Genomic DNA, 72,089 nt, shown 5'->3' on the forward strand with positions numbered 1-72,089 from the left:
CTCCTTCAAACGCTCTTCATGAAAGTCTTGCTCCATCAGAACTTTAACAGCCACATCTGAAATGCTGCTTGCATATCCGAAGTTTTGAGTTTGGCATCGCAAATAGCTGTGACAGCCTCACTAACAAGTTTGCTCAGGTTGACAGCTTTTAATTTGTCTTGTCGTAGAGCAATCTTTGTCTCAAAACTCCTCAAAGCGTGCAACGACCTCCCCACTCTTCAATAACCTGAACCACTGAAGCCAACTGACTGGCTAGAATTTGGAGTAGTCTTGCATAATGCACCATTAGCGAAAATTTATGTAGAACAAAAGGAAATCAATATTGCTTATATAAAAAAAATGACATAAAATTTTGGGCCTATTACGTTCCATTATCTCCCAATGACCAACTTAGAAATGGCACCATGTCTAGATGGCTGACTGAAAGAGCACCCATATGACATCCAAGAATCTTAGCAATCTCCACCTTCAAGAAAAGCGACGAATCGATTGGCCAATTAAGTACAAAACAAAACCCATCCCTGTTGGGTGCATAACAAATCCAACCAGCTAGACCATGCCCTTCTCCAGAGCTATTGTCTAATCATCCACTTTATCAGCACTCGGGGCCCAACAGGATTCCAATGACAAGCGGTTTTGATCAAAAAATTACTTAACATTGATCACTGCATAATTCTGATAGATCTTCTGTAGCAAATCATTGCTAAATTATGATAAGTTTCAAACGTCCACATCTGACGTTGTTGCCAAATTGCCCTGAATTCCATATTCTTAATTTGCAGATACTCTTCGGAGTTTTAATTAACAACAGAAAACAAAGACAATGTGTCAATATTCACCAAAGCATAACAACAGATCACAGTCAGAATTTCCAGTGATCGATGAGGCTTAAACAACAAGCATTCATCGGAGAAAGAAAAAAAATGAAGATCGATCCAGATGATCGGCTGATGTTCTGAAAGGTGCTGAAATCCGATGAATGTAAAAAATTGAGTCATGCTAAAAGAAAGTGGATCTGTTGATCTAAGACTGAGTTATGCTGAAACGACAAAAACTATACTCACTGTATTTCAATTCAAATCTAGCTGGAAAAACTGGTTTCACGGCTACCGGATTCTTAACACTCCATTATTTATATGCTGCAATGCTTATTTGCAGGGGTTCTGTGGCTTCATCAAAAACCCCTTTGACTACACTCACCAGTGACTAGAACCGAGTAAGGTACATTATCAGGCATTGGTCTCCTCTTCTCTCATTTCGCTGAACAAGGTAGAAGTCTTGGCAATAAGAGTTCAAGAGATTATTTTAATGACCTACGGTTGTTTACAATAACAAATCACGATCTCTTGAATCCAGCAACCAATTTAGACCATGATTAATTCATTAACTCTTACTTCTACTAAACTCTGTGATGGGGATTAGCGCTTGCAACACTTGCAATGAACCCTTACAGTGAACTCTTAGAATAGGGCTCATCTTTTGTAACCTGATTTGGGTCAGACTTATGATGCCAGAGAAGAATGCACATAAACAAACCAACGTAGAGGGTATGCAGATCTTAGAGTTGTCATTCAAGGATGCTAATGGAAGCCACGACCCATGATTAATGATTAATTACAACCTATTTTAATCACAATCCATGATTGATGATTCCGACCATATTGATGATATTGGACAATTATCTAGAATGCATGTGCTTGTTTGATGTGAGGTGAAAATGAGCCGTGAAGGAAGTGGAGAGGCTATGCATAATGCAGTGCAGAAATGACTGTGCATCATGAGACGCTAAACAAAGGGTATGGAAACCGAAAATGTTCACACGATATGGCAGTAATGGAGCAATCAACCCTAAACACTCGATGCAAGAATTGAACAAAATAATTACTCACGAAAGCATGACTCATATTGGAGGCAACAATGCTGCAATAGATCAGAAACATACGAGTGCAGAAAACAGATGCAAATGCCTGTATGGCGTGGGTGACATGAATTGAAAATTTTTCATAAAACAATAAAAAAAAATTGTTTTGTTTTTAGAAACATTAACGATAAGGACAAAAGAAATATAACTAGTATAACTAAATCAACCAGATCAAGCCAAGAGAATGACACTCAAATTAACAGGGTAAATATAAGATGCAGAGCACAGCACTTGTGAAATGACAAGGAATCCAAAAGAAAATTTGCAACTAGAGAAGTTAAGATGTCAGAATTCTGAGAATTCCACTTAATATTGCACTAGAGGAGGATTGGTGTTGCTATAAGCAACCCAACACAACTCAACAATGCGTTAATGGGGGGGGGGGGTTAGAAATTAAAAGAAGAATCAGAAGAAATGAGCAAAGAAGAAGAGATACTCACCTGAATGGGTTGTAGTGATCTTGAAAGAGGGAGTCGATCCCTCTGTTAGTAGAAGCAAGGAAGGAGATCTGCAATCGAACGTAGAAGCGGGAGCTGGGCGATGAGGGCTTACTGTAGGAAGATGGAAGACGAAATGTCAAGAAAAAGAAAGGGGGAGAAGAAGGAAGTAGCGGAAGAAGGCGATCGATGTATGAAGAAGCGGTATTGAAGGAGAAGATGCTGTGGTAGGGTGAAAACGGGTGAAATGGAGAGGGGATTTGCGGTTGTTTATGTAGGGATGAGAAGAAGGGTCGAGAATGGAGGTTTGTTGGTGATGGAGGGTGGAAACGAAAGGGGAGCTCGGTGATGGAAGGATGAAGGAGGTGTGATGGGCGATGGAGGAGAGAGAAAGAGAAAGGCGAGGCTGAAGGATGCGGCCATCCTTTTTCCAAGATCTCTTCAAGAGAAAACCCTAAGAAGGGTTCTTTTGTAAAAAAATTTGGTTTTTCCAAAAAGAGGCTCCGTGTAAAAAGTTTTTTCATAAAAATAGTTTTAAATTGGTTTTTTTTAGCAAAATTGATTTAGAAAGCTTAAACTCATTTGTTTTTCTCATAAATTTTCCAATTTTTTGAATTTTATGTTATTTCTCAATTTTTTTTGTATTTTTAAGTAAAAATCCTAAGATTTGTGAGAAAACAAAGATTAAAACCAATTTTTTTGTGTTTTTGCAAAAATATTTACAAAAGAGAAATTTTCTGAGAATTAAAAGCTATTTTGAGAAAATTTCTTCAGAAAATGGGTTTGGATCCGGATTTTGAGGATATATGGATTTAAAGTACTGGATTCGGATCCGGAATAAATTTTGAATATACCAATATGGAATTTAATTCAGAAAATCTGAAGTTTAGCTTTGAAATTGCTTTGATTTTCTCAGAAAATGGGGTTAGGGGCAAAAGGGTCATTTTTACAAAATTTTGAAAAAATTGGGTTGTTTACATGTACCTTGGTTATTTTCCTTTATTTTTTTTATTTTTCTCATATTTTTTATAATTTTTTCAAAAATACTGGACGATTTTCAAAATCCCATATTTTCCATCTATTTTCATGCACTGCCTAGCATCCCCTTCTTATTTTCCAAACCCTTGATGATTTTCAGAAAACTCATCTATTTTCCTCAAAACTTTAGGTGATTTTCATCCTTCCTTCCCTCTGGATCTCGAATTTCTAACTTGGTTTTTATCCTGTCTGCAATTTCTTCAAAAAACGTGTGGTTTTTTCCTCAAAGTCGTATCCTTACTTATTTTGTATTTTCTAGCTTGTTCTAATGGCATCCAGTAAGCTTGATTCAGTCTTTCTTGAGGGCTACATCTCCTATGAGGTGCGGCAATGTCTCTCTGATTATCAAACTCTGAACACCAGACCTTTCATTCCCCGATGGTACTATTCTTGGATCAAGAACTTCTCTCGTATGTTCTCAGACCATCTGAGTGATTGTGAATTGGAACTGACATCAGCAGTAGGAGAACAGATCATCAACGACAGTTTGATTCAAGCCTTAGCAAAGCGGTGGAATCTACGTAAATGTACCTTTTGGTTCCTATGGAGAGAGATGACCCTATTGTTGGACAACTTTTCAGAGATTATGAGTCTACCTGAGCCAGTTGGTTAACCAGATGATCCTATAGAGCAGCAATTTCAGATCAATGTCAAGGGACTTGACCCCCGAGATGCTTTAGCTCGTATGACTGGACGCAGATCCTAGCCACTGATTAAGGCATATGAAAGCCAATATATCGATATGTTTGAGTTATATCAACAATATGAAAGTTTTGAAGAAATCGACTCCTTGTCCCAAGCAACGTAAGAAATGATTCAACATGCAATGATCTTTTACACCTTGAGGCTAGCCTTCTTTTAGGACGGACAAGACTACGTTGATATTAGAATAGTACAACTTTTGCGAAGATGGGGAAGTCAGCAGACCAACCATCTCTTTTTTGCCATGGCCGCGCTTTCCTTCTTATATCGTGGATTGGCCCATTTTGTGCTTAAAGATTCTATCTTAGTAGAAGGGTGTATCTACGCACTACAGTCTTGGTTTCTCCGACATGTACCAACTCAAGTCAGCCCATCCAGATATAACAACAAGAAGCCATTACCCATTGCTCCGTACAGATTCGTGATCGAGAACCTCCATGAAGAAGAAGTTGTGTGAGATTACTTTGACAGTCAGGAGTCACTCCCTCGGTACACTTATGCATATAGCAAGCGATTTAAGTTACTCAAATCTTTCTTTTCAGTTTATTATCAGCCAAAGCAATGTGTCAGACAGTTCTCGCAGAGACAGAAGTGCATCAAAGCTCGGTTATTATCAGGCATCATACCAGAATTCGATCTAAAGTCTGCTCAGTGGTCTAGAACAGACCATTCTGCCAAGAATAGCTGGGATTCTTTTGTAACTCTTACTATTTTTCCTGGTCTCTGAGTGTCTTCTGATTATCATGAGTGGTGGCAAATTGTTTGTCCGCCCCCTCTTTCTCAAGCTTATTATTAATAAAATTATTTTCCTTCAATAAATCTCATTCTATTATGGATTGACGACCTCGCCTAGGTAACAAGGCATATTTTAGTTTTTATCTTTTTTTACAAAGAATATTAACACAATTGTCATGATTCCAGCGAAGACCCAATCTCTGGTAATGAGATATCCTTCAAATTGTCAACCTAACCCTCATCAAATGTTTTTCCCTCTATTTGTTTTATCCCAAAGCTATTCTTTAAAGCTAATTGTCCATTTTGTTCTGCAGAGAGCACTTGCAATCTTACATGGTTCAGACAAGGTCCGGCAGGAAAACCGCACCAGTCCAGCACATGAGTTACTCTTTAGCCTTAGAACAAGAAATGGTCTCTCCATGATCTGCCAGGAATGGAAACCAACAGGTCAATAATGACATTGACTCTCAGATGTATTCACTATTTTAGAGGATAATGAGCAAAATGTTATCTGAAGAAACATAGGTCAATTCCGAAAAACTCATAATAAGAAAAAATGTCAAGGATCAAACAGTAAAAAAGAATGTGAAGATCTCCAAAAGGCAGAGTCATCACGAGGAAACTTCTGATGAAGCAGAATCAGTGGGTGATATCGATGAGGAATACGAGACTCAGCAGGCATTTAAAAAGACGACTCAAGGGCAGGGGTCGACTTATAAATCCAAGAATTGGTCTGTTGATGACCCTACTCAGCCACAACTCAAAGACGTGGTTAAGATGGTCAAAGATTTGCAAGCCCGTGATAAGGGTAAAAAGGTCTTTACAAGTGAAGATTTCTATGACAGACTAGATAGGGATGATAGTCTCGATAACCTCCCCAAACAATTTATCAAGTTTGATGGTTCGGGTGATCTAAAAGCACATCTCGCCTTATTCTTCGTAGAATGTTTCAAGTTCAGAAGGAACAATTGAGCCTTATTCCTTTGTTTTTTCCGTAGTCTTGAGGGTATCGCAGCAAAATGGTATTCAGAACATATTAATCCCATTGAATTGAAAGAATTTGACAAGGTGGTCAACTTGTTTATCGAACGCTTCCTATTCAATGCAGAAGCACTTCCAACTCTCAGCCATCTCTGCAGTCTCAAGCAGAAAGAAAACGAGAAATCCAAGGATTTTATTCACGATGGAGGTCTGCCTACAACAAGATGAGTGATCTAATATCAAAAGGACATGTATTGTCTTTAATCTTGAGCAACTTTTCACAACCCCTAAGGGGATTGATTTCTACATCTCCGTCAAAGACTTTTATTGAACTGACAGAACAAGCCAAATGGTTCAAGTTGAGCATGGAAAATGGAGTTTACGAGGGTTTCGCCTTTACCAAAAACAACAGTCAACAAGAATCTAATAAGAAAACCCATTTCATCTACTCCACCAACAACAGTAAGAACCATCATAAGGAAAATATGAAAGATCATAGTTATGGTTCAGAGGGTTCAAACACCGGCAAAAATCAACAAAAAGGTAAGTCCATTCCTCAATATAATAAGCAACCTCAACAAACTTTTGATCAAGGGTTGAGGCCTCAAGAAAAGCCGAAGCACGACAACTAGAGTTTTAAATGTGACTTTACTCCCCTACATCAACCGCGTGAAGAATTCCTTGAGTATATGTTGGCCAAGGAGATGATTAAGCTCCCAAGAGTCGATGATCCTCCTATCATTAGGGGAAGGTTTAAAGATTAATTCTGTAAGTTTCATCGGGCAATGGGGCATGATACCAAGTACTGCTTCGTTCTCAGGAATATTATTCATGACTACATTGATAAAAATCTCCTTGTGGAAGGCAAAGAAGAAGACAAAGTGGTTAGCTCATCAGCACCCTAAGAGCAACAAGGCCAATACTTTCTCATTCTTGCATTTTGCTTTTGTCATTTTATAGGGACGACATGGTTCCATGTCTTTCATCAATAAAATTATCAATCTTCCTCATAGCTTGGCGTCATCTTCTTTATTTTTCCTTCTTGACAAAATATCTTTTTGCAAGGAGTAATTCCTTTTAGAGTACCTCCCAAATCAATCAAGATGTCTGTTGCGTTCAAGGAGCGTTTGTCAATAACAATTATCCTTCTTCTTACTTCCCAGTTACACTAGGACAGGTTTTTTTGAAAATTTTGTCTTTACTTCAAAATGTCCTATATGCATATAGGATCAAACAAAATCTCTCATCATTCATTTACATCTATTTGCATTTATTGCATCCATTTGCGATCTTTTTGTCATCTGAGATCCGATTTAAAATACGTAAATAGCATTAGTTTTGTACTGATGTCTATTATTTGCTGTAAAATTTTTATATTTTTTTGTATCTTTCTGTTATTTTTCCTCTGTCAGAAAGTAAGATCTATTTCTCAGAACTCATTATGCTTTATTCAAACCTTAAGTCAACTTTTGTTGATTGTATCTCCATAACCGGAGATCCGATCGATGATCTATAAAAAAAGAAACTCTTTATCTCTATGTCTTCTATTCACTGCTAAAATTTCAATTTTTTTTATTAGATTTGCTATTTTTTTTCTATATTTAAAATCAGAAGTGTCTGTTTTGATATATTTTATATCCGTTAAATTAAAGCACAGATTGTCGGAACAATATCTCCCTAACCTGAGATGATTTTTCCAATCTGTAAAAAGGAAAGTATCTGTTTTTATGTCTCGTAGTTCTCTATAAAAGTTTATGAATTTCCATGGTGGTTTGATCCCTGATTCGGGTCTAACAGTATGACAGGTATGTGCCCACGGGTAAAAATAACATATTTTAGGGTTTTTGTGCACATTTCGGATTGAAATAATGTCAAAATTGATTTTTTATAATTCCAATTTAATTTTAGGGTTATCATAAGTTCATATGTCGATTTTTATTAATTTTGGAACTCATTTGACACTCGAATTGATTATATTGCAAAACAAGGTACCCGCAGGATCCCGAAACACTGACAAAATCATGATTTTTGTGATATTTCTAATTTTTTTCATAAAAGTTCATATTTATATGGTTTTTTCATGTTTAGAATCCTGCTAGGACACCTCATATTCGATTTAACTTTGATTTGAGTCTTTTTAAGCCCTAAATCCAAGATTTTACCAAAATATTTTCTGAAAACTCTGATTTCAAGGCCATAGTCTTGTTTTTAGGGGTGTTTTTGTCAATTTTCCCCAAATTTTGAATTTCAAAAGTTGTTTATTTTTATTATTTTTATTATTTTTATTATTTTTATTTTTACATCATATTTTATTATGTTTATATCAAGAAAAACATGAAAAAGGCTTATATCTAGCAAAATCCAGTAATTTCTAAATATTACTAGATAAATCTAGAAAAGCCGATGTATCTTCACTAACAAGTTTTTTAGTTTTTCATGGACATTCAAAGCTATATTTATTTTATTCTTCTCTATTTAAATTCAATTAGTGATGTAAATTATTAATAAATTTGGAATAAGAATTTAAATTCTTGCTTAGATTAGGGTTTGCATGTGCTTATAGTTTAATTTTATAATAATATCAATGTGTGATGAATGATGATTCATGCATATTCAAACTCACCATGGTCTACACGAATGGCATGTGCACTAGCTTCTAGGGAGTTGGTAAACTCGATCGAGTTTGTATTTATGGCCATAGTCAGAATACGAACAAAATCCAGATTTACTATCTTCTTTTAAGCCACAATCAACCTATACTCTTATGCTATTTTCAAAAAACATTACATATTTCAATCTTTTCTAAATATTTTCTCATTTTAGAATCAAATGAGATACATTCGATCCATATCTGTGGCCATAGTCAGGGATATGAGGCGAATTTATTTCATCTAAGTTCTATAAGACACAAAAATTCTTTTATCAATGATTTCTCAAAATTTCTTCAAAAAATATCTTTGATAAATTGCATTCATACATCATTTAGGTTTAGAAAGCATCATGAACATATTCCATAGGTCCACACACCCTTTCTTTAGATTTATTTCTCAGCTTTATTTTAGAAAATCAATTTTCTTCAAATTTGCCCTAATTTTCCTCAAAATCAAATTTTTTCAAAACCCTTGGTTCTTTCAAGGATTTCTAAAGTATTTTCCAAACTCAAAATTATGATTTTCCAAGTCCTAACATTTTCAATTTTCAGGTTCTAATTCAAAAAAATCAAGTTTTTTCAAAGTTATTTGAATTTTGTCAAAAATCAACTTTCACAAAACCCCTAGATTTCTTGAGAAATCGATTCTTCTTTTCCTTAGAAATATTCTCTCAACAAGGCTCATGATTTTCAAAGGGTTATCTTTTCTAAGAATTTTCCAAGTATTTCAAATATCTGAAGCATACATCATGTTTTCAAATCTACATTTTCTGATATTCATAGCACATACCTGATTCTTTGTGCATTTAGGAATAGAACATCGATTTAGACAAGTTGGGCAAAACAAAGCACATGATTGATCCTTGGTTCAATTACCCCTGGTAAAGGTGTCAGGAACGGTTGAACCTCATACCGACAGACGAGTCCCATTCTATGGAATTTTCTTGCATTTTAAAATGGAGGCGAGTTATTTTCAAAATCTTTTTCAAAGATCAGTTTGACTTGCAAAAGTAAAATTTTACAATGATAACAAGGATGAAAAGATTTTTCACCAAATACTACTTCCAGGTGCTCCTCATTGTCCTCCTTTTCAAAATACTAATATTCAACCTCGCTCATGAATTGCAGGAAGAATTCTTGCTCACAATGTTCTTCCAAAAAAAGGTTCTTTTGAATAATTTTCCACTGATCTTTCTACTGATCTATATGTCTCATTTGGAAATATATCTGCAAACTGGGTAAACATCTTCTTTACTACTTTATGGAAGCAAAAACCTTTTCTTCCATATGGTTGTATCCTTACTCGAATCTTTAAATATTTCAAAGTGCCTCTGAATACTGAAAAGTCTGTTTCTCAAAAGAAAATCTTTGATGAAACTGTTCTTAAACGAATGAGAATTTTCCATCTAGAACCTTCATCATCTAAGCCTCCTATATCTCCTCCATCTCAAGGCAAAAGGAAGAAATTTTCTACTGAAAAAGATGATGATGAAATCCTGAAATGACTTGAAGCTTTGGAACTTCACCAACACACATTTTGGGAGGATGTTAGTCAACAACTTTCATCTATTCAATTTGATATAGCTGAATTCAAGGAGATGTTAAAGTAACATTTTTCTTGTACTTTGATTGCTATGATAACATTTTAGTTTGTAATATTTTTTAACTTGTATCTGCATGTATCTTTTTGATACTATGACTCCACCTACTCCTTTTGATCCTGACAAAGGGTGAGAACAATATGCATGCGAACAATGTGTGATATATGGAGAATAATATGCATGTGTGATATATGTTATTTGATATGCTAACTTCTTATGTTTTGACAGCATATTGATAGGGGGAGTATTCTATCTGTTTATCAATGCTCTATTTGTGACTAGTTTGTCATCATAAAAAAAGGAGAGATTGTTAAGACAGAGAAGTTGTACATGATAATTCAAGTATGATATTTTGATGACGAACAACTGGATTTCAGTTATGGCAATAAAGAAAGAAGAAAATAATTGAAGAAGTTTACAAGTTCTACATTGAAGAATTGATCGAAGATTTTGTGCAAGTGTAAATCTCTTTAAATTCTTAGATTCTTGTAAGAGCCTTACTTTGACTGCATATCTCACTTGCATTACACCTAAAAATACTTAGAAAAACTTTCTTAAAAAGAACCCTTTGCAAAAATCATTTTAGAAAGCCCTTTACCTATATTTTTAGTTTTATCAGTTGACAAATTTTCTCGCGCCTTTTTCAAAGCCAAATGTCTATTTTCTGATCAGTTGACCGACCCGAATGTTTGATTTTTGAAAAAATTAACAAAAGTCGATTAAAAGCTTTTTTCAGTCTACTGATGATTGTCATCAGTCAACTAATTTTTCTTTAGTCGACTAATTTTCAAAATCCCAAATTCAAATCTTTTCGACTAGACACAATAGTCGATTGATTTAACAATCAGTCTGCTAATATTTGATTTCAGTCGACTGATAACTTTTTTAGTCGACTAATATAGTTGTTTTTCTAAACTTTTCAGAAGTTACGTTCTTTCATTTTTTAAACATTTTGACTGTTCAAAATTGTCAGTTTGACATCACTTCGTACCACCAACATCTAAAATTCTTCAGCTATAGATAAGATTGAGATCTACACTCAAAATCAATGAATTGAAACATCAATTTCTGTGTTTTTCACTCCTATTCTTTTAAGCATTCATTTTCTCACTCACTAAGTTTTTTCACTTAAGTTCTTCACTCCAATTTCTTTTGTGAGTCAGTGAAATCGTAAGTTGAGTATTTTTAAAGCCTTAGAAGCCTCTGCAAACCTATTCCACTTCCTTTGCATTCATAAGAAAGGCTCATAGGCTGATTGTAAGTTGTTTGTTTCATTTTTTCTGTAAAAGGACATAGTCACCTTAGTTTAAAGGAGAAGTTTGCTTTCAACAGGGTTGTTGCTGAAAGTGAGACTGGTTTTGGTTTGTTTGATCTTGTCATAACACAAGTTTGATAGTAGAAATCTCATGCGGGTTTTGCTTGGGGACTGAATGTAGGTCTGGAGGATCGAACTAGGATAAAATCTTTGTGTTATTTGTGTGTGATTGCTTTACAGAATTCAAAATCTTTCAAATTCCAAAGACAAAGTTTAAAATCACTATTCACACCCCTCTAGTGTTGGTTGCATCGATCTTACAGTACTTTCACCAAACATGCATAAGGATATAAGCCCCTTACTTCTATTAATGAATGAGTCTTCACACACGTCCAAAATTTTGGTTGGATCCATGGACTGTCGTGCTCCTCCCAGCTGCACGGCTTCCACCGGAGTCTATCCCTCGAATGAAGGAGGGAATGGCAGAGAGGAAAGAAGAGATGGGAGAGAAGAGGAAAGTGTTGGAACGATTTTCACTTAAGGTGAAAATCAAGAGAACATTTGGAAGTTTTCTAAATGGAATCTCCTTCATAAATTGATTCCTAATTTGTCCACCATTTGAATTCACCCATGCAAATTCATGGGAATGAAAGAGGAATTTAATAACTTTTCCTCAATGGCATTTTTTATTTTTTATTTATTTCCCCCTTCCATTCTTTCTAAAAATGTCATCTTAATCCTCTTTAGGGAATACAAGCATTATATAAGGAAGTCTTTCATGCTTTTAAAACTTTGAGATTTCAAATTCTAAATCACTATTAAGTCTCCTTAAAAGTTAAATATTTAGCTAGCCTATATCTATCTTAATTAAAATGTGTGCTAACTAAGGAATGTTATGCATGTTTTTTAAAAAAAAATTGGATTTGCATATCAATGCTTTAGTTGGGTTTCCCATTTGGGATTTTTGTCCAACCCATTGCCTTAAAATGTGTGATCCTACTATTAAATATGGGATTTACGATAACTAAAAAAGATACAAAAATGTTATTGTTGTAGTGCATTTCTGCAAAACCCTTGTGCACGAAGGGATTTTAACTCGAGTCTTTTCCCCTAAAGAGGCAACAAACCTCTCCAATGCACTATTTTTCATTTCGTTGTAGATTATATCATAATTAATTTACTTAATTACTTGTAGACGTTTGGTCTTTTTGTCAAAAAGATAGCAGTGTCTTCTTTATTAAAACTGTGTGAGTGTGGTTAATGGGATTTGAACTTAGGTTGACTCATAACTAGGCAATACACCTCACCACAACACCACTTCACATCTTGTTGTATTATTGGTCTACGTTAATTCATTTATATACGAATGGGTTTTTCGAATAGGGACCACAAGATATTTGGATCCATCAGGATCCAATTGCAATCAGGTTGGGATTCGGATCTCAAATTTGAGTTGAATCTAAAATATACTTTAGATCTTCTAAACTCTCTAACTAGATTTTTTAGATCTTGATTGAGATTTGATCGTATTTGGATCCATTGAGATCCAATTGAATTCAAATTGGATTTCGGATCCATCAAGGATCCGAATCCACTCACCCTAACTTAATCCAATTACTGAATTCATTTGATCTTATTCGGATTCAAGATCCATTTGGATCAAATCCATATCATACTATCATATTTATTTTAAAGAATTTTAACATTTATTTATTTCGATAATTACCAAAATTTTGTAGGTTTTACACATGTCCTAATTATTGAAATTGCATTTTGTAGGTCATTTGGAGGCCCTATAAAGATGAGAAAGATAAGGAAGAGGATGTGATTGGTCCCACAAAAGAACTTTTCAAAGACATATGGATACACAACATAAATGAAGTTTAGTGACAATTGGTGAACCATGTTGTGTGGAAGTTGTGGAAGGGTAAGTTAGCACCCAAAGCCCCAACTTGCATGAGTTGGACAAGTAGTTACAATATAAAAGATAAAATGAAGGATTTTCCCATTTATTTTGCGAATGAACCACAAAATTGGTGTGATGGTGAAGATGACATTGATTATTGAAAAAAATCTGGTTCATGCCAGGATACATATGAGCAATCAAACAACAATTGACTATCACTTTGAACGTGTTAATGGAGAGTGAAAGGGTAATGCATGTTATTCACTTTGACTTGCCATTGAAAATGTTGTGTAAAATTTGTAATCAACATGTTATATTATAGGAGAAAAGACAACAAAGGGCTAACTTGTGAGTTGCATCATATGACTTGTATATTTAGTTGGCAGTTGCTAAAGTATAGATTTGAGAGATGCAAACAACTTTAAAGGTGAAAGAACAACTATAACTAAAGGACCAAGAGCTAATGTCGACCAAGAAATAGCTCATAGATGTGCAAGAGCAAACGATCTAACAACATGAGCAAATGATCCATCAGCTCTGTGCATGCTTGTTTGCTCTGCAACATTCTCAAGAGTCACATCTCATAGATAATGGCAAGGTGCCAATTGATTCGTGAATTGTGTTAAAACAAGATTATATTTATTGTTGTGTATAGATCTGTAAATGTTGAACCACACCTACCATTAAGTAGTTGTTCAGATGGCCAAATCATATCATCAATGTTCTCACTATACTTGCATTTTTATCATAATGAATAACTACATAAAGAACATTTAAATATCAAGAACTCATCATATGCTCCAAACTAGTATACCTCATGCTTTCTACATCCAAGTTTATAGTGTGGATGCTCTCCACATGCGGTTTGTTCTTCAAGAGATTGCACTCAACATCTATGCCATTAAAGTGTTGAGACACTGCCTGTTGGAGATGATTATCTATAACAATGATTCACTAAGAAATATATACATTGTTGGCATTTCTTAGCTCTATAGTGCTAAAATTTTGGGAAATATGTGATCATGCATATATTTTGCATTTTATTCATACTATTCAATAAATGATCTAGTGAAATATTACATTAAAAACTCATTCTTATCGGTATTTTTGAGAAACTGCTTTAAACTAAAAATAAAGAAGAAATCACATATTTCAAGCTCTTCCCTACATTTTTCAGAGTTTTAGTTAGTTTAAAATTTTCTAATGTGTAGTCTAACTAGATTAGGAGGTTATTAATTAATTTTAGTTTATTTATAAGTATTCCTTTTTGAAAAACACATTTTTAGAGGAAGACCTTTTGGAATTTTTAAAAATTATTTGGACTTCCATAGAAATCGTGTAACCTAGAATTTTTAGTATAAATATTATTTTCTTATATGCAGCCCACATTTTTTCCTTCAGAGAAAACGCAGGCTTCTGTCTCCCTCTTCTCTTCTTCCCCCGTTTCACTCTTGGTTGGTTCCTCCCTCGGTTCTTCCCTTCCCACTTGTTTCATCTTGCTTCTAATCCCTGCTATCACCGGCTTCTCATTGTTCACATCATCGGAGGTACTTGCAGCTTGAAGGTAAGACTACTTTCTTTATCTCAACCCCTCCGTTAGAAATGGATTGGAAGATACGTTTTTTCTCTCCCATTTTTCTGTAGTTTCGTAGTTTTAGTTTCTGTATAGCATACATCATATCATTACATGTAGTTTCATTTGATCATTGCATATTCATCACATCTAGATTAGATTAGTTTTAATTTCATGATTTAAAAATATAAAATATATATAATAGTTTAGTTTAGTTTAGCTGATTTTCTTGATTTGCATGTAGAATAATATTATTTTATTCAAATCGATAGATTTAGCATAGAGTTTTTTGATATTTTTGTGAGTTTTAATTTAGTTTATGTTAGATTTAGGTTAAATTTAGTCTAGATCATGTTTTTAATATTCAATATTAATTGGATTAATCAATTAGTTTTTTTATTAGCCGATTAGGGTTTTCACAGTTTTTTATAATCTTTTTCTTATTTGCATTAAGTAGATCTGATTTTTATTTATCCAAATTCAGTATTAAGTTAGTTATTGACTGTTCCATGCATGCACTTGATCTTTTATTAGTGATAAATTAGTTTTTTGTTAGATTATTTGTAAGATTAGGAAAATTTGGTAGAAGGTAGATTAGCATTTTTTATTTTTTTATTCAGTCAAAGAACATAGATAGAATTCCTTTTTTTTTATCATTTAGATAACTATTTTGTTTAATTCTGTAAGTTTGTAATTCATTGCTTAGATTAGATTAAAATATTTTTTTAACCGAGTTATGCTTTTTTTCAATTATCAAGTTGCCTTTAATTAGTGTAGTTAATATTAATGCTTAAGTTATAGGTTAATTTCAGCTTTTAATTCATTTAGTCAGTTGTAGCTTTATTTAATTCACGTTAATGTTAATTAGTTGTTAAGTTATTTTTTAATTAAATTAGATTTAGTTGTTAAATAATAGTAGCTGATTCTTGTTTTTGCTTCTTTTGTTCATTGTTATTAATTAGATCAAATAGCTTAGGTTAGTTATGTTATTTCCAAGTTTGTTAATTAGATTAGTTCAATCTTGAATTTCGTAAAACATGTTTTGTTATTTGACATTTGTTTGTTAGTTAGTTATTAATATTATATTTCATTTAATAGCTAGTTGTTTTTATTGATTCTTGCAATTCGATTAGCATTGTTTGTTAGTTAACGTTCTTGTTTTTTTGTTAGATTAAAAACCCATTTTTTTGTTATTTGTTAATGCTAGATTAGTTAATTAGTTAGTCATTTATATTAGTTTTAATTCCTGTCTTGATTTTTGGCTAGCTGATTTTCTTAATTTCTTAGTTAAGTTGTAGTTAGTTGCATAAATTAGTTTCTTGATGGTTAGTTAGTTAGTTTTGCTATTTTGTCATTTAGTGCTTTAGTTTGTTACGTGTTTGTTCATATTTGTTATATGTAGTTAGTTTGTTCTTGTAGTTAGATTCTTGTTTTTGTGATTTTTCTTTAAACTAACCTTAAATTTTTATCTAATTTTTCATTGTTTTATTTTTGTTTTGTATTTTTGTTTTGCAGAAAAGCGGTTGGACGTGTGGTAGGCCCTTAAAAGTACCTTAGAAGAGCCCTCTAAGGTCCCCAAAAGGTCTCCTCAAAAGGCCCTTTGAGTCCCTCAAAAGAGCCCTCAGAAGAGCAATAAGAATAAAATACTAGTAGCCTGCTGGTTCAACTGAGGTTAGAGGGAAACAGTGAAGATAAAAAGGGACTAGAAGCTCAGAGTACTAAAGACCATTTTTTTTTAGTTTAGGGTGTTTATTTAATTTATTTAATTCATTGGATTTGTAATAAGGCTACTTAATTATTATTATTTGTTTAAGCCCTCCACAGAGGGTCTCACTCTCATTTATTTAATTAATTCTTTTATTTTTTCAAGACAATAAATAGTATATTAGTTTTCTGTGGAATATAAAGTGTTTCTCCCATTCCTTGAGATAGACCTAGACTTCACCACTCGTGCGATCTGGTTTTTATTATTTGGTGTATGCCTTGCATAAATTGTTTTCATCAAAAATATCTTTTAAAAATCTATTTCATAAAACTTACAGCAAATTTTTGGCATCGTTGCCAGAGAACAACGAAAGATACGAGTATTCACTTTATTGCCCATTGTGTGTTTTCATTTTACTTAAGATTACTAGCTTCCTTTTTGTTAATTATTTAGGACTGCTAGTTATTTTCTTTGTTCATTAACTAGGATTGCTAGTTTGATTTTGTATTTAAGATTTTTAGAACCACGTTGCTTGTGTGCCTTAGAAACCAATTTACTTTTACTGCACGGCCCACCTATTAGGCTAACTCTAAGAAGTGATTGTGCACGATTGGTATCGTGCTCATAGTTTGCTTCTCGCAAAATATTTGTTTGGGTGCAAGTGTGTGGTGTGTGTTTACTATTTTTTTGCTTTATTTTATTTTGCTCACTTCATGGTTTGTTGTGGTTTGATCATGTTTGGGCATTAGGTAGGTAGAAAACCTTTTTTTAGGATGGTTGCTACACCGCTCTACCCTCTGGTGTATGCAAGGACGATGCTTGCTTGACCTCGAGCTTGTGTACACTTTAGAGAACCCTGAGTCCCTCGTTATGAAAGCCTGCAGACCCGACCCCATGGCTGAGGATCAACTATTGACCTATCCTCTCAAGGAGTACTTCATTCCCAATGCTTACACTCTCACCTCTTGCATCACGAGACCCAATGTAGGAACAAACCAATTTGAAATCAAGGCTAGTGTCATTCAAATGCTGCCCTCTTTTTACGGCCTTATCAACAAAGACTCCTACCATCATCTCAATGTGTTCCTCGATATCTGTTCTATGGTAAGGATCAACAATTTTAGGGATGATGCATTGAGGTTGGCGTTGTTCTCATTCTTCTTCAAGGACAAAGCCAAGCACTAGCTAAAGGCCTTAGATACAATTCAAATTATCACTTGGGAATGGATGAAAAAAGAGTTTCTCAAGAAATACTTCTTGATTGGTAAGATGAACCAGTATCGAAAAGTCATCACCAACTTTTCTCAAATTGAGGAAGAACAACTCCATGAGACTTGGGAGAGGATGAAAGATTTTCTTCGACAGTGCAGCCACCACCAGGTGCCTCATTGGCAACTGGTGCAGTACTTTTACGATGGCCTGACCGAGAAGGACATGCAAATGGTTGATTCTTTGTGTGGGGGCACGTTTATGCTCAAGAGCGAGGATGAGGCATGGGTGTTGTTCGAAACGTTGAGTAAAAATGCTATGCACCATGCCCTGTCCTCAAGACTTGAGAGGACCACATCTATTTCTAGTGGTCTTTAAAAGGGAGGGATTTATAAAGTTGGGTCCGAACATGAATTTTAAATCAAAGTGGACCAGTTGACTAGGAAAGTTGATCAATTACTGACCAACCCAGCTTCATTGAATCAAGTAGGAAAAGTGTGTGAGCTATGCGCTAACCCTGCACACTATGTTTCAGACTGTCTTGCAGTGTCACTCTATTTTGAATTCGTTCATAAGCAAGTGAGTGTTGCCCAATGTTTTGTTAAATCAATACATGATCCATATGCACCCACCTATAACCTGGGATAGGGAAATCATCCCAACTTTGTGTGGAGCAATCCACAAGCCACACCCAACTGCCTTTCTAGACACAGCACAAACCGGGTAACCCCCCACATAATTACCCGTGGTCTACATAACCACAGGACCCTCTTTAGGAGCCTATATTGAGTCAATATTTTCAGAAGAAAATTCTCGAGGCCTTCTCTGACATCAAGGCAAACCTCAGTTCCCATATGCAGTCAATAGCAAAGCTAGAAACCAAGATGAGACAGTTGGTTGAGGCCTTGAGCAAGCGAAGTGAAGGAAGCCTCCCAAGTTGGTTTGTTGTCAACCCGAGGGATAAAGAACCCATGCACCATTGTCTGCATCTCATAGAGTCCCATCAAGAGCAGATCAACTCTATTATGACCCTTCAGAGTGGGAAAGAACTTCACCCTACTCAGGAGAAGATTGGAGAGCCTAGTGATAGACCTATTGACTAGTCGATCTCCCCTACCAGTCTCAAGGAAAGCGGGCAAGGCCCACAGCCTATGCCTTCTTCTTTGTATATTCCTAGAGTCCCTTTTCCTCAGGCTTTAAAAAACCCAAATGATTTTGGCAAGCAGGGGGCTAGAATGCACAAAATGCTTGACATATTCAAGCATGTTCACATAAACCTCCCCCTGCTGGATGTCATCCAACAAGTGACCGCCTATGCAAAGTTCCACCTAGAAAAGAAAGTCAAGATTGTTGCCCAGAAGATCTTCTTGATAGAGTAGGTGAGATTTGTGTTTTGACACTAAGCCCCACCTAAACTGAAGGATTTTGAGGCACCGATCATCTCTTGTGTCAAAGGGAACATGACCATCGGGTGTGCATTGCTCGATCTTGGGGCAAGTGTAAAAATACTGTGAGGTTCCCTTTATAAAAATTTTGGGTTTGGGGATTTAAAACCCACCACGACTAGCTTACAGTTGGCTGACAGGTCTACCAAGCTTCCTCTGGGAATCTTGGAAGATGTGTTAGTCAAGGTCGATGACTTTTATTTCCTCATTAATTTTCTCATTCTAGACATAGAGAGCACTGATGTCACTCACCAGACCCTCATCATTCTTGGCAAACCATTCTTAGCCACTGCCAATGCTCCTATTGATTGCCGTACTAGGGATATGGATGTTTTTTTTTTAGCAACAAGCGTTTGTGCATAAATATTTTTTATGTTGCCACGAGAGCTACAAGAAATGACGAATACTTCTATGTGACAGATGTTCAATGGGAGCAATCCGATCCGCTGTTGGATGATTGTATGGATAGAAATTTGTTTTATGACTCACCATCATATGAGAATAATCTTCACGAGGAGACTAAGCTCGTTCTTAGTAGACTAGAGAGTCATTGAAGGAACTAGAAGGATAGAGTTGGAGTAAATGTTGTGGGCAGGGTTATAGATGAAACCATTTTCCTCAAACCTCCCAATTGAGCATGACTTCAAGTCCATTAATCTCGTGGACGATGAAGGGTCACCAAAGATCCGTCTGGTTAAAGACGTAAAATTTAGCGTTCTATAGGAGGCAACCCATATTAGTATTGTGATATTAGTAGTTTTATTGTTTTTCTGTCATTTTCTTTGTTCATAAGCATGAATGTTAGATCATGTATACATTGTATTTGGTGCATTTTTATGAGTGGTAAACAATGATGATAGGTGGAATCTCTACAAAGCTAGTATATGGCAATATCAGGTAAGATTCCATAGTGCAGATCAGGTGAATCCTACTACTTTCCTCATATTTCTTTTGTTTCTTATGTGCATTCATATAGTTTCATGCAAGTAGGGGGGAGTGCCACTGAGGGCAGTGTCATTTAAGAATGGGAGAAGGTATAGTTTGCACACCCAAAGTTTTTCTATCTTTGTACTTGCATATGAATGAAAACTCATAAAAATTGGGCTTTTAAGGAATGAGTTTGACCTTATATAAATGCTTTACATAATCTAATATTTTTAGAGAATTTTTAAGCCCCACAAATTTTTTTTTACACTAATTTAGAAAAAAAAAGGTTATTTATGTGAACTTTAAAGAAATGAGGATAGGTGCATATTAGAGTTTATTTTTGAATCACAAGTATGAATATGCACAATTTATTTTTAAAAATTAGGAAAATGAACAACATTGAAAATAAGAGCTCAAAAAGTGAAAAAGCGCATACGTTTAGTTGGTTGATCTCTTCGTATTTCCCAGTAGATAGGCTCAGATACAAGTTGAAGTATTTGATTCCTATGTCGAAAATAATAATGAAGGAAGTTACTTCTTTGTCTAAGTTGATATTTATGGCATATTCAGTTCGAGCAAGTAGAGCCTGAGGGGTGTTTACACCTGGTGCCCTAAAGCCATCTGGCTTGGGAGCCATAGGCTCGAAAGCCCGTTACATGGACTTTATAGAGAGTCTAATAGATGCGACATTATACATGATAAGAAGCAAGATATACGTAAAACTATGAAAATTAAAGGTCTAGTGACTTGAGCGATTAAGTTTGAGGGATACTTTGTATCTGGTGCCCTAAGGTCGTTATCTGGTGCCCTAAGGTCGTATGGCATGGGAGTCACTAACCCAAAGCTCGTTACACAGGTCACAAAAACTGAAAATTTGAAATAGTGCTCAACAAAAAGAAAGTAAAAGTGTAGAAAAAAGAAAGAAAGAAAGTTCACTGCTTAGAAATAAGTATTGAAAAAAACTGTGTAGAAAACATATAAGTGAGGATAAGTAAATAATGACATGTATATATTTGATTTTCTGAGAATAAAGTATAAATGATTATGATTTTTCTTAAAAAAGTAAAAGAAATAGTTTTACTCTGTGGTGGCATATGAAAGACTTTAAATATATTTTGAAAGTGTAATGGTATGAAATATTTGTGAAAACAAACTCCTTAGTTGCCTAATGCCTCTTGAATTGAATTTTTTATACATACATGACTGATATGTTTGTGGGTAACATCACTGCAAACTCTCACAAGACCTTACTTGTCCATTGGAGTAACCTATGGGTTCAAAGGGCTTGTTGCATACGCTAAATACAACCTTGATTCCTACAAAAGTGAGTTGAGTTTTTGCTTTATAAGTTTGTCTTTTGCTTGTTGTTCAGGGTCAGTTTGCTCAAGGGGTAGCAAACGATACGCCTGAGGGAATTTGATCAAACATATATTTTGCATTTTATTCATACTATTCTATGCATGATCCAGTGAAAAATTACATTAAAAACTCATTCTTATCAGTGTTTTTGAGAAACTACTTTAAATTAAAAATAAAGAAGAAATCACATATTTCAAGCTCTTCCCTATATTTTTCAGAGTTTTAGTTGCTTTAATTTTTTTAATGTGTAGTCTAACTAGATTAGGAGGGTATTAATTAATTTTAGTTTGTTTAGAAGTATTTCTTTTTGAAAAACACGTTTTTAGAGGAAGACCCTTTTTAGAATTTTTGAAAATTATCCAGACTTCCATAAAAATCATGTAACCTAAAATTTTTAGTATAAATATTATTTTCTTAGCTGCAGCCCATGTTTTTGCCTTCAGAGAAAACACAAGCCTATGTCTCCCTCCCCCTCTTCTCTTCTTCCACCGTTTCACTCTTGGCCAGTTTCTCCTTCGGTTCTTCCTTTCCGTCTTGTTTTGTCTTGTTTCTAATCTCTGCTATCACCGGCTTCTCATTGCCCCCATCGTCAAAGGTACTTGTTGTTCAAAAGTAAGACCACTTTTTTTTTCTCAACCCCTCCTTGGGAAACAGATTGAAAAATATGTTTCTTCTCCCCCGTTTCTCCATAGTTTCGTAGTTTTAATTTCTACATAGCATACATCATATCATTGCATGTAATTTCATTTGATCATTGCATATTCATCACATCTAGATTAAATTAGTTTTAGTTTTATTATCTAAAAATATAAAAAGAAAAAATATAAAATAGTTTAGTTTAGCCAATTTTCTTGATTTCTGTGTAGAACAATATTATTTTATTTAAATCGATAGATTTAGCATAGAGTTTTCTAATATTTTTGTGAGTTTTAATTTAGTTTATGTTAGATTTAAGTTAGATTTAGTCCAGATCATGTTTTTAATATTAAGTATTAACTAGATTAATCAATTAATTTTTTTATTAGCCGATTAGGGTTTTCGCAGGTTTTTGAAATCTTTTTCTTATTTGCGTCAAGTAGATCTGATTTTTATTTATCTAAATTCAGTATTAAGTTAGTTATTGAATGTTTCATGCATGCACTTGATCCTTTATTAGTGATAAATTAGTTTTTGTTAGATTAGGAAAAAATGATAGAATGTAGATTAACATTTTTTATTTTTTTATTCAGTCGAAGAACATAGATTTAATTTCTTTTTTTTTATCAGTTAGATAACTATTTTGTTTAATTCCAAAAGTTTGTAATTCATTGCTTAGATTAGATTAAAATATATTTTTTAGCCGTGTTATGCTTTCTTTCAATTATCGAGTTGCCTTTAATTAGTGTAGTTAATCTTAATGCTTAAGATGTAGGTTAATTTTAGCTTTTAATTCATTAATTCGCTATAGCTTTATTTAATTCACGTTAATGCTAATTAGTTGTTAAGTTACTATTTAATTAAATTAGATTTAGTTGTTAAATAATAGTAGCCAAATCTTGTTTTTGCTTCTTTTGTTCATTGTTATTAATTAGATCAAATAGCTTAGGTTAGTTATTATATTATTTTTAAGTTTGCTAATTAGATTAGTTCAATCTTGAATTTCGTACGTGTTTTGTTATTTGACATTTGTTTGTTAGTTAGTTATTAATATTATATTTTGTTTAATAACTAGTTTTTTATTGATTCTTTCAATTAGGTTAATATTGTTTGTTAGTTAATGTTCTTGTTTGTTTGTTAAATTAAAAATTCATTTTTTTTGTTATTTGTTAATGCTAGATTAATTAATTAGTTAGTCATTTATATTAGTTTTAATTTCTTTCTTGATTTTTCGGCTAGCTGATTTTCTTGATTTCTTAGTTAAGTTGTAGTTAGTTGCATAAATTAGTTTCTTGATTTTTAGTTAGTTTTGCTATTTTGTTATTTTGTGTTTTAATTTATTATATGTTTGTTCATATTTGTTACATGTAGTTAGTTTGTTTTTAGTAGTTAGATTCTTGTGTTTGTGATTTTCCTTTAAACTAACTTTGATTTTTTTTTCTAGTTTTTGTTGTATTGTTTTTGTTTTGCAAGAAAGCGGTTGAACGTGCGATAGGCCCTCAAAAGTACCCTCGAAGAGCCCTCTGAGGTCCCCAAAAGGTCTCATCAAAAGGCCCTTCGAGCCCCTTAAAAGAACTATAAAAAGAACAATAAGAATAAAATACTAGTAGCCTACAGGTTCAACTGAGGTCAGACGGAAGCAGTGAAATTAAAAAGGGACTAGAAGCTCAAAGCACTGAAGACCCTTTTATTTTATTTTTAGTTTAGGATGTTTATTTAATTTATTTAATTCATTAGATTTGTAATAAGGTCACTTAATTATTATTATTTGTTTAAGTCCTCCGTAGAGGGCCATACTCTCATTTATTTAATCAATTCTTTTATTTTTTTCAAAGCAATAAAGAATATATTAGTTTTTTGTGGAATACAAAATGTTTCTTCCATTCCCTAAGATCGACACGAACTCCACCACACGTGCGACCCAGTTTTTATTATTTGGTGTCTAGCTTGCATAAATTATTTTTATCAAAAATATCTTTTAAAAATCTATTTCATAAAACTTATATGCATGTTCTTCACATTTATATTTCATAAAACTTATATGCATGTTCTTCACATTTATATTGTTTATAAGTCCACATTCTATGCACGAATATCATAATCATCTGATGCACTAGCCACTTCGTTGTTCAATATTTGCTTCTTGAAAAACGATTCCAAAATCCATATTTCTTGTTGGTTGAGGTGACATTTATTGTCTCGGCATGTCCGATAAAAAAAGTAGGCAATTAAGTAAAGATCACCACCCCATAACATGAAATCGACATCAATCATTATTTTGAATGACTGTCAATCTTTGTTGACTTTCTATGTCTTCAAAATAGTTACACGGAAAACTAATACCTGATTTTGTGAGACATCACTGCCATAGATTCACAAAAGCTAAATACCCACGAGGGCAGCAAATGCTATCCCTTTAACTTGCTAGGGACATTAACGGTTCAGATTGGCTCGGCTATATGACAGAATCCGAATCTGTTTAGCTAAATTTGGTAAGATAAATACCCAATAAATAATTGTATCCGAATTTTGGGTTTTATGTCTTTTGCATTCCAATCCAATTCTGCATTGCAACGATTTGAATCTAATTAATATTACTATCTTATTACATGGCAAAAGTATATGCAAATAGCTATCTCCGATAACCAGATCTTGGATTCCGTAATAGTTTGTTCGATTTGAATCGGACTCCAAATCCGGATCCTTATCTGATTAGGTCGGTTCAGTAAGGAGAACCGAATCCGACCCGCTTACATTTTTGCGGTTCCCTCCCTTCACAAGTTTCAATCATCCAAACTGTTTGCATATCATAAAGCACAAATATTTCATGCCACAAAAATACTCGAAAATTAGAATTCACAGAAAATCGTGGATATAATTCCACTTGGGCGAAGAGGAAAACTTGGACGCCGAAGCAGAGCAGAGCCCGTCTGACAGATCCCACGATGGCTCTTACGATCTCCCTTCCGGCGTCTCTCCGGTGGATTTCAGGCAATCGGAGCCGTTTTCCGGTCCGTAGGGGGAAGAGAATCCACGTAGTTTCAGCGGCTGAGGAGAACGAGGCCAACAAGTCCTTCAACCCCTTCGGCTTCGTCACCGACAACCCTTCTAGTCGAGGAGCGATCCAGCTTCCCCAAACGCCGGCCGAGGACGGCAACGTCGGCCAGATGCTCTACGTGAGATTTTCAATCACAACCGACGAGTTCTTACTTCTTTTCCCGTCTCTTCGCCTGGTTTCCTGCTTGCGTATCGGGGGACAAAAATGATGGAATTGTGTGCGAATTCGTTCGCGCCCTAGTTTGTCTCGAGTGATTTTCTCTCCTTCCATTAGAATTAGCAAAAGCAATGTCTCCTTTTTTTCGTAAAGAGAAGGTGGAGCGTAGAGGGCGGGAATTCCTGGATCTGCCCTGTGGTTGGCTTGTTGCCGCCGTGGTTTGTTTGGTCAATTTTGTTCTCTTTGGGGTGAATTCGAGAAATGCAGAACGAATATGGTTCTGTATGAAATTTTTATTTTTATCTTTTTCCATCTCTTCTGTTTGAGAAAACAGTGCAGCTTGTAGACTTTTATGTGGATCTCTTACAACTTTTATTACGGTTTTGTAGTTGGAGATGGAATTATGTATCTCAGTATTTCTGATTCGGTGTTTCGTTTTTGGTGAATCTAGAGAATAGAGGATAAAGGGACCGACTATGGTTCATATGTTAAAGCCGGGAAATTCAGATGGTTCGTAAGGGAGACAGGTAGAAAAAGTATTTTTCTTTTGAGTTTTTTAATGCAATATGTGTTGTATTTGGTATTGAAGCTGAGTAAGTAGCACTGAACTGTTGAAGTAGTGACGTGGACAAGGAAGTCTTTTCTTCCATGTATCTTACCTGATTGAGTGAAAGGATAATGGCTCTGAGGGTCGTACATCTTCGTTTCTGTCTGATTTGATGTCAACCTTTTCTTTGATAAAAAAAAATTATATTTCTAACATGTTTATGATGAATGTACATTGTGGTAGCATTGTTGATTGTTGATTGTGGTTGATTTATAGCATCTTTTTGATATGATGGTTGTAATTTGAGTAAGTGTTGGAAATGCAGGATCATCTGAAAGGTCACGTGGCACCATTGTTTTTGTTCATGGAGCTCCGACTCAATCCTATAGTTATCGAGTGGTTATGGTTCAGGTCTGGCTCGAGTTTCTTGTTATTTTACATGGCAATTTATGTTACGGGTCAGAGTTTATGGATTCAGATCAGATCACTATAATAGTTGTTGCTTTTGTTTTCTGGTTGTTGTCATTGTTTGGGATGAGGGAGTTTGTTGTCTTTAAGAAGCGAGTTAGGTAGGAAGTCTATAAATATGTTGGCTTATTTCATTTTCAAGTTAATGAAGGATTTGCTTGGATTTCCCTCATTCTGAATCTCTAGAGATTTGGCCTAGGGCAAGAGAGATGAGGATCTCTCTCTAACCCTAGGAGGATGCCACCTTGAGGGACGACTTTCTCCCTCTTGGTCGTCCACATCTCTCTGCCGCCCTTCTTCCCTATTGCGCACAGATCCCAAGGATTTTGATATGCTGGAGAAATCTTATAAGTGGTATTAGAGCTGGTTGCATCCTTGGAACGTGCATGAGCAGATAGGACTTTAGGCGAGCAGATCCAATGTTATCAGTATCAGTGAGTATAAAATCGATACGCCTCACCCTTGAATCGGCTATTTTTTAATAAATATAAAAAATACTAAAAATTGATTTTTAGTATTATTTTAATAGTTTTAACATGTCACGGTATGATTGACACAATAAATTATTATTATTGTTTGGCCGATACTGAACCGATTCAGTTGAGTATCGGTATCGACCGATAAAGTTGAATCGGTGGCCAAAGAATTCAAGGCTGATACCGATACCGACAACATTGAGCAGATCTGTGGGTTGTGGTTGGATGATGCCCAAGCAATACCTGTAATCTGCGTGTGTGAAGTTGGTAGAGTGCCTTGTGTAAAGATTCTAAAGTTTCTTCAATCATGAACCATAAGTCCACCAACTTGAGTGGATAATCACAAAAGTGTTCTATAAGGAACACACTCACAAATCCCACAAAGGGGACACACACAAGAAAGCACACAATATAAAGAATATATTTTATTCAATGAACAAGTGTGTAAAAATACACATAGAAAAACAAAAGAGGAACACCCCTGTACATAATAGGGAAAAGAGAGAGAGAGAGAGAGAGAGAGAGAGAGAGAGAGAGAGCTCCCAATGGCTAGACGGGAGCAAGTTAAACTGATTTGACTTGGTTCCAACAGCTAGAATACTAGCCGTTGGGGGTAAAAGTCAAATCAGTTTGACTTGTCCCCTTTATATATTCAATATATATATATATTATAAAAAAGATATATACATATAGTATGTATATTAAAAGTACATATATATGTATATATGTACATATACATATATATTATACTATATATATATAATTTAACACTCCTCCTCAAACTTAAGGTATGATGACCGAAAGTTTGTCTAAAAGGAAGTGAAATCTAGGAGCAAATAAAGGTTTAGTAAAAAAGTCCGTCAGCTGGAACTTAGAGGTGACATAGGGCAGATCAATGGTTCTTTGAAGATATTCCTCTCAAATATAATGGTAGTCCATCTCGATGTGTTTCGCTCTTTCATGAAAGATATTGTTGTTGGCAATATAGATAGCACTTTTTATCCCCATATCAGCCAATAATATTCTCAGCCACACCATATCCATTGTGGTAGTAGCTATGGCCCGATACTCGACTTCAGTTGAGGAGAGAGAGACTTGTTGTGGCTTTTTGCACCTCTACGAGATCAACGATTCACCTAAGAAAATACAAAAACCAGTGGTTGAGTGCCGATTATTATGATCACCTCCCTAATCTGCATCTGTATATGCAAGTAAGTCTAATGCAGATGAGAAAGGCATAAACAGGTTTCTAGAAATCGAAGTTTTGAGATATCTAATAATACACAAAACAACTCCCTTGTGAATAAATATAGGAGCATATGCTGAAATTAACTAGCAATGTGTACAACGTGTGCTATATCAGGTCTAGTAATTGTCAAGTAAGAAAGATCTCTGATAAGTTGTCTATAAGGAGTTGGATCATCTAGAGGCACTCCATCATTAATTTTCATTTTGACATTTGTTATCTAATATACCAGATCTGAAAACAATATAAAAAACAAACTTAGGTTGAGATAATAAATACCTTCTAGGAGAATAAGCAACTTCTATGCCTAGAAAATATTATAGAAAACCCAAATCAGTCATTTCAAAACTAGTTTTAAGAATGTTTTTAATATGTTGAACTGCATGTTTGTCTCCTCCAGTGATTATCATATCATCAACATAGAGAAGCAGAATGACAATACCTGCATCATAATTCTTAACAAACAAAGTCGTGTCAGTCACACAGGATCAAAAACCAATATTAAGCATGACATTGCTAAATCTATCATACCAAGCTTTGGGAGCTTGTTTCAAAACACACAATGCCTTATGACAATATGCAGATTTGGAGATTATTCAGCGTCAATCAAACAAGACCAGATATTGTGTGATTGACGTTGAATTCTGGTATACACAGTTCAACATATATGAATGATACGTAGAACAAGCAAGCATCTGGAGGTTCAACCCAACGCTTTACACGATGTGAATAGGTTATCTGGCAGACCATCGTCTGCCGATCTGATTGGAGATCTGTGGTTTTTTGAACAGTCAATCACAACGTTAAATCTTGAAAAACACTATTCAGTGTAGATCGACGATGACAAGTACTCGTGAACCTGAATCAATCGACCAAATTGATGGCACAGTGGCTTGTGTGGCTCAAATCAGACACACACGTCTAATGAGATGTTCACGTTATGATGCAGCAAAAAAAAACTGCTTGATCAGAAAATCACACAAGTAGTTTTCTTTCTGCCGCTCAAGTAAAGACTTTGTGAACACACGAATACACGTAGATCGGTGTGCTTGTTGTTGACGCTATCACACTATGCATGATCTAGACTAAACAAACGCAAAAACAATATGGTGAACAACAAAAAGATAATCTATGATCTAATTATTGCTGAAAATTGAATTTCTAATTTATGCTAAATAACACAATCACACAATAACCGATATATGCAGAAAACTAAACTATATTATGCATTTAACGAATAAGAAAATATAATAAATCTAAACTATTTTTTAATCTAATAAAGAGATGGGGGAGAAGAAACAAACTTCACGGTTCGTTTCTGATGGAGGGGGTTGAGAAGAAGAAGTGATCTTTCTCCAGGATGCACGTGCCTCCGACGATGGGGACAAGAAGAAGTCTGCGATGACAAGGGCAAGAAGTAGGAAAGAAAAGAAGAGGACAAAAGAAAGGAGGAAGAAAACCTAACAAGGATTGAAAAGGAGGAAGAAGAGAGAAGAGAGAGAGGAAGGAAGAGTCTGGGCGTGAATCCCTAGAGAAAAGACGCCCATCTTTTGCTAAAAAATTGGTTTTATACTCAAAATCTAGGGTGAAACCATGGTTGCTAGTTGAGGAAGCGAGAGCAGGAAGCAATACAGGAAGCGAGGCACTTTCAAAATTTTAGGAAGCGGGAAGCATGGGACCACTTACGAGCGAATAAGGAATCGTTTCAGAAGCGACCTAGGAAGCGAAAAAAATATAAACAAAAAATTGAAAAAATGGGGGAAGCGAGGGGGAAGCGTGATGGGAAGCGTGCTTCCTATTAAAAAATGGTGCTTCCCCGCACATTTTGGAAGTGCGACGTTTTGTGCTTCTGAAGCGCGCTTCCTCACTTACCTAGGCGCTTTCCGTAACTCTGGGTGAAACACGATTTTTCAAAAAATCCAACTAAGTTTTTGAAAATTCTAAAAACCCTACTTCTAAAAACGTGTTTTCAGAAGTGTGCACTCCTAAACAACTTAAATCACGAATTAGAAATTCCTAAACTACCTGAAACACTATAAAACACACAGGGTGCGTTTGAAAATGACATTTTTTTCTCATTTTCGATTTTAAAGCAGTTTCTCAAAAAACGTTGACAAGAATGGGTTCTTACTTCATTTTTTCAACAGATCATGCATAAAAATATGTATCTAAAATGCAGAAATTATGCATGATCATAAACCATAAAGAGGTTTTCTCATTCGAAGCACCTTACCAAGAGGAGCTTCGTATCTAGGATGTGTATCCATATAAACTTCTTTTAAGTTTCCATTTAAAAAAACATTTTTTACATTCATTTGGTAGATAGCCTAACCTTTAGCAACAACAACTATGATAGTCCTAATTGAAGTCATTCTAGCTACAAGAACAAATGTTTTATCATAGTCTATTTTGTATTCTTGTGCTTAACCCTTGGCAATTAACCCGGCCTTGTACCGGCCCATCTGCAACCTATGGTTTTCTTATCCCTAGAAAAATCAGATATTTTCCAAGTCTTAGATTTATCGAGTGTCCCTAATTCTTCATTCATAGCTTTTATCCATTCAGGATATTCCTTTGCTTGTTTATATGTGGAAGGTTCAAAATAGGACAGGATTTTAGCTAAACAAGCTCTATATTGTGGAGAAAAAAATTCATATGAAACAAATCTATCAGGGGATCTAGAGGTCCATTCTGATCTTCTAACTCCTAGCTGTTGCGTTTTTAAGGTTGAATAATTTTCTAGAGCACTTGGTTGTCTATCGTTTTCACGTCTTTATATTGAATTATACTAGGTTTTCTGATTCAATATTCTCACCTTCCTGAATATCGAGTTGAGGCTATTCGTTACTAACATTTTCAAATAAAGAGGCATCACTACTTTGAGGTAATAACTCAAGTAAGAATGAATACTCAAAGTTCTTTTTAGGCACATTTTGAAAGAAACTTTCATTTTCCAAAAAATAAACATTTCTTGATATATATACTTTTTTCTTTTATAAATCAAAACATTTGAATTCTTTTTGAGTTTTCCCATATCCAAAGAATACACATGGTATATTTAGGAGAGTTTATGGTGCAACCGATTATGGGGATCAGTTCGTAAATGCGCTTCTAATGTCAAATTCAAATGCAGAAGCAATTACAACTTAAAACTAAATCTGAACTTAAACAATTTTTTGATTCAATACGCAAGAAAAATCGGATTTAATGGTTTCTGGAAAAATAACTATAATCAGCCACAAAACAACAAATATATAAATATATACCATTATTGGTATCAGAGCTTAGGCTAGGTGTCACCCACCTTAGAGAGATCCTTTGCGTAGTTCGTCATGGCTTGGCGATAAGGAGGTCGTGGTTGTGGTGACTACATCAACGTGAATGACGTTAGGGACCATAGACATGAAGAACGGGACTTGCGGCGTCAAGTAGAGGAGTTGACCAGAATGGTTCAAAAGTTGAACCAAGATAGAGAGCACGACCTAGAGCTCATTAGGCAATCAGAGCACTAAGCAGAGCGAAATGGTATGAATCATTTTTAGGGATCACACGAATCCCAAGATGCAAATCAGTTTATCTAACAATGAGTATGACACCCATACTCGCACTCATTCGAGTAGGACACATGACTCTCCTAGAAGAGCGAATTGGGAGGTCAGAATCAAGTTCGAAATCCCCGAGTTTAGTGGCTCTAGCATTCTTGAGGAGTTCCTTGATTGGCTAGGTGAAGTCAAAGAGGTCTTAGAGTATAAGGAGATATCCAAAAATAAGAAAGTTGGTTTGGTTGCCCTTAGGCTTAAGGGTAGAGCTACGACATGGTGGAGGCAGCTTAAGTAGACTCGAGCCCATCAAGGTAGGGGTCCCATAGTCTTGTGGGAACACATAGAACAAAAGCTTAGAGCTCAGTTACTTCCACATAACTATCATAGAGAGTTGTATGAGAGGGGTACCAAAACCTTAAATGATACAAAGTCCGTAGATCAATACACTAAGGAATTTTATGACCTAGTTGCTAAGAATGACATTAGAGAGAGTGAAGAGCAATTAGTGTCTAAGTATATAGGGGTTCTCAACTATCAACTACAAGACATGCTGAACATCGTAGAGTGTTGGACCTTATCTGAAGCTCATCAACGAGCTAAGCATTGGGAGAAGTCTTTCTAGAGAAAGGCCTTATGTAGAGTGAGTCAGCTTGTGAAGACTACTAGTTGTGCACCCACTACACAGGCTAGCAAGTTTGTGCCTCCTTACAGGCACCCAAATGTTAGTTCACAGCCTATGAATCCGAGTCAAGGCACGCAAGGGTCATCCCAGGCTAGGCTAGTTAGTTTTGGCAACCCCATCAAGTGCTATACTTGTGGGAAGATAGGGCACAAGTCCACTGAGTGCAGGAGCAATGCCCTCTTCGTGGATGAGGTGTAAGGAAGAAGAGCTGAGTTTTGACCCTGAGATAGAGCCCCAATATGATATGGAGATAGAGGATGTCGAGGAGGTAGAAGCCCAATTGTTACCTGATAGAGGTGAAACCCTCGTCACTAGGAAGATTTGCTTAGCTCCTAGGCAGGACCCGAGTGATAGGTGACTTAGGCACCATATTTTTGAGTCGGCATGTACCATAGATGGCAAAGTGTTCTGGTTTATCATCGATTCGGGATATTGTGAGAATGTCATATTAATAGAGGTCGTGTCCAAACTAAAGTTGAACACTAGGGCACATCTCAGACCCTACCAGATGTCATGGTTGCAAAAGAATGTCGATGTTCGTGTAGATTGCCAGTCTAGTAAAGTTTTATGTTTGAAACTCTTACTTTGACCAAGTCTAGTGCAATGTCCTTCCTATGGACGCTAGTCACCTTATTTTAGGGCGACCTTGGCAGTTCAATAGGTCAGTTGTTTATAATGGTAGGACAAACACGTACTCATTTTCATTTGAGGGTAAGAGGTCATTTGTTACCCTCTAGGGATTTGCCACCATTATCATCGTCATCGCCATCATCATCTTCATCATTTACATCATCCACACCCAAAACCACCCTTATTACAACTAAGCATGTTGCAGCAAGGGCTAAGTTAACCACCACACTCATAGCTAGGCATGAATTGAATGAAGTTTCGGCTCATACCCAAACTTGTTATTTTCTCTTAGCAGTAGACTCCCCTTTAAGTGAGTCTGTACCCTTACCTTTAGAGGTTTGGGCACACAATGTTGGTTAACTACCATGTGGAGCTCAAAACCTCAAGCGATGAGGCAACTTGGAAATTTGAAAATCTTTGTACACTTTTGCCCCTCGTTGATGAGGAGACCTTGCTCGGGTCTTATGTTGGTGGGTTGTGAGAGGACCTTCGTATTGAGGTCCTAATTACAACCATTAGGAGCCCGAAAGAGGCCTATAGAGTGGTTAAGCTTCACGATGGGAAGCAAAAGTGACTAAGCATTGTGGAGACTGAATCAGCTAACTGATTCCTGCGTTCGCTCTTTGGGTGGATCGCCTAAGTCGGGTGCATCTAAGGGGGTGTCATCAGCCCCTAAAGTAGAGTCGATCATGCATGCACAATATGAAGAATGTATCAAGAAGGGCCTATGCTTCAACGACAATGAAAATGGTTCAAAGGCCATACATGCAAGTGCTACAACATTTTTCAAGTGGTAGAGTCTGAATTCGATGAAGACGAATTGCTGGATGATGAATCGTCGGACGGAGCAGCAAGCGAAGAAGAGCCTTGCCACGACATATCCTACCACGTACTCTCGGATGTCTAACCCTACCCAAATCCATTTGGATTGATCCAAAACATAAAATACCTTGTAAAAACCTCGTAAATTCCCTGATTAAACATCTAATAACTTGAATAAATGCCAAAATATTACTGATAACGAATTTGCTAATTAATCGACCAATAATTTGCCAGAAAAATGATATTTAACTAAATAATTCACAAAAATTCTTCTTTTATTCATTTTGAAAATTCCAAGAAATTTGTGGATTTTACACCCAGACCCAGGCTGGACACTATAAATAGAGTCCTAGAGTCCCCTTTTGAAGTATGCAATTTATGAATTGAGTTTCCTATCTCTCTGTAGTCGTTCTCCTCTCTCTCTCTCTCTCTCTTTGGGCATCTCTCTCTCCCTAGGCATCTTTCTCTCTTCTCTCTCTCTCCTCTCTTCCCCTCTTCCCTATCTGATCTTCCTCTGATCCACTTGAAGACTAGACCCCCAAGGGTTGGTCGGTCACCCCTCCCAGAGAGTCACAACTCCTCCAGTGTCCAGGTCATGCGAACTTGCTTCCCACTGGGCAATCCGGTGTTGCTACATTGCATATCGTGTTCCTACGTTCCAGATCATGGGAGACATCTTTCCAACCTATTACAAGCCTGTAAGAGGACCCTAGACCTTATCCTTAGCCTTCCCTAAGCATTTACCTATTTTTCGGAACTCGAAACCCAAAACCGCATCCTACCGAGTACCTGATTTACCCAATTTCCCTAAACCGGTAACCCCGGACCATTAGCAGCCTAGCCCACTGTCCAACACATATACTAGACCCTTATACATGTTTCTAGGCCTCCCTAGGACCCCTAGTCCAAGTCCTACATGTTTTGAAACCTGTTCCATATCCGAACCATTTGCTGAGCCCAAACTGCACCTACCTGATTATTCATTTCTCTCATTTTCACCCGTACTGCCTCGTTTGCCACAACGAAGAACCTTCGACCTCTTCCTCCACTGTGTTCATCAGGGTGTAGACCCTAAGACATCCAAACCATAGGCCCCAAGGCAAAAAACCTGCAGGTTTGATCCACTTGAGTCTGTCGGACTGCGGTTAGAGTACCCGTCCGCTGCAAGTCCTGGATTCCTGACCGAGCCTTCTTTCGATCCCAACGCCAGTTTGTCCCACATGAACATCAACTTTTTTGAGGGTACAACAGCATGTACACATGTTTCATTGCAGTTTGTATATCTTATTTCCTGATTGGGTACACATATTAAACATATAATCTATAGAAATTGGTCTGACAAGTTTGCACTTTCATCTTTTTTTATTGGTCATCATTATTCTTGGGGGGTTTTGCATAAAAATGATCACCTAGTTAGTAAGTTAACCTAGTTGTGGACAAGCCCGTCACAATGTGATCTAGATGAGCTCTTAGATTTGTTACCTTATATGTGACTTGGCTAACAATGTGCTTATTTTAAAGTCCTTATGGTCATTTTCAAGCTACTTTTTGTAGAATAGAAGCATATTGTTTATGAGATCATGTGAAGTACAATAATCTTCTCTAGAACGACATATTTTTAACATTTTATACACTTTAGATAGAAGGCATATATGAAGTGTTTATATCAACATTGTATGGATCTTGCTCGTAGAAATTCAGATTGATTCATCTTTTATCTTTTTCTAAAGTTCATCATATATTTGAGCTTGCTTTGAATACTATAGTACATTTTTTAATATTTGTCTGAACAGATGGCAGAAGCTGGCTTCCACTGTTTTGCACCTGACTGGATTGGGTTTGGTTTCAGTGATAAACCCCAGCCTGGATATGGATTTTCATACACAGGTATGTATGCCATTCTCTAAGTTCATTGGCATGATCCTAAAAGTTTTCACTGATACTCTAAAACGCTAGTGTATAAAATGCAGAAGATGCTTATCATGAAGAGTTCAACAAGATACTAGAAGCACTCAATGTAACATCTCCATTCATCCTCGTAGTTCAGGTGAAGGTTATTTTCTGGATTTCAGTGATTGTGTTCCTTTTGAAGGAAATTATGTTTTCAAATGGTGCAAGATATGTGCAGTAGTAACAGATTAGAGCAAAAACAAAAACAGTATATTGTTTAAGAAAAAAAATAGAGAAACAGATGAGGATAAAAGAATGACAATAAGAAAGAAGAGATTTCTATGATAGGGAAAGTTTTCTAGATCAACTAGTTGGATCTAAGTAACTAACCATGCCCACCATGGGCCCGTTCACATGGTTAGAGTGATGCATGTTTGTTGGTGTTCTCTCAGACATCTCATGATTGATTCTCCATGTATGCACCTTCGCAATAAAGAGAAAGGGAGCACCTTCCTAGTGGGCAAGGGATCTAGTACTCGGATTTTTGCTGCCAAAGAAGGTGCTGGTCCACAATGAGTACGAATGCACCTAGAGTGGTCTGACACCCTGTCAGGTTTCCTCATCATAAAAGGAAAAAAGGCTAGAGGACTAACCACAACAGTGACTTGCAACTTATCCAAATCAATTATCCAAACAATGATTTTGTATACAAGATTTATCTATCTTAATTTTCCTGAAAATGCTAAGCTCAATTTCTAAGCATGAACCATGGCTGAAGAAGTCATATTGCATTATTTTAATGTCCTAATTTTCTTTGAAGTCCTCTAGTTGTTTGTGATGCATATAATAACTGTTATAATGCCTCTCTTAGTGATGTTTTTTATCAATCTATAAATGAAGTGACATACCTTTGGGTAAAGCTTCCACAGGTATTTCATTAAATCTCCTCCTCTTTCTTGCAGGGTTTTCTTGTTGGTTCGTTTGGACTGACATGGGCTATAAAAAATTCAAGTAGGATTTCAAGTCTTGCAATTCTGAATAGTCCATTGACCAGCTCATCATCCATTCCATCATTATTTCAGAAGTTGAGGTCTGTTTTACTTTATTTTCTTACATGTATAGCGATTTCTCTCTTATGGTATTTTGTATATGGTTTTTCTCTCATTTTGGCACTATTCAGAAATTCAGCTTTCTTTTATTTCTATTATCTTGCATTGGGATTTTTCCATACTGAAGCTTGAACATGCATGATTTGTTTTATTTACACAAAAATTTCATGTGGTTGAATGCATAGTACTCAGTTCATAAACTTCATGTAAAGTCATTTATTGGAATCAAATATGCATGTTTTAGGATCTAGAATTTGCCTTCTCCTGATATTTGTTATATGCTATAAAAGAAAAGTTAACATTCTTATAGATTGCCTTGACTTGCATGCACACACACACACATATAGGGAACTATGAAATCTGTTTCTTGGTGTACTGTATTTCTTATGTCTGTTTTTTTTTATTGGATACCTATTTCATACATTAGTTCTGACAATAACTCAACAATCAAATATCTCAACGTTTCTTAGGAAGCTTGTTTTTTATGGAAAATCTTGAAAGAGTCTCAACATAGTAATAAAAAAAAGAATTCAATTTTCTTCTATAGTTTTGGAACAGTATGAAATAATCTATTAATACTGCTGTGATAATCTTGTCATAAACCAAAACTTAGTTTGAAAGATTGGGAATTTGGGATATCACTGTGATATCATTTTCGAGAATCTCAGCAAAAATACAATGAAATTACTTGAACATTGGAGACATTTTTGACAAAGCTGGGGATTGTATCTCATTGAAGTTTCCAAAGTAATCTCTGTCACATGGAAGTGCAATTGCCAACTAGCATAGTTAACATTCACAACATATTGCAGAGAGCAAGTTCAACTGTGAATGTTTTATCGTGTGATAATCATAATTTAAGCTGGGTATAATTTATAAAACTCATGAACTTAATAATGATCATGGAGCTCAAAGTAAGAAAAAAAACATCATTATTATGAAAGTAAGATGTGGTAAAATGTTTGCATAATTGGCTTAAGGTGATTTTACTCGTGACATGCCTGTCATATGTTACTAAGTAGTTGGGCAGTTTGAGAGGTGCTATGGAATATTGACTTAATTGATCTAATAGGAGTGATGTTTGATTTTTAACTGAACAATTTGAATACTTAATAAGATAAAATGCTGGAACTCATGCATATATACTATGCATGTGTATGTGTGCACGCTTGTGTGCCTGTGTGTGTGTGTGTGTGTGTGTGTGTGTGTGTGAGTGCCTGTGTGTGTGTGCATATAAAGGTTCTTTGGAAAGCTAAAAACTGCCTGTTTGGTTGTTAATCAGTGATGGATGTTTAACATGTTCCATATAAGCTGCTTCTCTATTTTATTGAGTATGAAGTTGACTTGATCAAGTCATTTTATGCTATCGATATCCCTTTTTAGTGGGAGATTTCTTATTCCTTTTAGTCTTTCCAAGGATTTTGTGTTTTAGTATCAAATGCCTTTTCATTTTTTGTTTGTTAACACCTTAAGTTTTTTTAAAGAAAAAGTTTTATTCTTAGAATGACTTAATGACTGTTATCCTTAAATGACAAACTAAATATCATACTATTCATGAGAGGCTCCTTTTTCCCTTGGTTGGCCATTCTAGAACTGCTTGAAAGAAACCCTGTTATTGGTTCCAAATCTTCCAAATGTTGATTTTGGTTCGTATGAATTTGTTTTTTGTATTAATTTTGGCCTTATATGATGAGTAGCAGTCTATTCTTTAAGCAGGAATTTAACTTTTGGAATTAATTTCAGGTTTCCTCTCCTTGGTGAATTTACTTGCCAAGATGCTGTTATGGCTGAACGATTTATTGAAGCTGGCAGTGCGTATGCATCTATAACCTATGATTTAACATTCATGAAGTTTTGAATATTCACTATTGCATTCAGTTTAACTTTTATAGGTATGGTTTAATTTGATTGGGCAGACTTGTGTGTTTGAGAAGCAATGCATTTTGATTAAAGATTCCTTATTAGCTATATAATATATCTTTAATTTCTATGTTTCGTGGGGTTTTCCATATACTGTCTTGTTGCTAAAGTTACGGTCTGCCTTTTTGGTATTTAAACTAAGTGGTGCACTATTTTAAAAATGTTAACATTAAATATGTTCTTAACTATGTCACATGGACTCAGCAAAAGGGCCGTCACACCCACGTCGATGCGATACGGGTGTGGCAAAACGACCCTGGGTGCGGGTTGACCGCGCCTAAGATTATATTTGTCCAAAATGGATTTTGGTCCATCTTGGTCGAAACTCTCCCCCTTCCGACCCTTAGCAGCAGCATAAAAAGAAGAGAGAGAGAGAGATGGGGTCCTCCTTGGCTCCTCCTTCGTCTTCTTCTCCTCCTCATTTTCCTTCTTCGTACCCAGGGAGAGGGAGAGTGTAAAAACCTGAAAAAAAAATTGTGTTTGGATCCAATCAGATCCAACCCGAATCCGGGTCAACACCTATCCCCTCTCACCCGATTCTTCCCCTGCTCGACCCAAAGCCCCCTCTTGCCGGCACGACCCCCTCCTTCCGCCGGGATTTTCTCTCGCACCCTTGCTGGCCACCCTCCTGTTTTCTCCCTCACTCTGCTAAAACCTCCCCCCACCTCGTCGGAGCCCTCCCAATCTCTCTCCTCCCTCTTGCCGAGGCACGACCCAAGCCCCCTACATACCCTCGTCTCCCTCTCTCGCACAACAGCTCACTTGAGCCCTCGTCTCCCTCTTTCACACGCCGGCGCAAACCCTCCTCCCCCTGACGCCCCAGGTTTGTCTCTCTCCCTCATTGATCTCTCTCTGACCCCTTTTAGCAGGGGAGGGGCACCGCCCCTCCCTGCTCTCTCTCTCTATTTGGCACCGACCCTTCGGCCTCTTTTCTTGGCATCCGTAGGAGGGTGTCGACCCTCCTGCCTCCCCTTCTCTTCAGGACAACGCCGACAGGAGGGTGGCGACCCTCCTGCCCCTTACGTTCCATTTACGCAGGTAGGAGGGGTAACCCTCCTGCTCCTTTGCTTGCGTAGGCAGGAGGGACGGCTCCTCCTGCCCTCTTCTCACTCTTCTCTCCGTTTTGGCAGGAGGGCGCACCCTCCTTCCCTTCCTCCTCTCGGTTGGCAGGAGAGGCGGTCCTCTTGCCCCTCCCTCCCCCCCCCTCTCCTTTCCTTGTGTCCCTTCAACTGTAGCTGAAGGGACAAGCAGAGCTCGACTCGGTCTGAACCGAGCCCAACTCGGTTCGCCCAATTGAGGGAGCATATCGAGCCTAGCCTGGTTCTCTGCGTTGTCCAGGAAAAAGGGGTCAGGCTCGGCCTGACTGCCAAGCCCACCCCCTTGCTTTTTGTTTCCTCCGGCAACTGGAACTGAGCCCGGCTCTGTTGTGGCTTGCCCCAACCATGCTGGGCAGACTCGATCGAGTTGAGCTCGGTTCCCGTCTGCGGCCAGTCGTGCTCATCTGAGTTGAGCCCGGCTAACACTTGGTCCCAACTCAGCTCACCCCGATTCTGGACCTGGCTCAGCCAGGCGGCCCGAACCAGGATCAGGTTCGGGCCCTGCGATGTGCTTACGGCACCAACGCATGAATTTGAAAATGAATTTTCTTTGTTCTTTTTTTCGCAGTACGACAAATACCTTTAGCGCACCCCATCGGTGCAACGAACGTGGCACATACAACAAGGCATAATCCTTTAAAGACCTACGCTCGGAACCGACAACAAATTTGACAATCTCCGAGGTAAGAAAAAGTTACGCAAAGGACAATAAACAAACTAAATTAAGCATATAACATTTAATCTGCAATATATATACATACATGTATATATGTACGTTTTTAACTCAAGGATACAGTTTTGCGATCCTTGTCCTTTCTTTTATGTCATTTACTTTGCTGTCGCGTTTTAGTGCACAGGCTATTGCTTACACATTTAATTCAAGGATGCAGTTTTGTGATCCTTGTCCCCTTTCCTTTTTTGTCATTTATTTTGCTGTCGTGCTATTACGTGCACAGGCTATTGCTTACGCATTTATTTAGCCAAGGTATGGTTTTATACCTCGTGCACTACTTACGCAATTTATTTAGCTCGATGTGCGGTTTCACACATTGAGTATCACTTTGTCATTTACTTTGCCGCCGTGCTATTACGTGCACAGGCTATTGTTTATACAGTTTATTTGGCCGATGTACGATTTCGTATATCGTGCATTGCTTACACAGTTTATTTGGCTGATGTACGGTTTCATATATCGTGCATTGCTTACGCAGTTTATTTGGTCGATGTACGGTTTCGTACATCGTGCATTGCTTACACAGTTTATTTAGCTCATTGTGTGGTTTTACATATCGAGTCTCGCTTTATGTCAATTACTTTGCCGCCGCGCTAAAATGTGCATTGGCTTATGCTTACTCTTAAAGACGCAGATTTGCGCATGCTTGCTTAGTCTTTTAAAAAAGGAATTTCATGCAAGTTTTAAATATTTGACATATCCGTTGTTTTGAAAAGCAAAAATCAAGCTTTTGGCGGTTGCACATTCGCAACCAAGTCTTTCCCTTAACCCCGCGTAACCCTAAGAGTTACGTACGGTCATTCATTTTGATATTTGATAATGACTCAGATATCTCCGGCCAAGGGTATGGGACGTTGAGATTTTCTAAATAGAGTTGGGGTTTCTTTCTGAGAAACTTATACCCCTCTCGTTATAGCGGTACTATCTAACATGCACGACATGTTAGTACTACGATGATTGGATGGATGGGATATTTGTGACGATCTCGTATCGTGTAAAGTGCACAATGATATAAAAATATTTTGAAAGACCAATTCATGTCAAACTAAACTAAAATGGTTACATTGTAATATATGTATTTATTTTTACAACCTAGTGGGACACGCAAGAACGTATCCTATTTGTATCATTTTTCTTCTACTTGCTCTTTGTCAAAAGACGCGGGTTATGTATGGGCGCTAGAGTTTTAAAGAAAAGGGATTCCTTGCTAGAATCCAACTTTCCAAATACGTAGTTTTGCAAAGCAAAGTCTGCACGTTATAGGTTGCGAAATTGCAACTAAGCTTTCCCGAGTCAGCGCATTTTGGGAGAAATGTTTTACAACTTCGGTTTGAGTTTCTGATATGACTCGGATAACCTCGGTTGGGGGCATGAGCATATGCTTGTGCGGGGTTCTGCTGAGAAACCCATACCCCGTTTATCGCAGACAGTATCGCAAGACATACACAACATGCCGATACTACGATAAATGGATGAGAGATCCATGGCGACCTCGTATCGTGCAAGTTGCACAAGGATATACGAGTGTTTTCAAAGACTAGATCATGTCAAACTAAATAATATAGTTGTATCGTTTCTTTTATGAAACAATGAAGTTGGGGTTTCTTTTGAGAAACCAATACTCCTCTCATCATATTTGTACTTTTAGACAGACACTGTATGTTAGTACTATGATGATTGGATGAGAGGTTCGAGTAATCTTGAAGCGTGCAAATGACACATTATGGAAATCACATAATGGTGATGATCGCCTTCACAGGCAAGATGCTCGAACTGGTTTGAAAGACCAGAGCATATAGAATGAGTCTTCAGTTAAATAAAACCTGACGTACCCATTCGCTCCACTATTTTTCGTCAAAAGAGAGGATAAGATGGTATAAAAACTCTAACGGACAGGTTGTTAACAACCACCCCTCGAGCAAATGACTCGGTGTCCCTAGTTATCAGAGTTAGGAGAGACTATAAAAAATTATCCTAGGTGGTAGATTCCATAAACTTCTACAAAAGTTGGATGCATCCCTTGCTACGTATGCTTTTGGGGAATTCTCTCTCGGTCACTGGTCGTTTCTTTAGGAGTGGCCTCAGCTAGCTATTTGGGGTATCGAAAATACATGGCATAATAAACCCCCAAATTAATTTCAGTTGTTTTTATGTTTCGCGCCTGTGCGTACCTGCATGATAACTAATATCGAAATAAAGTTATCATGTTCACATTACTTGTTGAATTGCGTATTATGTTTGAATTAAATGCATAAGCTAGATATGTTCACATTACTTGTTGAATTGCGTATCTTGTATGAATTAAATGATATACCAAATTTGTTTTATATCGTCATACTTGTGCACCTACCAGTTTTTCATGAAACTGACCCATCTTATAGGTACAGGTGATGATTAGGTCAGTATAACATCCGATGGCACGATGACGTAATGAGATCAAGATGATACTCTTTCCCTGACATTTCGCTTCTGAGGATATTTCTGTAATTTTGCATAAGGGTTTTCTTGAAAATCTCTTTTGTATAAACTCTAAATTATTAAAACTGCATTTCTTTTTAATCTATTTAGTTTTGAATGTACAAAGTTTCAAATCCGTTGTATAAAGGAAAGGTTTCTCAAGTAATGCGCCAAAGGTCCATTGACTTGCTATTTCAAACACCATTTTTTCGTTGAACTGCTATTTTTAAACTCTGAAAAATGATCAATTTCAAAGCTTTCAAACTTTTCGTAAAAAGTTACAAGTCCTGGATTTTGGGGGCATTACAAAAGAGGGCTGGGGTCCTCCTTCATCTTCGTCTTCTCCTCCTTGTTCTCCCTCATGTGGAGAGAGAGAGAGAGAGAGAGAGAGAGAGAGAGAGAGAGAGAGAGAGAGAGAGAGAGAGAGATGGTGGGGCTGGGTCCTCCTTGGCTCCTCCATCTTCTTCGTCTTTGTCTTCTCCTCCTTGTTCTCTTTCATGGAGAGAGAGAGAGAGAGAGAGGTAGTGGGGATGGCTAATAAAAGAGGGATGGGGTCACGAGGTACCCCCTTCCCCTTTATAATAAAAGGGTAACCCCATCCCTTTTTATAATAAAAGGGAGATGGGGGTTTACATAATAGAAGGGGATGGAGTTATGGGCTACCCCTTCCCCTTATATAACCACATCCCCATATATATATATATATATATATATATACCCTCCCGCACCCCCGCACCCAAGTTTTTTTAAGGTGCCACACCCGCATCCGCATCCACACCTATGTGACATAGGTTTTTAAGGACAGCACACAATATTTTACTTGGTAAAGTATTGGGTCGGGATTTCTTCGACTTTCTGTTTATCTTCTGTTTTGGTGATTATACAATTTCTACAAAAAGGCCTTTTTGCTGTGATGTATAAATTTAGGGTGTGGGGCAAGTTGGTGCAGGTGGTGATCTTATTTAGTCATTAAATTCAATATTTCCTAGATGTGCCGAGTTTCTGTTTACACTGTTGAACATATCATGCCCCTTCACTAAGCTAATCATCATTCACATTTCATTATATATTAACTGGTAAAACCATATTTTCTTTCGTTAATCTTGGGAATTGCATTTTTTTCCCTTTTTCGCAAGTGATGCTTTAAGAAAAGAAAAAGAATAAGGAATGTTGACAGATAAATTTTGTAGGTTTTACGATCAACACATGTGTGTCCCCTTCTCTCTTAGCCTCTTAGGGATAATGCCGTGAAGTAATTAGACATCCCAGGGGCATTTTGGTCTAATATTTTATAAAAGGCATGTCTAATATGTATTAAATGTGCAAGGGTATTTTTGTACTTCATTAATTGTTCTTCAATATAATAGAGAATATGTGATGTTATCCTTTTGGTTGCAGCAATACTTTCCTCTCTCTTTTCTTCATTTTCTTCTCTCCTAACAAGGGGCTCACATCCCGAAGTGAAAGTTAATATTTCATTTTTATTGAGCATGACCATGTTAGGTGTGTCTTTGCTGAAAATTTAATACTTATGGAAATCCCTGAAAAAGAAGAATCATGCTAAATTTTAATTCTAGGTTCATTATTTTAGTGACACCTTTGGAGTACAGATACTGTCACAATCCTATATATATATATATATATATATATATATAGGAAAACATGTAACAGTGGACCGGAAAATGTAGGACGCGTGCCTGACGTTAATCTGTGCGATTTTTGGGTTTTTAGCAGTAGTCCTTGACCACCGCTAAAGCCTCTTTTTTGGCTCAACAGGCGCCCACCACTGATCGCGCCCGTGATCAGCAGTGGGTGAGCATCCGACCCGACAGTGGATGATTTTCTAATCCACTGTTACGGGCTACTATATATATATATTTATTTATGAAATGGAAACCTACAAAATGAGCACGGTGCTAAATGATACATGCTATTGGATTTCTGGTGTTTTTTTCGAAATTCTGACCCCATAGCTGTGTTCAGCATGATTGATTTACTAAAAATAGACACTTGGATCATGCATTTTGGATGGAAAAAATGGTATTTGGAACCTCGAAAATTTATGAAAATTGTGGGATGTTGATTTTTGAAACCTTATGAAAACTTATCCATGCATCAGAATCAAATGCTCCAAGAAGTGATTCCTATAAAAACAAGCATATAGATCACATCTGTACGGTCAGAATTTCAAAAAAAACACCGGAAATCCAATAGCATGTTTCATTTAGCACCGTGCCCATTTTGTAGGTTTCCATTTTCCTATATATATATATGTGTGTGTGTGTGTGAGGATTTGGTTTACATAGAGTTAACTTAAAGATAAATACATATTGACTTGAATATTGTTTCTACTGCCTAAAACTTTCCCATACTTTTGCTCTTCTGAAGATCCTGCTGTTTCTGGTGTTTGCTCTTCTATTTTTGGGCATTGCTGGTGATTGATAACTTCAACATGTTTTTCTTGGGGGTGTTTTGATAAATGGTAATTGATTACCATATAATATAAGCATGTGTTCTTTATGTGTTTCAGCCATACAAATGCTTAGACATGGAATACACATTCCAATGTTTGGGTGTTGAATACCTTCAGCTGATTGATCATCATCTCTTTTGACAGCTATGTGCTAAAGTTGGAAAAAGCTGATGTATATCGCTTACCTTATTTATCAAGCGGTGGGCCTGGATTTGGTTTGTACTAGCCCTTTCTTACATAACTCTTCATGGTTTATCCTCTTAGATGCTGACATGAAAGTGGCATTTTTCAAAAAAGTGATTTTAGAAGCTGTGAAAAAATATGGTCCATGGATATAGACAAAAGAAAAGGGAAAAAATCTCATATCATCATCAAGAAACTCCATGTATTTTTGTTGCTAATGCTCAAGCTTTTAGCTAGACTACATGCATGAGGGTCACATGCCAGTGGTAGGTTACACTTATCTAGTAACCTCTTGAAATGAAGATTCTGGTGTTTAGTTTGTGGGTTTATCTTTTTCCATGCTTATGTTGTTTGGCATTTCCATGTATGGAAGCCTTTTGTCATCTTTAACAATTCTTCTTTGTATTAATTGCTCTTTTCTCTGTCTGTGAAACTTATATCTGCTCTTGACGTCTTTTTTTTTTGTTTTATCTTCAATTTAGCTTTATATTTTCTAGTATTTGTACCATTTGTTATACAGAAATGACATTACATTTGGATTTGGAGTACTCATTGCTGTTTGGTAGCATGCTGTTTCATTGCTTATATATGTGCATCTGGGACTGTATGTTTTCTGTTTTCTTTTTCTACTTTAGAAGTATTATTTGCACTTCTTTGACTGCACCGGGGTACCAGAAAAAGGATCTAACAAAAATCAAAATCAAAATAAGTATGGCCTGATGTTTTTGTGCCATGTAATGCATTGATGCCTAAGGAAGTTGGGGACCTTTGGAGGCTGTTGGGCCTTGGAAAAAAGACAGGCTCTGAAAAAGGAAATTCCCAAATCTCCTATTTGGGAGGGATTTGCAAAAGAAAAAGCAAATCCCTCCAAGTTAGTCCTCAAAACCCCAAGTTTCTCTCAAACATCCTTGTACCAAATACCATCGCTTAAGACATTGCCATGCTGCTGAAGATATTGCAACCAAAATCAGTATTTTAATGTCAATACATGTTTCATACAGAAACCATGATGGTCAAACAGCAAGCCTGTTTCATGTTAACCAAATGTTATGGGTTCAAATCACAAGAGGGGCTGCTCACTTGTGACTTGAAAAGTATTAAAAAGTGTCAGATTGGAAAGATAAAAGATTTTCTGATCCTTAGCGAGCTTTATGTTCTATCAATTATTTGCTACCTCTTCTTGTCTATGTAGTAAAAAGTGGCGACTAGGCACCTAACTGGCCTAGTTGTAGGAAAAACTGTAACGCCGCAAAATCTCGAACTTGTAAATTTTAGGAAAAATTTAAAACTTTACAATCAATCATTTTTCAGAATTAAAAATGATAGTTCAACGGAAACAATGTTTGAAAAGAACAAGTCAATGAACCTTGGGCAGATTACATGCAAACATCCCTTTCAACGATTTAGGTTTGTATCTCCATACATTCAAAGGGGACGGTATAAAGATCAAGAGAGAATTCCCCAAAGGCCACTAGTAAATAAGGGATGCATCCGAACTTCTGCAGAAGTCAGTGGGATCTACTACCTAGGATAATATTTAGTAGCCTAGTCCCCTACCTTCGATGACCAGAGACGCCGAATCATTACCACTCGAAGATCATAGTTGTCAACAACTTGTCCATCAGAGTTTGTACCTCTTATCTTCTTTTTTGACAGAACCAAAGGATAAATGGGTATGTCAGGTCTTATTTTATCTGACAACCCATTCAATATGCTCTGGTCTTTTAAACCAAATCGAACATCTTGCTTATGAAGGCGATCATCTATGTTTATGTGATTTCGTATAATATGATGCATTGTCGCACTACAAGGTTATCATAAACCTTCAGTCTATTCATTATCATACTAGCATGTCATGCATATCTGATAGTATTACAACGATGAAAAAGATATTGGTTTCTCAGAAAGAAATCCAAACACAACATTAAAAATCACGATATCTCGTGCCTTAGGTTGGGAAATATTTGATTTATTCCAGATACAGAAAAGGACCTAACTTACATAGCATCAAAGGCCACGTAGTCGAAGCTTTTTCGTTATGTTGGTTCAAAGAGAAAACTCAATTGCGAATTTCTGAGTCATGCCAATCTCGACTTATTTTAAGGTTTGAACCAGGTTGAAAAGGTATTTTGAAGAACACCCCAATGATAAGGAGTTGTTTGATAAGCCCAGACGCGACAACATTGATGCATGCTAGCATAGGAGCCTTGTTTTATATGTAGGATAAGCGATGCATATGAATGTCGAATATCGCGAATATGCGAACGTAAAACAATTGTTTTATTTTTCGAGACATCAGAGCATGTGAGCTTAAAATCTCACATGTAGATTTTTTTAAAATTAAGTTTCAGCAAGGATGCACAAATCTGCGTCTTTAAATAAGTCAGTACTAATGTAATATAAAGCAAGCAGGAGTACGCAAAACTGCGTACTCTAAATAGATGTGCACGTAATTGAAATAGAACAAGAGTACGTAAAACTGTGTACCCTGTATGATTTTATATATGTATATATATATATATATATATATATATATATATATATATATATATATATATATATATATATATATATATTAAAGCAGAAGCCTATGCACACGATAGTGAGATGACAAAGTAAATAGCGTAAAACAGGGCGCGGTGTGTGAAACCACACATCGGGCTAAACAAATTGTATAAGCAAGTCTCAGTGCACGAAAGTGTACATCAGGTTAAGTAAATTCCACAAGCAAGGCCCGGTGTACAAAACCATACATCGAGCTAAGTAAATTGCGTAAGGCTCGGTGTACGAAACTGTACATCTGACTAAGTAAATTGTGTAACGAAAGATCCTATGCACATTACAACGTGACAATAAAGTAAATAACGTAATTTAAATGAGACAAGAATATGCAAAACTACATCCTTGAGTTAAAAGCATACATATATATATTGGATGTAAATATAATACATATATATTAGAAAGGTTCTGTCTGAAAAGATGTCTATATGTATTTGAGTCCAAATCGGGTCTGGATCCAAACCTGTGTTCGTGTCTTATTATGTTTTAATTTATACAGGGCTGACACACTTTATTAATGGCATGTTTGTAATTTATTTATGTTGTAAAAGGGTATTTTAGTACCCTAAACTTTGTGTTAGACAAAACATATAATGAGAATAGTGTATGCTGATTCCTACATTGGGAATCATGGGTTTCTCCAGCAGCTCACTCTCTCTCTGCGTCTTCCATTCTTCTCGTATGATAGAACTCTAGATGTCATAAATTCTAACATGGTATTAGAGCCATGCTAGAACTGGATCTTGGATTGCTTCCAAAAGGTATGACTAGAGAGATCTTCTAGTCTCGCAAGTCAAGAATTGATTCTTCTTTTTTGGTCATTTTTTTGATACACGCAATCGCTCCTCTATCTCATTGTTTCTTTCTTGATCAGATCTGATCAGAGGCAGATTTGATCATGTCTTCTATTTCTCCTTAATCTCATCGTTTCTTTCTTGATCAGATCTGATCAGAGGCAAATCTGATTGCATTTTATATTTCTCTATCTTCATATTGCCCACCGTGATTAGATCTGAATCAAACGAGCTGATCAGAGACAAATCTGTTTGCGTTTTCTATTTTCTCTATTTTCATATTACTCATCCTGATCAGATCTGAATCAAACCAGATTTGATCAAAAGAGTTAATCAGATATGATTTTATTCCAAGTCTCATCTTCCTTCCATTTCAATCTTTAAACAAACAAAAGGAAGGACCGGTTATTCTAATTAGATATGGACAATAATCAGATCTGATCAGAACTCAATATCTGATTTGAACCATTACTAGATCTGTGCTTCCTTTCTTGTCTCAGATCTCTGCTTCCTTTCTTGTCTCAGATCTCTGCTTCCTTCCCTATCGTCCACTGCCCTTCACGCAGCCCAATATAAGTTTTTTTTACAAAGGAAACTAAATTTCTGTCTATATTCAGTAGTCTGCATGACTGCTTGCACTCTGTAAAAGGAAAATATTAAAGTCTATCCCTGCAAAAAAAAAAACGGTAGCAGAATTCTTTTTGAGACTAAAGGTTTCCTTTTGATATATTGATTTCTTAAGTTATCGTCGGGTTGTGTGCTGGACATATTCTTCCTTTTGAAACATGGACTCGTTCCCTTCCCAGTCTAGCCTTTCTTCAAGCTTTCTTAGTCAATTTGTGTCTGAAAAGTTGAATAATTCTAATTTCTTGACTTGGAAGAGGTAGATCGTTCATTTCATAAGGAGTCAGTATCTTTCTAGACATCTAGATGGATCTATTTTGGTCCCTTCAGAGTTTATATCACGCGAAGAAAAGGATAGTAAAGGAGCATCTACCACAGTGTATATCAGAAACCCAGAGTATGTAACCTGGATGAAAAGGGACCAGGCATTGGTTGCTTATGTCACTTCTATATTGTCACAAGAGGTGCTTGTGGCAATTCCAGATGACTGTTCAGCTATGCAGCTGTGGGATAGATTAATTCATATATATTCACAGGTTTCTCAGGCCAAGGTGATGTTTCTTAAAAGAGAATTTCAGATGTTGAGAAGGGTCTTCATGACTATCATGGAGTACTTGAACAAAATGAAGATCGTTACAGATCAACTAGCAGTTATGGGTTGTGCCATGAGTGATAAAGACATGGTACAACAAACTCGGAGTGGGTTGGGGCGTGACTACCACATGATTGTTACTTCTTTATTATGTTTACCTGATCTATCCAGATTTGAAGATCTGCGTGCAAAACTATTACAATATGAGATGACCTTGAAAGGGTTCTCTGAAGAATCACACGTGCACAGAAGATGTTCTTGCCACAGGGGTAGCCTATGGATAAGGACGAAAAAGTTATGATTTTCGGAGGAGAGGACAAGGAAGAAATGGGCAAGGAGGCCGTGGAACCTACGCCCAACATACCTCTCAACTCATAGCGACAAAGGCCAATTCCTACTTGTTTCCTGTGTAATAAAAAGGGGCACATCAAGGCTAACTGCTCGCTCAATTCTCAAAATAAAGGAAAATCAACACAAACAGAAGTTAAGAGACAAACTGATAGTTCAAAGGCCAGTGGAGAAGTAAAGGAGTTGTTGGTGTCAACTTTGACAGGATTAAATCTGAAACAGAATGATTAGGATACTTGGTATGTTGACTCCGGAGTAGCGACTCATGTTATTGGTGATGCTGGTAAGCTCCTAAATCTTGTTCGTTACGTTGGTAGAAATAGCATAGTTAGTGGAGATGGATCTCATCATTCTATTTTTCACATTAGAAACTCTGTTATTCCTATGCCAAAGTCCTCTCAGAGTCTTTCAAAAGTTCTTTATGCTCCTAACATCAAGAAAAATATTGTTTCTGTTTCTAAGCTTGTTGATGATATCAATACTTTAGTTGAATTTACTCATTTTGTTCATGTCAAGGACCTTTGCACGAGGGAGACATTCACTGAAGGAAAATGACAGGGCAATATGTATGTTTTCTAAAAAGATCCTTCTACTCGTGTTCACCCTGTTGATCCCAACTTGAAGCTCTCCTTATCATCGTCTTCGGTGATTCCTAAATGTATTTTTAGTGTCTTTGAATGTAATAAGTTAAATCTTTGGCATGATCGTTTAGGTCATTGCAGTAGTTATTTCATTGAGAAGCTTGTCTCAGATAATTTCATTTCCAAGTCTAGTTTAGGGCTAAATGTCGATGACAAAAAATGTTCTAGCTGTCTTTTATATAAGAGTCATGTTCTACCTTTTCATTCTATAATAAAAGAGCTTCAAGACCTTTTGAGATTATCTGTTCTGATGTTTGGGGGCCTGCCCCAGTTGCCTCTGTATCTGAAATTATATATTATCTTATATTTGTTGATAGTTATTCTCGCTACACCTAAATTTTCTTTATGAAATACAAGTCTGAGACTTTCAAGTTGTTCTAAAATTTTTACTCCTTTGTCAAGAATCAATTCTATGCTTCCAATGTGATAAAGTAGGTGAGTTCTCTTCAAGTGACTTTATTACTTTTCTCCTAAGTAATGGAAGAAGTAGAAAGGTGTCTCGCCCTCATATACTTCAACAGAATGTGATTGCTGAAAGGAAGCATCGCCATATTGTTGAGAGTGCAATGAGTATGATGCATGATAGTAATCTTCCCATTACTCTGTGGGTAGAAGTTTTTCTTTCAGCAGTTCATGTGATAAATCGATTGCCCATGACTATTTTGGAGAACAAATCTCCTTATTTTTCCCTGTTTGGAGTTCATCCCAACTATCATGATTTGCGCATGTTTGGTTGTATATGTTATGTTCATATTGACAGTTCAATGAGGCATAAGTTTCAGGACAAGGCCTTAAAGTGCAGGTTTGTGGGATATGCGAATGACTATAAGGGATACAGGTGTTATGATCCTACGAGTAAACACATCAAGATATCAAGAAATGTTGTCTTTGATGAACTAAACTTCGATCATCAACCTATCACTTCTGAATTAAATTCCAGAGTTGAGGTCTATCACCCCTGGTTGAATTGTGAGTTTTTCTCTAGTACTAATGATATTTGTTCTTCAAATTGTGCTAAAAGGGATAGGGGACTATGCTTGTTGACAGGTTGACTTCACAGGAGAGTATATAACCACCCTTGAAACCAGAAAGGTATAAAGGCCTCGTTTATACTCGATGAGGAAGAGAGGCGCCCTCTATTTTAATCAGGAGATGGATACACCTACTTTTGCCCTAACCTTCGATGTTAGAAGATCCACTCGCTCTCGTCATCTGAAAGATGGGTCAGTTATGAAAATTTTTTGCTGGATTTTCAACTCTTTCTAACTTCTTTGGGCAAGGAAGATGAGCCCACAACATTTTATCAAGCAGCAAGTTCTAGAAGATGGATTGAAGCGATGAATAAAGAAATGGAAGCCCTTTATAAATATGGTACTTGGTATGTTATTCCTAGACCACCTGATAGAAATGTAGTTGGGTCGAAGTGGGTGTACAAACTAAAGTACAAACCAAATGGATCTATCGAACGGTACAAGGTGAGACTTGTTGCAAAGGGTTTTACATAAGAGCAAGGACTTGATTATGATGAGACCTTCACTCCAGTTGTGAAAATAGGAACAATCAGAGTCATATTATTCTTAGCTATTGAACAACAATGGATTCTTAGTCAACTTGATGTCAAAAATGCTTTTCTACATGGAGATCTAAAAAAGAAAGTGTACATAGAGTAACCCATTGGATATGCAGAAGGAGATCCTACAAAATACCTGTGCAAATTAAGAAGAGAGATATATGGGTTGAAGTAGGCATCCCGTTCTTGGTTTGATAGTTTCTCTCTTAAAATACAAAAGTATGACTTTAGTCGATCTCTTCTTGACCACTCTCTGTTTATATTCAAGAGCCAAGATATAGTTACTCTGTTATTGATATATGTAGATGATATTATCATCACAGGTAACTCCATGGATCATATTAAGGAGGTCAAGCAGCTCTTGAATCAGAGATTCAAAATGAAGGATCTTGGGAAACTGCGATACTTCCTTAGAGTTGAAGTTGACAGCACCACTGAAGGAATGACTCTCACCCAACATAAGTACACCATCGACATTATCAGCAAGGCATGTATGAAAGAGTGCAAACCTTTAGGAACTCCCAGTGTTCTTCACCAGAAACTCAGTTCCCAAGTTGGAGATCTATATGAGGATCCTACAAAGTATCGCAACATAGTCAGGATGTTGCAATATTTCACTTTCACTCGACCTGATATTGTTTACTCAGTTAATCAAGTATCCCAGTTCATGCATGAGCCACATGTGGGGCAGATCGTTAAACGAATACTTCGGTATTTGAAGGGAACCATCAGGGATGGTCTTCTGTATAGAAAGAAGATGAATGGGCAGAATGCACATGAGCTCATTGTTTACACTGATGCCGACTGGGTGGGAGTTCCAGATGAACACAGGTCAGTATCAGGCTATTGCATTTTTGTTGGGATGAATCTGGTATCCTGGAGTAGTAGAAAACAAAAGACAATTGCCAGAACAAGTATAGAGACCAAATATAGATCAATGGCAGCCGACACTGCTGAGGCTACATGGATTAGGCACCTTTGACAGAGTTAGGAGAATCGGTCTCTCGATCCCTTCTCTTATGTGATAATCAAAGTGCCATCAATGTGTCCTTCATTCAACCATGCATTGACCTGATTAGTGATATCTTCTTCAAATCTCCCATTCGATATTACAACCAAATGGGAGATTTGAAGAAGATATCACTAATCAGGTCAATGCCAGTTGGGTTAAGTGGAGATAAGTTAGTAGTGTGCTATGTGATAAAAGAGTATCTCTATGACTGAAAGGACGTTTTTACAAGACTGCTATAAGACCAACACTATTATATGGAGCTAAATGTTGGGCGACGAAAAAACGACAAGAAGACAACGTGCATATTGCAGAGATGCATATGTTAAGATGGATGTTCGGGGTTACAAGAAAGGATAAAATTGAAAATAAATATATTAGAATGCGCCTAGGAGTCAGTCCAATAAAGGATAAAATAAGTGAATGTCGTTTAAGATGGTTTGGACATGTTGCACGAAGGCCTCTCACGGCGCTTGTGAGAAAGATTGACATGGTACAAGTAGGAGTTAGGAAAAGCTGAAGACCAATGACGACTTGGAAGGAGGCAGTTAAAGGTGATATGAAATATTGTATAGTGATTGAAGTTTTAGCTTTAAATAGACAGGAATGAAGAAACATGGCTCGTAGTTGGGACAAGGTTTAATGATGATGATGGTCACAAATATTGGTATCGGCTATATCTTGGTGAGGCTATTTCTCACGATATTATAGGGTTGGTGATAAATCTCATGGCTTAAAAAAATTAAAAAATTCTAAAAGAAACAAAAATAAGAAAATATCATGTAGACAATAAAATACATATATAATAAAAGAAAGAAGAAAAACATATTTAAGTTGTAGAAAATAAATAAAAGCAATAGAAATAATTGATTATACCATGATATTATCACGAGAATATCGTTATATAAACAAATTGGAGATATTTTCAAAATATCGCGATATTTTACCTATAATAATGTTCGCTGAAAATACAATGATAATATCATGATATTTTGAAAATATTTCTGATATCTATGACTATGGTATATATATTTATACATATATATATTATATTAATATATATATATATATATATTATGTTAATATATATATATATTCTGTTAATATATTCTGATTTTTATGTTTATATATATATATGTATATATATCATGTTTTTGTGATATATATATATATATATTCTATTAATATGTTCTGAAATTCTCTGTTAGTATATTCTGATCTTTTTGTTAATATATTCTGCTAATATATTTTGAATTCTTTGTTGATTAATTTTATGCTGCATACATGTTTGTGATTAATTTTACTAATTTATTTATAAATTTTTGTATTTTTTATTTTTTTAATTGAGGTACCAACGTGTCTAACTTGTCACGCCTAGTCTTTGACCAGTCTTTAAGGGTTTGCCGACTAGGGACCGACCAGCGGTTTTGACTACATACCTTCTTGCCATGAGTTTGGGCTCAAGTACCTGGTTGCTTCATGCCATTGAGTTGTATAGTACTAGCATCATACCAATGCTGGAACAAGTCATTACACTTACATTTAAAGCTACCACATCAATTGAAATTTTTACCTTTTTTGTTTTGCATGATTATGAGAGACAATGTAATTTAATTTGGATCCCACTTTATCGATTTACTTCTGATGTTGTTCAATGTTTCTTATTTTTGTGATCTCAGCTTTGCTCGAGGCAGCAAGAAAAGCTGATTTTAAGGATCTGGCAAGCCGAATAGCTAATGGTTTTTCATCCGAAAGGTGAGTCTGAAATTTAGAAAAATTATCTGTCAAGTTACTGCATTTCTTTTCCGCCTCACATGGGGCATCTTTTTGGCTCATGATTCATAAATGCCAGAAGTTTTATAGCTTTATTCAACCTTCTTCTGCTAATGCCATGATCTCTTAATTTAAAAACATTAAATCTCAGAAAGACTTCCTTATTTCGACATTTTTCTTTCTAGGTGTTTGCTGTAGGCTTCAAGAATTATGAGCTATATATCTTTACGCTTTCATCCTAGTGCAGAATGCCCTTTTTCGGGCCCAAAACCCAGAATTTGGCTCCATTGAAATTTACCTGATTGGGATTGTGTCTTTTCAAACTTAACCTTCTATCTCGTCTCCTAATAACATTTGAAAGCCTCTCTTTTCTAGTTTATGTATGCTTTCTTCTTACCTCTAGTAACCCAGTTCAAATTACCCATGTAAGTCAACATCCATCTATTAGAGGGATATAAACTGTCACCTATGGCCGGCTGTACCTTTTTGTTCCTCTCCTCTGAAATGTTAAACCTTCTATCTAGCTTTAAGAGACATGTTAGGGAAGGCATTACTATGAACGAGTCAGATCTTTGTTGGGCATCTGACATAAACTGAACCCAGATTTCTGGGTATGGGTGTAAAAGTCCAGACCTGAATAGCATTCAAGTCATCCTGAACCCAACCCGAATAGTGTAGAGGTTTGGTTGGAGCTATGATTTTTGTTGGATATACATTCCAACCTGAGTATTTTATATGTATTAAGTAAAAAAATATTTGAAACACTTTGAATCATGAACCAACATAACCCGAAGTCCACTACATGCTATCTGGGTGGGTTTGGGTGCACTTTGATGGTTGGATATTGACCCTTTGACAGCCTCAAGGGCAGGTGCAGGACAGAAGTACTAAGGTAGAACTATTGTATTCACTGGTTTGAAAAGAACAAAGTACCAAAGTGGACATAGAGGGGATGGAATTCTTGTTATTTGATTTGGCTAACAATTGCAGCTTGATTTTTTACCATGATCAATTTGACGAAAGTGTTATTAGGCAGGGAAACATAAAACTGGAAACAAAATCTGGTTAAATGTTTATAGGTCAGGTGCACAAAAATTATTCTAAAAAAAACAGCACTCTGGCAGCCACTGGGTTCACTAGGTTGTGGGTCGTGAAGGCCCAAGGTTGCTGGGATAGGCATTTACACTAAAGATTATTCAGCCACATTCAGTACGCTGGCTCCCTGGTCATAGTTCACTGCCCAAAATGGAGAACCCAGTGAGTATACTGTCTTGAGCCAGCCTGATTGCTTAAAGATCTGGGCCCAGGCTGGAGGCTCATCCTAGGCAGGATACCTGAAGGTCCATCAAGCACGTAGGCTAATGCCCCAAAACTGTTCATATATGCTAACTGCTGAATTCTTTTAGTATATTGCTTCAGATGTGTTAAGGATATTATGTCAAAGAATATTCTTGTTTTCCTTGGTCCCTTTCCCTTCCTTTTCATTTTTCAGATTCATTTAGCTGTGGTTCCATTTTTCATGTAAATATAAATGACCTTTCCAAGATGTTGATTTTCCTTGCTGTTATATTGCTGCCACATTTATTGGAGACAATGACATGAACCTTTATGCATCTGAATGAAACAATCACCATGTGCAGATGGACTAAGCCAGTGCTGCTGGCATGGGGGATATCAGATAAATATTTAGCTCAATCAGAAGCTGAAGAATTTAAAAAAGGAAACCCTTCCGTTGTAAAGCTTAAGCTAATAGAAGGAGCTGGACATATGCCCCAGGAGGACTGGTAACACCTTTGCTTTTCCTATATTTCTGGTTTAAACTTGATATAGTTTGTTTTGGTTCAGAACTTTATTTTGTCCTAGTGTTTTGCGTCACTTTCTGTTTGTGCTTTTCCTGTCTAACTAATGTATGCTGTCATGAGGCATTCATAGGCCTGAGAAAGTTGTTGATGCTTTAAAAGCATTTCTGTAACCCCACAAGGAAGTAGCCAGGAAATTCATATCCTCAGAGTTCATCCGTATTTAAGATGAGTATTTCGTTCTGAGCAATGCTGTTCTAAGAAGGATGCATATTTAGGCCATTTTTGTTAACCTGCTCCAACAAAATGATCTCCAAGGTATTTTTTGTTCCTGATAGCATGAAAATTATTTTCTTGTTCCTGATTCCTGAGCTCCATTGTGGTGTATGTTGTTGCATGGTTGAATGAAAGAGACTTTTTCTCAACGAGGCTGGAAAGTTGGTATATCTGAAACTGATATGACCGGTGTCCTTGTGCTTTGCAGATAAACGGTGCAGGAATAATCCAATAGTTGGAACAGCTTCTTTGTAAGATTGAGTTGTCTCTTTTAGCCAGTGTAAGCTATACAAAGTGCAAGTCCTATGCACTGATTTAAACTTCTGAGCACTACCGTGTCTTCAATTTCATACTAGGAAGGGTTGATTGAATTGAAAGTGTTACAATTCCATTTTAGTATGGAAAGGTCCTGTTTCATTGAGTGCTGCATATTTGCATCTAATCTCTTTAGTGAAAGCAGCTTTGTACTATAATTATTTGTATTGTCATCTCTTAAGCATTGATGGTAGTATAATGCATTGTTATCCTTATAGGGATTAAGTGTAAAACCTAAGAAAAAGTTTTTAAATTTGGACCTGGGTCGGACCCGACCCGGATCCGTTCATGGGCTTAGTCGGCTGCATGCTAATAAAAGCACGCAGCGACAAAGGCAAGGAGGTCTCTCAAAACCTCCTTCCCCCCCCTCTATTCTCTCTCTCTCTCGATCGACCATCCCTTGCCGACCTTTGGGTTGCCGAGCACCCCCATCGGCGACCCCCCTCCTTCCGACGACTTCCTTTCTCCGGTGAGCTCCTCTCTGGCAGCCTCCTCAGGTACGCTCCTTTCCCCTCTTTGCTCTTTCGTATCTTCCCCGATCCCCTCTCTTTCTCCCTCACCTTTCCGTTGCGCAGGGAGGGGGTCGAGCCACCTCACTGCTGCCCTAAATCACAGGGGAGGGGCAAAGCCCCCTCTGCTACTTTTTCAGCGAGGGAGGGGCTCTCCGAGCCCCTCCCTGTGACGTGTTTGGTAAGGGAGGGGCCGAGCCCTCCCTCCTTGTGCCACTATTGGGAGGTGAGGGGAGGAGTCGAGCCTCCCTCCCTGCTCTTTACTCCTCGTGGGGTCACGGGAGGGGTCAAACCCCCTCTCTGTGCCCACTTTTAGCAGGGGAGGGGTCGAGCCCCTCCCTGCTCTCTTGCGGCAGGGGAGGGGGTTGAGCCCCTCCCTGCACCCTTGTATTGCAGGAGAGGGGCCGAGCCCCCACCCTGCTCCCTGTTACAGCAATGGAGGGGCTGAACCCCCTTCCTGTGGATTACTACAGGGGGAGGGGTCGAGCCCCCTCCCTGCTCACTGTTACAGCAGGGGAGGGGTCGAGCCCCCTCCCTGCTCCCTGTTACGGCAGGGGAGGGGGTCGAACCCTCCCTGTGCCTCTTCTCTCGTTAGGCAGGGGCATCGCCCCTGCCTTTGCTGTTTTTTGGCAGGTAGGGGAAAGCCCCCTCGCCTCGCTTTTCTCTGGCATCAAGCGTTGCCTTCGCCCCCTGCCTGTTCGCATTTCTTCAGGCAGGGGCCAAGCCCCTGCCTTTGTGCATGTTCGACAGACAGGGGGTGAAGGCCCCTGCCCCCCCCCCCCCCCCCCCCCCTTAGTGGCTTGTAGGGAAGGGCCTCGCCTCTTTGCTCTCTTGGCAGGCAGGGCGAAACCTCCCTCGTTGTCTTCTTCAAGCAGGGGTGCAGCCCCCTGCCTCCTTGTTTCTCGCTGACAGCAGGGGCTCGCAGCCCTTGCCCCTGCTTCTTGCACTTATAACAAGTGCACAAGGGCACAATATCTCTGCTTCCCTTACGTCAGGACGACGACAATGCTCCTGACCTTCTATTTTTGGTGTTAGCTTGCTAAGATCGTCACTTTTGCAGCTCGTGCGACAGATCCCGCTCGCGCTTCACGACCAGAGTTGTCCATCGCTTACACCCGCAGACGCCAACAAGCTTGCAACTCCCAAAGGTAGGGAAAGATTGCATGAAAAACTTGCACAATTGAATTAAGTTCAATTAACTAAAAATGGACCATTATATATATATATATATATATATATATTTATATGAGTACACATTTAACTCAAGGACGCGGTTTCGCGATCCTTGTCATTTACTTTCTGTCAGTCTTTACTTTGCTGTCGCACATTGCATAAAGGTTTTGTGTTGCACTCTTGCGTACAGTCTTTACTTTACCGTCGTGCATTGCGCAAAGGTTTTGCGTTGCACCCCTGCTTAAAGTCTTTACTTTGCCGTCGTGTTTTGCGCCCAGGCACTTGCTTTTGCATATGTGTTGTTACTGCCTTGCTATTGCAGACGACGCTAAGGTTTTCACTCATTGCATATGCGTTTGAGGCATCCTCGTGGAGGATGCAAGAGGCATCTACCACTCTCCCTCTTGTGAAAAGAGTTGAGTCAGGAGCTAGCGATACATTCTCGTCTAAGGAGAGGGATACCTTGTAAGGATCCTGACTCTTCATGTACGCAATCCTGCAGAGTCGACTTGAGATTTAGGGATCTGCACAAAAGCATCAAAGACTGCCCAAATGTTGGCACAAGCTGTTGTCTGTTTCAAAAGACAAAGAATGTCAAAGTATAGTTTGAGAAGCATTACATCTTTGTAAAACACTTCTGTTGAGGTTCCTATTGAGGAAGTATACCCCTTTCATCCTAGAGTACTTGTAGTCGTGCACTACACACTAGTACTGCGATGATCGGATGAGACGGTCGTGCGACCTCGAATAGTGCTAAATGCATCATGCTGTAATCACATAAAATGGCCTCACATTCGCCTTCACAGGCAAGATGCTCGAGTGGTTTAAAGACCACAGCATAAAATGGGTCATTAGTTAAGCAACCCCTAACGCACCCATTCGCTTCTTGTTGTCTGTCAAGGGAGAGGACAAAGCGGTACAAAACTCCAATGGACAGGCTGTTAACAACCACCCCACGGGCAATGTTCCGGCCTCCCCAGTCATTGGAGTTAGGGGAAAGGGGCTACAATAGTTAGCTTAATACTTCTGCAGAAGTTGGATGCATTCGTGACACTGCTTACCTGCCTTTGGGGAATCCTCTCTCGGCTAAAGCCGTCCCTTTAGGAGCGGACTCAACTAGCTATTCGGGTTATTGAAAATACATAGAATAACAGACGCCCGAACTAGTCTCAGTTGTTTCTACATTTTGCCTGTGCATACCCGCAAGCCAGTAATATCGAAACATAAAGTTTGTTCACACTGCTTGATTACTTGCTTTACTCCTTGGTCGAACTACTTGGTGATTATTGTAACGTAGCACTTGTTGACTTGCGTCTCTTATGATTGATGTGATTGCATACAACTCGTAATCTATGAACTGGTGGCAACTAGGATTGATGTGGCTGCTTGTCTTATAAGCTACTTACATATTGTGATATAACTACTGTCATATGATTGCTTATCATGAATAGCTTATGAATGACTTGTGATGCAATGGTTTATGCCTTAGGATTAATTTAATTACTTGTTGATAGACTGAGTCATTTAATGATAATTGTATGTTTTCGCGAGCATTGTTATGAGTGCTTGTTCAGTTGTTTTGTTTGGCTGTCAGATAGAGTTAGTTACTCTTCGCCTATAGAATCAGCTGGATTGCCATATCTGCGTGTTCTCATGTGTCGTTTATGCATGCTTTGAGGTCCTATTTGAGGATTGCAATGTTCCTTGTGGCAATAATTCAATGCGTAGTATTATATGCTTTTGTGTGATTGATGTGTCACGTGATAAGAAATGTTGAGAGTATGCGATAATATGTTCATGGTTCATGGAACCTTATTGAAGGAATGAGTGATCGTGTGTTTTATTTTACCATGTGAAGTGATACGATGCACATTGCTGATATACATGCATGTGCCCATATTGGTAGCTACTGACCCAAGAGCGGTCAATTGTTCGGAGCAGTCAACTGTATTGATGCATGTATCACTGAGTAGGGTGTCTGTTGAGGACCTGATCTCCAAAGGATTATTTGTGAGGGTGTGTATGATCAAAACCAGGTGACCCGGCTAGAGTGGTAGATTCTCTGTGAGGATGTACACTGTCCATCAACGGGTAGCCACAAAGATGGTGAACTTCTGTGATGAAGTGTATGGTCCAAGACCAGGTATACCATCTAGGGCAAAATTTCTTGTGAGGTTATACATTTCTCAGACTAAGTGATCCAGCGTTGATCTTGTTGATTGTAATAGTGGCTATCGACCCTGAGAGCAGTCATTTGTGTTGATGCGTGTATCACAATGATTTTCATTGCATATGACATTTGTTGAGGATCGAGTTCTCAAAGGTTTCTCTGTGGAGTATGTATGATCAAGATCTGGTAATCCGGCTAGAGCGGTAGATTCTCTGTGAGGATGTACACTGTCCACGAACGGGTAGCCGCAAAGACGGTGAACTCTTGTGAGGAAGTGTATGGTCCAAGAACAGGTATACCATCTAGGCCGAAATTCTTTGTGAGGTTATACATTTTCAAGATCTGGTAATCCGACTAGAGCGGTAGAATCTCTATGAGGGGGTACACTGTCCAAGAGCGGGTCACCGCAAAGACGATGAACTCCTGTGAGGAAGTGTGTTGTCCAAGACCAGGTATACCTTCTAGGGCGGTATTTTCCTTATGAGGTCATACTTTTTCCCAAACCTAGCGATCCGACGTGGATCTAGTGATTTTTTATTACCAGAAAAAGTTATGGTGAGCTGTGATGATCTTCTGAGATTGTTTGAGATAGCCACTTATGAATTTATAGTTTCGGCTTTTTGTTTTAGCATGGTTACAAGCATGACTCAGATGTGAGAATCAGATCTTTAGCGATTTTAGATCATGTTTTGGACCTTCTATGGAAGGGTGGGTCTTTTTGAGAAGTATGACGCCTTAGGTGAGTCATAACAAGTGTTGTTTGACCATGTAAGGCCTGGAGAGATGAGAATAAATTAAGGTTGTTCATGACAATGCGTTTGTTAGAAGTAGTGAGAGTGACAAACGATGACCTGATAATGATTAGATGCAGAGACCTTATTTTAGAAACGAAAACAAGCTTGTTGCGTGGTAGTTCATAGCTTACAATCAAATGAATCGTCTTGCTACATTTTGATGCTTGCACTACTTACCTGCTTGCATCGCTTACCCGCTTGCACTACTTACCCGTCTGCATTACTTATGTGCTTTAAACTGCTTAGCATACTGAATTAAATGTACTTAATTTAGTTTCTTGTAGTCTCTCTTGTGCACCTACTAGTTTTTCGCGAAACTAACTCATTCTATGGGTATAGGTAATGATTAGGTACACTACGGGCGATGGTGCGATTGCAATATGATTTCAAGACTTCTTCTTCCTGCTCTTAGCTCGCGTCCTGGACGTTTTGGGTTTGTAACGGATTTTCTTTGGGATATACGAATTTTGTGAGTTTTGGTTCTTTTAACTAACGAGCCCAAAGTTGTCAGCTTGCCTTTTGAATTAACAAAAGAATAGTCTTCCGCTGATTTTATAAACAAACTCTGGAGGAAAGAGATTTTTTCTAGTCTCTTGCCTGTTTTCTGAAAGGTTCGCAAGTTTGAAATTTTGGGGCGTTACATTAAGCCCTCAACCTAGTAACATAAAATGTTATTTCCCCACAAATATTTTTTCTGTCCTTTAGTTGGTTGAGGGGTTGCTGGGAATCATATGGAAAATAAGACAGATGAACTAATGCATTTTGTCAGACGGAATTGATATGTATAAGTTTCTAGGATAAGAATGGTGTGTCTAATAACCTTGTTGGAATTATATTCATCCCTGGGGATTGAGGAAGCGCAAGAATGACCTCGACGGAAACAACTTAGGCAAAAGGCAGTAAGATTTTGGTGAGGTTACATAATAAACTTTTGCAGAAAAGTGGTTCAAAATGTTTAGGAGTAGTCAGTAATTAACTTTTGAATAATTGAAACCATTGTTCCAATTTCTAGACAGATTCCACTAGGTGTTATCTCTTTGGTTCACCTGTCTAATTACACAAACTGTATTATAAAGTCTTGTCTAGTTTTTGAATTTGTGGCCACAAAAAGTGGAATTCAAATTCTGTTTATATCAGCCCTAAACTCTTATGATTTGATGTTTAGCTTTTTTTATTTTTGTATTCGCTTTTCCTTTTATATGTTCTCATTTAAAAATAAAAAAATGACCATACTGTATGGGTAATTTGATGCGATTCCCTAAAAACCCTATAAACTTTTATATTCTCTCGATGTTTAAAATCATAACTATCTGATATTGTTAGAACACTTTTACCCTTCACAACTGCCAATTTAGGCATTTTTTGCGATAAATTTGTAACACATTTTTCAGAGTTTAAAATGGTAGTTCAACGAAAAATAGTGTTTGAAAGAACAAGTCAACAAACTGTGAGCGTATTACCGACAAATTTTTCTTCACACAATGGATTTGTATCTCTATACAATCATTGAAACAATATAGATTCAAAACAAGGTTTTTGATAATTAAAGTTTACACAAAAAGAAGAATTTCAAAAGAAACTTTTATATAAAATTACAAAACATGCTCAGAAGTGAAACAACAGAGAAAGAATGAGATCTCGATATCATCACGTCATTGCTCCATTGCTTGCCGCATCAACCTAATCATCACTTGTATTTCATAAAGCGGGTTAGACTTATGATAGCCTGATAGGTGCATAAATATTAAAAATCAGAACAAGACTAACATATGCGTTGTTCTTTTCGCGATATGCAGTTTCAAAATAAGTAAAATGAGTATGGTAATCTTGTTTCGATAATTAACTGACTTTAGGGTACATACCGGATAAACGTAGAAACAATTAAGACTGTTGAGGGTTTGTTATTCTATTTATTTTGATACCCTAGACAACTAGTTGAGTTCGCTTCTAAGGGGATGACCTATGATCGACATAGAATTTTTCAGAGGCATAATTGGAAAATAATGCATTTGAACTTCTACAGAAGCTAATAAAATCTACCACCTATGATAATATTTGGTAGCCCAGACCCCTAACTTCGATGATCAAAGACACTGAGTCATTACTACTCGAAGAGCGTAGTTAATAACTTGTCCATCAAAGTTTTTGTATCATCTCATCCTCTCTCTCTTGACAAAACCAAAGTGATGAATAGGTATGTCAGGTCTTATTTTAACTGACGACCCATTCTACATGCTTTGGTCTTTTAAACCAAATCGAGCATATTGCATGTGAAGACGATCATTTTTATTTATGTGGTTTTCTTTTAATCATGATGCATTGTCGCACTATGAGGTTACCATAAATCTTCAGTCCAATAATTGTAGTACTAACATGCCGTGCATGTGTGATAGTACCACTATGATGAGAAAGATATTGTTTCTAGGCTACGTAGTCGAGCCCTTTTTATTATGTTGGTTTGAGGATAAACTCAGTTGCGAATATGCAAACACAAAACACTTGTTTTGCTTTTGGAGACATCCAACAATGTGAGCTTGAAATCTCGTATGTGAAACCTTTTAAAAATCGAGATTCGATGATGATGCACAAATATGCATCTTTAAATACATACTAGCGTAATCTAAAGTAGATAGAAGTATTCAAAACTGCATACTTTATAATATTATATATGTATTTAGAATACATATATGGTAAAGCATAAGCCTGTGTACACTAGATCGTGGTGGCAAAGTAAATGACATAAAGCAAGGCCCAATGTATGAAACCACACATCGAGCTAAATAAATTGTATAAGCAATGCCCGATGTATGAAACTATACATCGGGCTAAGTAAATTGCGTAAGCAGGAGCCTGTGCACATTATAATGTGGCGGCAAAGTAAATGACATAAAGCATGGCTTGATGTGTGAAACCACATATCGAGCTAAATAAATTACAATATGTTGGAGTCTGTGCACATTACAACAGGATGACAAAGTAAATAACATAATTTAAAATGAACAAGAATGCGCAAAACTGCGTCCTTGAGTTAAAAGCATATATATATATATATATATGTGTGTGTGTGTGTGTGTGTGTGTGTGTGTATAACGTAAATATAATACGTATAAGTTAGAAGTACTCTGATATTGTTCTCGTATGCAACTTTTCCCTACCTCAAAGATGGTTTGAATCTCTTACGATTTCGAGTGTAGGTTCTTAAAGGCTCGTGCCTCAATAAGTGTGTCTCGTCCATTATGCATGTGTGGAGCACTAAAAAGGATTCTATTATGTTGTATAAAGAATGATGTTAAAACTTATTTTAGCGGACGAGGCGACAATTGCATCGTAGGGGTCAAACCTGAACCTAGTTCGAGCTGACCGAACCAAGTCGGGCTTGGTATAAGAAATCAAATTGGCTTCGCTAGCAAGCCGGGCTGAGCCAAGGAGAATTGAAGGAGCAGGTCAGGACCCGACTGAGCTGGCTTGGTGGAACCGAGTCAAACTCGGTGCACCCAAGTTGGCTTGGGGGAGCTGGACCGAATCAGGCTAAGCTCGCCTTTTAATTGAGCTCAGCTTGGTTTTGCTTGACTCGAGGCAACAACAATAGTAGTTGCTACCTCTTGGGTGCAAGAGGGGGTGGGGGGTGAGGGCTCGACGATCTGGTTGAGCAGCACCCGACCCGAGATATGATCGAGTTTAGCTCAATTCAACAACAGGGAGAAAAGGGGTGAGAGGGCCGACGACTAGGCCACTACCAGAGGTAGTGGTTGTCGCGGTCCTTCTGACAAAGCAAGGGGAAAATGGGAGGTTGACGGCCAAGCCACTGCCAGAGGCAGTGACTGCTGCGGCTAGCCTAGTGTTGTAAGGTGGTTGGGCCACTACTAATGGTAGTGGCCATTCCTTGTCCAACTGATTCAGGCTCGGTTTGATTCGATCCCCAAAGAAAAATGAAAAACAAAGTTGGGATCGATTTTGACTTAGCTCAGCTTGGTCGGGCCTACCCTGAGTGGCTTGGCCATTGTCGTAGGTAATGGCCAGCCCACAACCAAGCTAGACTCGGTTCCTACACAAGAGAGGAAGAAGGGCAGGAGGGTTGCACCCTCCTACCGACGATAGAGGGGTGAGGGGGGGCGGGACTGCCGGGCCACAGTAGCCGAGCCTCCTGTCAATCAGAGAGAGAGAGAGAGAGAGAGAGAGAGAGAGAGTTTACTGGTGATCGAAGGCGAGGTGGCCCTGACGATCGGATGTGAGCGTAGAGAGAGAGTGAGTCGGGGTTCTAGCTAGGGAGAGAGAGTGACAGGGGATGAGAGTCAGGGGAGGGGGCCCCGATGTGAGAGAGAGAGTGACAGGGGGATAAATCTGGGGGAAGAGAGTCCAGGAGAGAGAGACGGAAGGGAGTCGGGGTGTGTGGAGTGTCAACATTCCACCCGGATCCAGGTTGGGTCTGATCGAATCCAACCTAGATCAATTTTTTTTAAACCCTTTAAAAATTTACAAAGTTTATAATTATATTGCCCGTCGAATATGTTCAACACTCACTTAAATCCAAAATTGCAAGTTTTTTTTATGTGAATTTAGACCTCACGAACTTGAAAAAAGATATTTACGAGATCTCGGTGAAACTAAAACCATCAAAATCACAAGGATCTTACTCTTATCTCATATATTTCACATAAATATATTTACAAAACTCTTACTACTAATTTTGTAAATAGCTTACTTTTTGTGTATATTGAACTCTCTCTCATAAAGTTATTTACAAATATTCAGATACCGCAAATATAGTAATTACATATTTGCAAAATTATGACAAATATGCAATTTTTTTTTATTTTTTGTGAATTTCTCGAATAATATATAAACCCACTGTGGATTTTCATATATAATAAATTAAACAATAGTAAATGTAAGCAAATAGATATTCAAATTATTTGAACATTCAAATTATTTGAAAATATATAAACATATAAACAATGACGTTATATACAAATCATTCAACAATGCCTTTAGTTTGAACATTTAAATTATTTAAACATTCAATAGTGGTTTCAGTTTAAAATTAATGACAAACAAACAACTTTATATAAAAATCCATTCATAGAAATATTCAAATGACATTATATACAAATCAATGAGTAAGTCAATGATTTATAATGTTGATCTTCGAATATATACAAAAAAAAATCAAATGAATTTCTACGGTTAAAGATGTTGTGATTGTCACGATCGTAGCTCCTCGATGACCTTATTTGCGTTCTTCATAAGGACAACTTGAGTATGTATCATATCCTCTTGAGTGCGTATCATATTCTTCATCATGCAGATTTCTTCAAGTGCAAGAGTCAACTTTCTTTGATCCACTTACGGTCTTTCTCTGCTTCTCTCTAACTTTCTTCTTCCCCTGAAAGACTCTTTTTGCTGTTGAAGAACATGCAACCTGTTGGGTGACTACAAAATCGTCATTACTGGCACGTTTCATCGACAACAAGTCGATGTCTTCATTGCCCTCGCGCCAGTCTTGAAGTTTAGAGAAAAATATCGTTGGGTAATCTTTCATTTGATCCTTTGTGGCATGCGATAAAAATTTGCTAATTACGCAAGAAAGACTAGTTGGTTGCTAAAAAAACTCAAACTACCGAACGACTCGACTGACTATTTGGTGCTCAATTTCATTCATGTTGTGTATCCAAATGTCCTTCATGGTGATGTCCTTCGTCCCTACAACCATATCAACATTCTCCTCCTCTTCCAGTGTGCCTTCATAGGGTCATCAGTTTACCTATATTTCCTTTATGGTTAGGCCTATAGACATGGATTTATTTAAAAAACATATGAAATATTAATAGCAATACTTGTGTTTGCCCTAATCAGCCTCTAAAGCGATGCATTGCAGTCAGCACGTGACATGCGAGGACCCACTGATATTTGATCATGGTTCTTTTCATTGTATGATTGACTCTACATTGTGGCACATGAAAATTCATGGGTAACATCACGCATTTGGGGCCTTTCAATGAATATGTGCTCTCATATCTAAACCTATATAACAATGATTAACAAGGATTAATACATAGTATGTATCAAAACACAATATATAAGTATATGAATAGCTATAAAACAAAAGTTTAGGTACAATGAAGGAATAAATACCTCCAACATCCCAACAAAGTTTTTTCTTCTGCTCCTCATGCTACTCAAACTTGCATACATGTATGCAAGTGCGACTACTCTCTATGTGTATTGATCAATGTGATTCATGCCTTCCAACAGTTTGATGTACGATGCATGGACTGACTTTCTACTAGTGTCGATGAATAAGCACAAGCCAAAGAAGTATAGTAAGAATGCTCTTATCGTCTTGTCCTACTACTACCCTTCCCTCTAACACGGCAGTTTTGCCTTCATCCTCCTTGCTTTACTGGGGTCATAATTGCTCTTAAGTCACAAAAACTTGATCTTATTTGCTTCAAATGCATCATCATTTGCTTGCAAACAAATATTACACAACTGCTTGAAAATTTTTCACTATTGTCCACTAACAGGCTCCCGATGACACTTTAGTCCACAACCAGAGAATATTACCGACGTTAGCAGCTTCTTGGGCCTTGCCGGATACTACCAAAATTTATAAAGGACTTCTTCCAGATCGCCTTACCTATGACAAAGCTTTTGAAGAAGGAAGTCAAGTTCTAATGGAACGACCAGTGCAAGGAATGTTTTAAAATTCTAAAGCAGAGGCTTACTACAACCCCTGTTCTTGCCTTACCTTCTGGTCAGGAAGGCTTCGTGGCTTACACCGATGCCTCGGGAAAGGGTCTAGGTTGTGTGTGTAAACACCTCAAATTTTCTAGGTTCACTTCTGGACACCCCTTTCACAGATGCCAACTTCTGTAGTACAATATAAGAGTTTAACCCCTAGGTTCATTCCAGTTTAGGTGTTATTTCACTCCCTTTTTACCAGTAAAATTATCCTTTTACCCCTAGGTCACCTTAGATCCCTGTTAGTTAGACCCATCCAAGCTCATTTCAAGCTCAGAAGAATTAGAATATTAATCCTTTTTAGCTCCCATGAGCTCACGATGAGTAAACTCTATTCATTTCAGCTAAATTTGGTTCATTTCACATGAAATGAGCTCATGTCTAGCTCGAATTCAAGCCAATTATCTTAGAGTCATTCAATTCCGGTAGATCTTATTCCTCTGTGTTTAACTTGAGCTCAGCAGGAGTTCAAGTGGTGCAGTTCAAATTTGTTTCCTGCATTCTTGGAGTTTATTTTAGCTCAACTCAGCTTATTTCAACTGAAATTGAGCTAACCCTTGTCAGCTCAGCTAGGATTTAGCTCCGGATTTAGTTCACCTTAGTACAATTGAGTGTCATTTTAGCTCAAACTCAGTACATTACCGTCACTCACTTCACTCTACAGTAAAATTCTCATCATTTCACTGAGAATTGTATTTGTTTTCGATCACCTGATCTATAAATCTAGTTGAGTCATTGTCTTTTTAGTTCACCTGAGTTTAGAAACCTTAGAACCCAGTTCAATTCAGTTCAACCTTATTCAAACCCGTCTTCAAAGTGTCACTCTTCGCCGTATAGGGCAAAATCATTTCTAATCTTGGCCATTTCTACTCAGAATGGCAATTCAATCAATTTCTAGTCCGGACTCGGATCAATTCTTTTTCTGAAATTATATCTATATTCGAGATCTAATTCATATTTCAATTTAGACATTTGATCCAATCTAGTACCGGATCTGATATCCAATATCCATTCTTTATTCCGGACCTGGATCCTTTTATTTGATTCACTTTGTTATCTATATCCAGAGTCTAATTTATTTTCTGAATTTGGATTATCTCATCAGATATTCAGGATCCAATCATTTGTCATTCCGGATCCGTTCTTCAACTCTCATTTAATATCTAAGATCCATTTTCCAATCTTATCCTTGATTCAGGATCCGTTCATCAATTTTCAAGTATGGATCATAATCATTGTCTGAGATCCAGATCTATTTATCATTTTAAAACTTCAGATTCAGATCTGAATTCAAACCTTCTAATTTCAAACCTGGGTTCAAAATTAATCGTTTTAATCTAAACCCAGTGTTTTACATTTGACATTTTGAAATGCCTTTTTCAGAAAAACATATTTTTCAATGTGTCAGATCTGGTTCTGGGTCGGATTTTGATTTAGATTTTTTATCAAGCTTGAATTTCAAAATGGATCTTAGATTCAATCCATTCACATTAGATGGGACCCACCTAGGTGGCATCACTTCTTGATCATTTCTTGCATTTGGTTTTCATATTCTTGTTATTTCAGAAAATTAGTTGCTTTAGGACTTTGATTTTCACTTTTTATCTTTTGATTTTACCCTCTCATTTTTAACTTTGTTTTTAAAACCTTTATTTTAAATGTTTTAAAAACCAATGTGGACCCCATTTAGGTGGTGCCACATTTGGAATTCTTTCATTAGAGTTTTAATTAGGTTAGAAAAAGAAAAGTCAAAATAAAATTTTCAATTAGGACTCCTCTAGGAAAATCGCCCCTCTTTAAATTTTTTAATTATGTGTTAATTAGGTTAATTAGTTAAACCTCTAGAATCCTTTATCTCTTTCTAAAATTTGTTATAAATAGGGTACAAGGGGGGGATGCCCAGCCCATCCGATCCATCAACCATAAGGCTCTCTCCCTATTCTTAGTTCTTCTTTCTCCTCCCTTCTTCTTCCCTAGTTGCCGCCCCCTCTAGCCCTCCTTCTTTCTTCTTTGTTGCAGCAAGGGTAAAGGAGGCTATCCCAACGCCGGTATAAACTCTTTCCCTCTCCTTTTATTTTCTCTCTTTCATTTTTATTTATTGTTGCTGCGTTTTGTTCTCTCCTTACAACCACCATGGAGTTGGAACTCGTTTTTTCATAAAATTGAGTCCCTCTTCAATCGGTTATAGCAAATCGATCCCATGTATTCGTTGCTTTCATCTTTTTCTTTATTTTATGCATCTTAGATTTAGATTTATATTATTTCATCCATACAAAATAAAAAAATATTGCATATGTATTTTCTTTTTTGTTTTATGCATATTTAGATTAAGTTCTTTCATCTTCTTTAACAGTCCTGCTAAAATCTTGATTTTGGCCTCGCATTAGTATCATTATTTTATGTGCATATTTTTGTCATTTCGATCTAAATTTTTTATGAGGGTTATATCCATATGTCGCCGTGAATCTGGTAAAATTTTATGATTTTTGGGAATCTTTTGACCCATTTTTAAATTCAAGAACCGAAACTTGTTTTCTGCACCATCAAAACGTTGTGCAGAATCTGGAGCAACTTGCTAGAGTCATATCTTCTTAATCGAAGATCATTTCTTAGATTTGTAAAAAAGTGACTTCTTCATTTGCGTATCTAGTTTCTATCATGTAATTTTGGTGATTTTTGATGGTCGTCTGCTATTTTATTTTATCTCAAAATCAGAACCTATCCTTCTTGAATCGTCAGGCATTGCTCAGATCCATGATCATCTTGTCGGAGTTATATCTCCCTAACTGGAGATGATCTCTCTGATTCGTAAAAAGTAGCTTCTTCCTCTGCG

At 37.2% G+C, this 72,089-nt stretch overlaps 1 protein-coding gene across 2 annotated transcripts; it reads left to right on the forward strand.

The window, feature by feature from the left end:
* Positions 1-24,953: 24,953 nt before the first annotated feature.
* On the forward strand, positions 24,954-58,010 carry LOC149837434 (alpha/beta-Hydrolases superfamily protein). 2 transcript variants are annotated; one of them, XM_090006038.1, is made up of 12 exons: positions 24,954-25,256; positions 25,746-25,821; positions 26,167-26,252; positions 35,501-35,594; positions 35,678-35,754; positions 36,560-36,687; positions 38,450-38,521; positions 45,531-45,601; positions 55,386-55,461; positions 57,120-57,263; positions 57,412-57,596; positions 57,763-58,010. In XM_090006038.1, the coding sequence occupies exons 1-11, from the start codon at positions 25,026-25,028 to the stop codon at positions 57,449-57,451; spliced, it is 1,095 nt and encodes a 364-aa protein (XP_089862164.1). In that variant the 5' UTR covers positions 24,954-25,025; the 3' UTR covers positions 57,452-57,596; positions 57,763-58,010. The 2 variants fall into 2 exon arrangements, with proteins under 2 accessions (XP_089862164.1, XP_089862165.1); XM_090006039.1 differs by having other exon boundaries at positions 24,960-25,256; positions 35,681-35,754.
* Positions 58,011-72,089: the final 14,079 nt, after the last annotated feature.

The sequence above is a fragment of the Nuphar pumila genome, chromosome 5 (genome assembly GCF_984573655.1).
Source record: "Nuphar pumila chromosome 5, dmNupPumi1.hap1.1, whole genome shotgun sequence".
Taxonomy (NCBI): Eukaryota; Viridiplantae; Streptophyta; class Magnoliopsida; order Nymphaeales; family Nymphaeaceae; genus Nuphar; species Nuphar pumila.

Excerpts from the sequence above, each read along its gene's own strand:
- LOC149837434 (XM_090006038.1), top strand. The coding sequence starts at position 25,026 with ATGGCTCTTACGATCTCCCTTCCGGCGTCTCTCCGGTGGATTTCAGGC. Across the intron at positions 38,522-45,530 it reads TTTATTGAAGCTGGCAGTGC|CTATGTGCTAAAGTTGGAAA; the intron begins GTATGCATCTAT and ends CTCTTTTGACAG. Across the intron at positions 55,462-57,119 it reads AATGGTTTTTCATCCGAAAG|ATGGACTAAGCCAGTGCTGC; the intron begins GTGAGTCTGAAA and ends CACCATGTGCAG.